We start from the raw sequence: 72089 nt of genomic DNA, 5'->3' as shown, positions 1-72089 counted from the left end.
GGCAGAGGGACACAGGGTTGGGGGAATCAGAATCACCGTTTTACTCTAGGCTAAAGGAGGCTGGGTGTCCATCTCCCCATTCCCCTGTTACTCGTCCCAAGTCTCCTGTACATGCAGAGGAGCCCAAGAGGTGCTCGGATTGTGAGTCCACTGAGCACCTGAGGAAGAAATGTCCTTTGCTGAGTCTGAACAGGCAGCAGGTAACACACGAAGCTGCTGCTTCTCAGAGCCAGGCTGCTGCCTCTTTCCACCCAGGATTTGTAAAGGGGGCTTCTACTCAACCAAGCAGTGAGCACATGCATGGTGTTAAATTGAATGGAAAAGTTCTCCTGGGATTGAGGGACACAGGTGCAGAGATTTCTGTGGTCAGGAGGGACCTGATACAGGAGAGGGATTTGTTGCCAGGGAAAATAGCAGAATTAGAACTGGTGGGAGGTAGAATCATAGAGTCATAGAATCATAGAATATCAGGGTTGGAAGGGACCTCAGGAGGTCATCTAGTCCAACCCCCTGCTCAAAGCAGGACCAATCCCCAGCTAAATCATCCCAGCCAGGGCTTTGTCAAGCCTGACCTTAAAAACTTCTAAGGAAGGAGATTCCACCACCTCCCTAGGTAACGCATTCCAGTGTTTCACCACCCTCTTAGTGAAAAAGTTTTTCCTAATATCCAATCTAAACCTCCCCCACTGCAACTTGAGGTGACAAAGTCCTTGCCCCTTTAGCTAAAGTCCACATGGAAACTGGTGATTTGCAGACTGAGCTGACTGTTGCCACAGTGGCATACAATTTTGAACCATTTCAACTGGGGAATGATTTCTTTGATGTGGCAGAATCCGTCCCAGGCTTGGTTAACAGCGAGACGGAATCTCAAAGCACTGGGGCTGGGTGTGTGTGTGAAGTCACATGGGCTAGTGGGGGAATAGGAGAGAGTCTCTTAAATTCTTCTGTATCGGTGAAGCTTGCAGCCTTCAGGGCAGGAATGTCTGTAGCCAGTTCCTGTAGCTCCGGGGCTCAAGGCAAGTCCCTGCAGGAGGGGCTGGACAAAGCCAGCTCCTGTCCTGTGATCATCTGCCTGCTGGAGGGGAATGTTCCAGCTGTAACAAGGAGGCCGTCCCAGTTGCTGACTGCCAGGAAGTTGCAGGTTGGCAGGGGATAGGCCCTGCTCTGGGGTGCACAGAAATATATACCCCAAAGGTGGAAGTTGGGGTCCTGGTAACTGCTTTGGTGGGAACACACCCCAGAGACTTTATAGCTTGTAGCAAGCCCAACCTGAAGGAAAGAGGGGGATTTTGCTGGTCAGATAATGGTCTGTCCTAGCTGGTAGCTGTTAGTTCACAGCCGGAAGAGAATCACCTTTACTTTTGTTGGGCGCAGGAGTGTCTGGCCCAGAGAGGGAAGTCCAGACGGAAGGTGAGGGGGAATCGGAGAGGCTGCCCACCTTTTGTAGGGAGGTATTTTCCCAGGAGGAGGATGAAAAATCTGTATTTAAAATGCCAAACCCCTATCCTGTGAATCAGGTTTTAAGGGAAGACTGTGGGTCAGATCTCCTGGAGGGGAGAGTCTACCCAACTGACCTGTTGGTAACTGAGGGGATCTTACTGATCCAAAGCACTCCATTAAAGAATGTTATTCCTGATACCCTTATAAAAATAACACTGTCTTTTCAAGGCTGGGGGAGAAAATCTCTGCACTTGGGAAGCTTCACAAGAGGGGGTGGCCGAGGGCAGGCATGGTTGCAGTGCCCCCTTTCCTTGCCAAAGCCTCAAACACATGTCTGAATTAAAAGCCTTCTCCAAAGAGGCAGAAGAATCTGCATCAGAACACCTACCAGGGTACACAAAGGAATTTGGAAATGCAATAGACACTAAACAAGCTAAATTGTGTGACCACCGAAGATTTCCTTATAATCTTGTGTCTTTTGCTACTTCATCTATGGGTCAAGACAAAGGAGTTAATACTCTCGGTAAACCCTTGAAAAATGTGGGACACACCTGCTTTGTGGAAACAACTTTTGTTCATGCTAGGGAGGATAAGACAGTCCCACAATCATGTTGCTTTTCAGCTTATATCTGTAAAGAGGCTGGAAGCTTGGCAAAGCAGCAAAAGCATAACAGGCCTATGCTGCTGTATGGAAGAGGAAACTGAGGCACACTGCCTCATGGCATTGGTGGCTAAATGCCAAGACACCTACACTTTAACAGATATTGGTGCCTGCATTCTGTTAACAATACTACATCCCAACCTGTTTTCAGTCTTCCAGGGACCAAGATCCCCAAACCCTGATAGAGCACCTATGAATGACCTCATACGGTTTAGAGGTACAAAAAGGGGGTGTGAACAGAAACAAACAGGGATTTTACATGACCTGCCTCCACCATGGACAGTGTCCAAGTCTCTGGCAGTAAGTTCAGGAGGAGGGTGTGATGATGCACCCCATAATGCTTTCTAGAAATATGCTTATGAGTGTAAATATGACATAACTGGAATGTGGGTTATGCTAGATGTGCTGTCATAAATATAAAGGGAAGGGTAACCACCTTTAAATCCCTCCTGGCCAGAGGAAAAACCCTTTCACCTGTAAAGGGTTAAGAAGCTTAGACTACCTCGCTGGCACCTGACCAAAATGACCAATGAGGAGACAAAATACTTTCAAAGCTGGGCGGGGGGTGAAAAGAAAGGTTTCTCTCTGTCTGTGTGATGCTTTTGCTGGGACCAGAGCAGGAATGCAGGTCAGAACTCCTGAAAAGGGTTAATAAGCAATCTAGTTAGATATGTGTTAGATTCTGTTTTGTTTAAATGGCTGATAAAATAAGTTGTGCTGAATGGAATGGATATTCCTGTTTTTGTGTGTTTTTGTAACTTAAGGTTTAGTCTTGAAGGATTCTCTATGTTTTCAATCTGATTACCCTGTAAGGTGTTTACCACCCTGATTTTACAGAGGTGATTCTTTTACTTTTTCTTCAATTAAAATTCTTCTTTTAAGAACCTGATTGCTTTTTCATTGTTCTTAAGATCCAAGGGTTTGGGTCTGTGTTCACCTGTGCAAATTGGTGAGGATTTTTATCAAGCCTTCCCCAGGAAAGGGGGTGTAGGGCTTGGGAGGATTTTGGGGGGAAAGACATTTCCAAACACGCTCTTTCCCTGTTATATTTGTTAGACGCTTGGTGGCGGCAGCAATAAAGTCCAGGGACAAAAGGTAAAATAGTTTGTACCTTGGGCAAGTTTTAACCTAAGCTGGTAAAACTAATCTGAGGGGGTTTTTCATGCAGGTCCCCTCATGTATACCCTAGAGTTCAGAGTGGGGAAGGAACCTTGACATATGCCATGTAACATATCTCTGCAAATGTTATAATCTACTGGATATATTCATCCTGTTTGCATGCATGTAACATTTTTTATTCAAAGTTATGAATACTTGTTATGTACTTGTTTGATTTTAAGTAGCCTCAGTGAAGCAGTTGGACAGCCTCTTGAGAAAAGAGTGTTGTCCATAAGTGTCCAATCAAGAAACATTTAAGCTAACAATGAACTTTGAGAGACGCCAACCACATGTGAGCTTTCCTGGGAATGTGGCGTCGGCATGTAAGGAACTGAGTTGTGTGTGGACATGTGACTTGCCCATGTGACTCCAAAACCCCGTCTTGGAGCTGGATTCTCCATAGGAGAGGGGAAGGGGTTTCCACCCACAAGAGAGAGACTATATAAGCCCCTGGGGAAACCCCTCCATTTTGTCTTCATCTAGCGCAAGAGAGAGCCTCTCCACCCCAAGGAGATCCCTGAAAGAAACTGGAACAAAGGACAGTAACTACAGGGGTGTGGGTGATTGCTCAACCCAGACTAGGAGGAAGTCTAATCAGTAAAAGAGGCTTATTGGAACATCTCTGGGGGTGAGATTTACCTCCATTTAGTATTTACTGTATTAGGCTTAGACTTGCGTGTTTTATTTTGTTTGGTCATTTACTTTGTTCTGTCTGTTATTACTTGGAACAACTTAAATCCTACTTTCTGTATTTAATAAAATCATGTTGTACTTATTAATTAACCCAGAGAATGTATTAATACCTGGGGGGGGGCATACAGCTGTGCATAACTATCTATCAGTGTTATAGAGGGTGAACAAATTATGAGTTTCCCCTGTATAAGGTTCATACAGAGTAAAATTGATTTATTTCTGGTTTGGATCCCTTTGGGAGCTGGGCATCTGAGTGTTAGAAACAGAAACACTTTTTAATCTGAACCTTGGGCAGGGCAAGGGACACACATCTGCCTACACTTGACATTCAGCTCCACTGTACCCCCCACCACATGTACACACATAGTTCCTTATGCACACCAAACACACACACACACACACACACACAGAGAATGCTCGCTACACACACACAGCCTGACACTGAGCTCAATCAGAATGCAGAATAATCTCTACTGGGAAGCTGGGACAGCTGCAATATTTCCAACTAGCCTGAACAAAAAGAACCAAAGGGGATTCTGCTGCCCTGGCAGGGAGATATGACTAGATTTCCCAACTGGTCTTTTCCATCAGCAGCTTCTCTGAGTCCTGGTTTATGCTTAAAAATTAGATCAACAGAGCTCTGTTGCACAGGGCGGGGAAACTTTTCACAAGTTAGTTTGTACTGACCCTCAGTGTCATTCTTCCATTGACCTAGCTACTGCCTCTTGGAGATGTGGATTAACTACATCGATGGAAAAACCCTTCCATCAATGTGGAAATCATCTACATTATGGCACTTCTGCACAGCATAGCTGAATCAATGTAGTGGCCTTAGTATAGATATTCCCTGAATCGATTGGGGAGTTTTCACCCTTCCTCTTAAAGCTATTTCTCTCTCCTTTTCATGTCACTCTTCTCCCTCCCTTGGTAAAGCTCTTTCCTTCTTTTGTTAAGTTGGTCACGTCTCCAAATGTCTCCAAGTAATTTCCCAGCGTTGGGACACAACAGTGTCTAGAAATGGGTGAATTTCTTCTGGACTAATCATTTATTGTCAAAAACAATACTGTTTGGATTCACCTGAAACTCTTCACAAATGTGTTACAAATACTCTTAATAGCTTTGTCCCAGAACACTGTGTGTGCGCAGCGGGAGGATTTGGGTGCCGATCGCAACATAGACACCATAGGAGGCAGTAGTGGTCTTTCCCTTTGTAATTTTTAGCCCAAGAGTTGGGGTGTTCACCTGTGAGGTGGGAGATTCGGGTTCAATTCCCCCTTCTGTCCAGTGCTGGGCAAAGCTCTGTGTGACATTGCACTCCATATGCTTTATAAAAATATGCTTATGAATAAGACATAACTGGAATATGCTTCATGCTAAGTGTCCCATGTAACATATCATTATAAATCTTATAATCTACTAAGAGTGTTCATCTTATTTTTACATGGATTATTTCTATGTCTGGAGTTAGGAGAATAAGGTATAAACTTGTATTACTGATGTAGACATTTTAAGTGGAGGCCATTAAAGGTGCTTCAGAATCAATGAATGGTGAATGGCTCTGTTTACCTTCCTGTGTACCTGTGGGACAACCCAAGACCATGTCACCAGATACTGACCTCCATCGTGAAGCTGGTACTTTTCCAGAGGGGAGTGGAATTCCAAAAAAAGGATTCTTGCCTTAGGGAAGTTCTACTCAAGTGGGGAAGCAAACAATGAGTGTCTTCAGCTGGCTTAAGTCATGGGCTCCCCACCCCATGGAGATACCTGCAAGTACCTGGAAACAAAAGGACTGTAACCACAGGAGTGGGTAAGAACAGGCTGCACCCAGGTCAGAAAAGACATCTGATCTTAGAAGGATTTTACTGCAAGTAACAACTGGGATGAGAAGTTAACATTTGTCATGGATTTCTGAGTGTATTAAGCTTAGCCTTGCGTGTTTTGTTTTATTTTGCTTTGTGACTTACTTTGTTCGCTTTGTTATTTCTTAAAACTGCTTAAATCCTACTTTTTATGCTTAATAAAATCACTTTTGTATATTTGTAAATTCAGTGCAAGTAATTGTTATCTGGGGGGCAAACAGCTGTGCATATGTCTCTTGCAGTGATATAGAGGGCAAACATTTATTATTTTACCCTGTATAACCTTTATACAGAGTAAAATGGATTTATTTGGGGTTTAGATTCCACTGGTAGCTGCGTGTCTGTGTGCTGGAGACAGGTGTCCTGCTGAGGTGGTTTCAATCTAGATCTGCAGTTTTTGCAACCTCAGTCTTGGTTGCAGCTGGCTCGCGTGTCTGGCTCAACAAGGCAGGGTTCTGGGGGCCTAAGCAGTCAGGGAAAATGAGCTCAGATGTAATTTCAGCACTTTAGATGAGTCACCATGAGGGTCTCTGTGACCAAAACCGTCACACTCTGGACTTGGGTTTCCTGCTTTTCCAGAAAGCATCCCAGCCCCTGAGTGATGTTCTATTACAGTCTGGGCTGCTCTTGCCTTTGAAAGTTGTTCAACTGTGGATAACTAATTAAATAACCCATGAAACAGAGACATGAAATTGAGTGACTCACTCTCTAGGTAGATGCCCCTAGCACCAGCTTATAAAATCATTCTCTCTTTCTTCTCCTATGAGTCTTCCTGTGTTTTGTCCACTGATTTCAGATGGGGTCTGCAGACCTTGTTGGAATATAAAAATTAATAATAATAAACAATACTACCACGGGCTCTGCAAAATTATTTTTCAAATGGCTGAGAATTGAATTCACCTGTTTCCACTCCCCATCAGTAAACCAGTACAGAGTTAAACAGATTCAAGAATTGGTTAGGAGTTTATTCATTGCTTTCCTCAGGATGTCCTTCACCTCTGTGTTCATCAGGCTGTAGATGAGGGGGTTGAACATGGGGATCACCAGTGTGTAAGACACTGAGGCCATTTTATCTGTGTCCATGGAATAGCTGGAGGTGGGACGCAAATACATGAAGAGGAGGGTGCCATAAAACAGGACCACAGCGGTCGAGTGGAAAATGCAGGTGGAGAAGGCTTTGCGCAGGCACTTGGTGGAGCAGATCTGCAGGATAGTGGAGGTGATATAAACATAGGAGAGGAGGACAGTCACAAAGATGCTCTCTGTAATGCACAACGTGAAAGCAAACATCACAATCTCATTGATGCGGGTGTCAGAACAGGAGAGCGCCAGCAGCGGGGGGAATTCACAGGAGAAATGATTGATGATGTTGGAGCTGCAGAATGACAGCTGAGGGAAAAGTACATGGGGGTGTGGAGTCGGGAATCAATTGTAATTAACAAGATCATCCCCCCATTTCCCAGCAGGGTGATACCATAAAGCAGTAGGAACAGTTCAAATAGGGGGACTGTTTGGTGTGCAGTTGGCACTGTGTGTGTGTGTGCTTGGTGGGCAGTATGTGTGTGAATGTGTTGATGGGTACAGTGGAGCTGAATGTCAAGCGGAGGCAAGTGTGTGTCCCTTGCCCTGCCCATGGCTCAGGCTGGCGTCCCCCCTCCTCCCAGTGCGGGGCTCCTTGTAAGATCATAGAGTCATAAGGTTTGAAGGGACCTCGAGAGGTCATCTATTCCACTCCCCTGTACTCAAGGCATTGCTAAGTATTCTCTAGACCATCCCTGACAGGTGTTTATCCGACCTGCTCTTAAAAATCTCCAATGGTGGAGATTCCACAACCTTCCTAGGCAAGTTATTCTAGTGCACAGCCACCCTCACTGTTGGAATGTTTTTCCTAATGTCCAACTTAAATCGCCCTTTCTGCAATTGAAGTCCATCCATTCTTGTCCTATCCTGTCCCCTCCCCAGACACGTTGCTTTGCAGTTTTATTCCTAAACTCTGTTTCACTGACTATAAATTATAGGAAATAAATAAAATTAAGAACAGACTAATAGGGGAAGAGCTGGCCTGCTCGGAGATATTTTGCAGCAGCTTCTGCAGAGATGCTGCAGAGATCTTCCGTGTTAACCACCAGTTTGGGGAATATTCTCCTTTTTGCAGCCTGCCCTGACCTTGGAGTTATCAGTGAGGACTGCCCCAAGCACCTCCGGGTCACAAGCAGCAAAAAGCCAGGAGGAGGAATTATGAGCATGACTCCTAGAGGAAGTAGGGCATAGTGTTTCCTGAGCACAGACCTGGAGTGACAGACTCTGGAGTTTATGAATACAGAAGTTGCTGGTTGTTGATTGTTTCTACTGGTGTTCAGGGAAGAAGGATTCTGCATCCATTCTTTGTAACCCCTCCCCCACGGATTATACCAAAAAATATAGCTGACTTGGATCATCAATTTTTCCTCCTAATACAATCGACCGTGCAATGCCTCACAGGTTGGCACCACTTAGGAGAAGGGGGCACCGATATGTGCTGGAGTGCTGATAATACCAGACAATAAGTGGAATATGAAACCTGTAGGACATGTAAGAGTACTCCCAGATTATCTAGATATTTATAGCATGCCAATCACCATGGTGCCCTATGTCCTTCCCTTGGTAGATTACTCCCCAAAGTAGGAAAGGTAGGTTCACTCATTTTGCTTGATAGATACGACATGTTGACCACAGGAGATCAGGGGGAGGCCACAGCATGCTACGGACTTCTGCAATTCACAAAACTATCCCTATTGCATGTATATTATCTGCACACAGAGCTCAGTTTAAGATGATAGATAAATCTATGAGTCAACTATAAATAGTCATGCTCTCATCACAAATATTAATACATTTTTTATAATGTATGTGAAGATATAAGATTACACTGCATCATGTTATTCATACATGTTCCAAACTGAGGCTGGCAAACTGCTCTCTCTTAAACAAAGAAATGTGTGCTCTGCTTAATTTCGTATCTAAGCAGTAAACAGAGTCATTAATCAGGAAGGGAAACAAAGGTAGCCCAAAAAGGTAAGGAAAAAGCACCAGGGAACATCCTTGTACATAGAGTTTTTTCTCTTCTGGTAAACAGGTGGAAATGTTTCTCAAAGTGGGGATAGCACTATAAAAAGAAGGGGCAGATATCCCAAGGAACTGCTCGCTCTCTCTCTCTCTGCCCGCTGAAACTGACTTGTTTGTCCATGACTTGGTGGTATCTCTTTGTTTTTCCTTCCTTCACTTACAATGAGGATGGAAGCAGTACCTGCTCAGAACCCTAAAATCAGTACCGTAAAATCAGTTTTGAATCTTTCCCTGTTTGCTAACCACACCAACGTTACCCTTAATACCTCTGGAGCTGCTTCCTGGGATGACTTTGAGATTTGCTCCCTGGATCACCTTTGCTCCCAGGACAACAGATGTGCACAGCAGATGCAATTAATGTTGTTGTCGTGTCTTTCCTTGTGGAAATGGAACACAGAAGGCCAGAGAATCAGCTGGTCTCGATCGCTGTCTCTCCCGTGAGGCCTTTTGAATATAATATGAAACTGAGGTGACTGTGTTCCCCTTCATGTGTTGGTCACTGGTGGTTAACAATGAAGATCTCTGCAGCAGCTCTGCAGATGTTGTAACAAAGTATCTCCAATCATGCCACCCCCCTCCCTCCCTCCTGTCATCTGATGTGCTGTTTTTCCTGCCAGCCTGGGCCTCCAGAACCCTGCCTGTTGAGCCAGACACACCAGTCTGCTGCAACACAGACGAAGGGTCCAGGCCACACCCCCAAAACTGCAGATCTAGACTGAAACTAGCTCAGCAGGTTACCTTTCTCCAGCACGCAGACACCCAGCTCACAAAGGGATCTAAACCCCAAATAAATCAATTTTACTCTGTATAAAGCATATACAGAGTAAAATAAGATATCTTCACCCCCTGTATCTCTGCAAGAAAGATAGGCATAGCTGTTTGCCCCCCAAGGTAACAATTACTCATACTGAATTTATAAATAAACAGAAGTGATTTTATTAAGTATAAAAAGTAGGATTTAAGTGATTTTAAGTAGTAACAGATAGAACAAAGTAAATCACAAAGTAAAACGTGCAAGGAGAAGCTTAATACACTCAGAAATCAGTTAACTTCTCAACCCAGCTGTTATTTCAGGTAAAATCCTTTTCAGACCAGTTGCCTTTTCTGACCTGGGTCCAGCCTGTTCTTACCCACCCCTGTGGTTACATTCCTTATGTTTCTAGGTGCTTGCAGGTATCTCTGTGGGGTGGGGAGGCCATCTCTTAAGCCAGCTGAATTTCCACCTTTTTTTCTATCCCACTTTATATAGAACTTCCCCAAGGTGGGAAACCTTTGTTTGGAATTCCACCCCCATCAGGAAAAGTACCAGCTTCAAGATGGAGCTCAGTATCTGGTGACATGGTCACATGTCACTATAAGACCCCAATCTACATTCTTCCTGTTCTGTCCCACAGGTAGACAGGAAGGCTTGCAGCTAAACAAAGCCATTCACAGTTCATTGATTCTGAAGCACCTTTAATGGCCTCCACTTAATATGTCTGAATCAGAAATACAAGTTAATATCTTATTCTCCTAATTCCAGACATAAAAATAACCCATGTAAACAAATAGGATGAACACACTTCATAGATTATAACCTTTATAATGACATGTTACATGGGGCACTTAGCATAAAGCGTATTCCAGTTATTTCTTATTCAGAAGCATATTTTCATAAAGCGTATGGAGTGCAATGTCAAACAGAGCTTTGCCCAGCACTGGACAGAAGGGGGAATTGAACCCAGATCTCTCACCTCACAGGTGAATACCCCAACTATTGGGCTAAAAATTACAAAGGGAAGGACCATCACCGCCTCCTGCAGTGGCTGACTTGTAATCGGTCGAAACTCAAACAGCTTAATGGGACTAAATCCGGGGCCCAGATAATTTTCATCCAAGAATATTAACGAAATCGGCACATGAAATTGCAAGCCCATTAGCAAGAATTTTTAATGAATCGGAAAACTCAGGGGTTGTACCGTATGATTGGAGAATTGCTAACATAGTTCCTATTTTTAAGAAAGGAAAAAAAAAGTGATCTGGGTAACTACAGGCCTGTTAGTTTGACATCTATAGTATGGAAGGTCTTGGTAAAAATTTTGAAGGAGAAAGTAGTTAAGGACATTGAGGTCTGTGGTAAATGGGACAAGATACAACATGGTTTTACAAAAGGTAGATCGTGCCAAACCAACCTGATCTCCTTCTTTGAGAAAGTAACAGATGTTTTAGACAAAAGAAACACAGTGGATCAAATTTACCTAGATTTCAGTAAGGTGTTTGATACGGTGCGACACGGGGAATTCTTAGTTCAATTGGAATAGATGGGGATCAATATGTGTGATGGGAGTGAGAGAACCTGGATTTGTGCTGGAAATGACCCACCTTGATTATCATACACATTGTGAAGAGAGTGGTCACTTTGGATGGGCTATTATCAGCAGGAGAATGAGTTTGTGGAGGGGGGGGGCGGAGGGTGAGAAAACCTGGATTTGTGCTGGAAATGGCCCAACTTGATGATCACTTTAGATAAGCTATTACCAGCAGGACAGTGGGGTGGGAGGAGGTATTGTTTCATGGTCTCTGTGTGGATATAATGTCTGCTGCAGTTTCCACGGTATGCATCCGGTGAAGTGAGCTGTAGCTCACAAAAGCTCATGCTCAAATAAATTGGTTAGTCTCTAAGGTGCCACAAGTACTCCTTTTCTTTTTGCAAAGACAGACTAACACGGCTGTTACTCTGAAAATAATCACATGGGTTCTGCAAAATTACGTTGTAATGGGCTGGGAGTTGAATTCACATGTTTCCACTCCCAATAACTAAACCAATACAGAGTTAAAGAGCTTTAAGAATTGGTAAGGAGTTTACTCATTGCTTTCCTCAGGGCGTCCTTCACCTCCATGTTCCTCAGGCTGTAGATGAGGGGGTTCAACATGGGGATCACCAGCGTGTAAAACACTGAGGCCACTTTATCTCTGTCCGTGGAATAGCTGGAGGTGGGACGCAAATACATGAAGAAGAGGGTGCCAAAAGACAGGACCACAGCGGTTAAGTGGAAAGAGCAGGTGTAGAAGGCTTTGTGGTGGCCCTCAGCAGAGCAGATCTGCAGGATGGTGGAGATGATATAGATATAGGAGAGGAGGACAGTCACAAAGCTGCTCACTGTAATGCAGCTCGTCAGAGCAAACATCATAATCTCATTGATGCGGGTGTCAGAACAGGAGAGCGCCAACAGTGGGAGGATGTCACAGAAGAAATGATTGATGATGTTGGAGCTGCAGAATGACAGCCGAAATGTAAAACATGTTTGTATCATTGAATCCACCACCCCCAGAGCGTACACCCCAGCCACCAGCTGTTTACAAAGCTGCCTGGACCTGGTGACCGTATAGAGCAGCGGGTTACAGATGGCCACATAACGGTCATATGCCATTACAGCCAGCAAGAGGCACTCAGCATCTCCAAAGGCGATAGAGAGAGACATTTGCACAGCGCAGGCCGTGTAAGAAACGCTTTTCCTCTCGGCTAAGAAATTTAGCAGCATCTTAGGGGAAATTATCAAGGAAATGCAGAGGTCACAGAAAGACAAATTCCTGAGGAAAAAGTACATGGGGGTGTGGAGTCGGGGATCAATTGTGATTAACAAGATCATCCCCCCATTCCCCACCAGGGTGATACCATAAATCAGTAGGAACACCCCAAACAGGGGGACCTGCAGCTCTGGACGATCTGTCAATCCTGACAGAATGAACTCAGTTGCCTCCGAGTGATTTCCCATCTCCTCTGAACAGAGATCAGGCTGCTACAGAGATGTGGGCAGGTGGAGGGTGCAGAAAACTTTTCCCTTCTCTGTAATGAGGTAAGAGAGGATAAATGGAGATCAGTTTCTTAATGGACATCAGTACCCGCTCCGGGAAGGGCTTAGTCCACAGAGCCAGATATTCACAGATGGTCATTGCAGGTGTTCGATAAAATGCACACGCAGTGCAAACACAATGACACACAGATTAATTGTGTCCCACACACAAACACTCCTGTTCACTACTCGGAACAGAAAACAGTAACTTGTGACTCTGCTGTGAGAGAATCAGTCTGAAGGGATTATTCCTTAGCTAAAGAAGGAGTGAGAGTAAAGGAGTGTCAATCTTTCCACCCTCTTTGGGCAAGGGGAGATCTGTGGCTTGGCATGTCAGTTTGGGGTGAAGTTGCTTACCGTGCTTAGTAAGCTTTTTGGCTAATTAAGGTGTTTGGCATTTACTGGAGCCTATATGAAAACCCAGAGACATCATAGGAAACCCTGGCTTCAGTGACTAGGTAATTGCCTATTTTTTCCAACCCAGGAGGTCGCTCCTTTAGCTGAAGGGGTCGGAGTTGAGGCTGAGGCTTTCGGTGCGGGAGGTCTGGAATTTAATACCTGCTGATCTCCATGGTGTCTGCGTGTGTGCGTGTCTGTAATTCAGGAGACTAGCACGTACCTACTGAGAAGAGAGAGAGAGCTGTGGTGGTGTTTCATCATTGACAGAAACTGCCAGTTTGGAGCATTCAGGAAGTTTTATACGGAGATGTGTGATCTGTGGGACATGATTCCTGAAGCAACTGGGAATACCTGAGCTCAGAGAGCCATAACAATTAATGAATTCAGTAAACTAAAGCCACCCTTTGTGTAATTGGTGCCCTGGGGATTAATTTGACCCATTCTTTCTACTGGTTTATTAAATGATGCAATTACTACCAGATTTACAGTGTAGGAGGTTAGGGGTATATTTCAAACTGCTGTTTTCACTGCAAGCTGGCTACTGTGTAGAGCTGATTCACAAAGGGTTTTTTGTTGTTGTTGTTGTTTTTTTGTTTTGTGAAGACCAAAATCTTTTTACTAAAATCTTAATAGTTTGACTAGGAAATACCATGGGGGTGCCTCAGATACCACACACCACCAATCTCTTGCATGGGCCAGGCTCCCAGGCTGGACTACATCCCCCATGATGCACTATGGTCTCTCCTCTTGCTGAACTGCCCTGGAACATCACCAGAGTCCCACAGCAATGGTTAGGGAGGAGGGGTGTTTGGTATTTTGATGGAAAGCTCATAATTTCTGGGGAAAAGATAACTTCTTGGAAAAAATTGTTAAATGGAAAATCCAATTTCCTATCCAAAAAACTTCTCAAGAAAAATTTTCAACCAGCCATAGTAACAAATTTGGAATCAAAGGAACTGAAAGTTAGATACAGGTGAAATGTACTAATTGTTTGCAGGTGTAGCTGATATCTTCTCTGTCATTCCTGGTTTCAGAGTAACCTCATTGTCCTGGCCCCAGTAGGTGGAATGAAAAACCTGTAAGACATGTAAGAGTACTCCAGATTATCGAGCTATTTATAACATGCCAATCATGATGGTATCCTATGTCCTTCCCTTGCTAGGTTACTCCCCAAAGTAGGAAAGACAGGTTCGCTCATTTTGCTTGATGCTGACCACATTATGACCAGAGGAGCTCAGGGGGAGGCCACAGCATGCTACCGATTTGTGCAGTTCATAAAACTGTTCATCTTGCATGCATATGATCTGCACACAGAGCTCAGCTATAAAATGCTAAATAAATCCTTGAGTCAACTAAAAATAGTCATGCTCTCCTCACAAATATTAATAATATTTTCATCATGTATGTGAAGTTATAAGATTACACTGTACTGTGTTATTAGTACATGGTCAAAACTGAGGCTGGCAAACTGTTCTGTCTTAAACAAAGAAATGTGTGTTCTACTTAATTTTGTATCTAAATAGGTGAGAGAAAAGCAACAGGGAACATCCTTCTACATAGACAGTTTGTCTTCTGGTAAACAGGTGGGAATGTTTCTCAAAGGGGGAATAGGACTCTTAAAAGAAGGCGCAGACATCCCAGGGCACCTCTCTCTCTCTCTCTCTCTCTCTCTCTGCCCATTGATTCACTGCATCTGAAGGGACAAAGGAAGCAGCCATTGGACTTGGGGATGGCTCCTGACCTAAGATGTTTGGTCAGTGAGACTGCTGAGAGCATGTGGTGAGGAAACTTTTGCTTTGAATTTCACATTATTTGTTAACTTATGCACAAGTTGCATTCTAGCTTTATTTTTCTTGAAACCATCTCTGACTTCTATGCCTCCTTATTTCCACTCATTTAAAATCTATCTTTGTAGTCAATAAACTTTGTTTTTTTATTGTTTTATCTAATCCAGTGTGTTTAAATAGAACTGTCTGAGAAGCTAAGTTGCAGGCATGTTAGTGTTATTAAAGAAATAATGGACAATGTACCTTGTACTGTCCAGGAGAGGATTGGGTAGTACAGGATGTACATTTTGGGAGGGAAATCGAAGAGTGGGGAATGCGTTGGGGTCACCCTGCAGTATAACCAAGGGTGGTGAGAGCCTGAGTGTAACCCAACTATTCCTGGCCAGGCTGCAATTACACACAAATGCCTTGGGTGCGATTTCCATGCTTGACGGTTGTTTGTGATTGGCCAAGGTGGAAGACACTTCATCAAGGCATTGCAAGGTTGCAGGCAGGTGTGACACAGCTGCTGATTAGTCTGAGTTGGACCCTGGTATGTCACAGCCACCAACCTAGAAAATATCCCAGGAACACCAAAGGTGTGGTGCTGATTGACAGCAATGTTCAATTGACATGAAAGTGTAGGTCCCCCAAGGGATGGGCCCATGCACTGATCCATGGCTGCAGATGCACAAGGGCATTGTGGTCATCACTTTTCCACAAGGAGATCCAAGGCAGGACCAGTAATGACTCTTCCCTTCTTCACTATGGTCGCAGAAATTATCCCACAAGGGTGTGCAGGTTTGGCTGGTATTATCAGTGCTTGAGGGAATGTTGGTTCCCCCTTCTCCTAAGTGGTCCCAACCTGTGAGGCATTGCAGGGTCAATTGTATTCAGAGGAAAAATTGATGATCCAAGTCAGCTATATTCTTTGGGATAATCTGTGGACGAGGGGTTACAAAGAATTTACTAACTAATAAATTGGTTAGTCTCTAAGGTGCCACAAGTCCTCCTTTTCTTTTTGTGAATACAGACTAACACGGCTGCTACTCTGAAACCTGTCATTATGCAAGGCACTGCATTTAGCCGTATGGAGTGGAAATCTATCAACTGCATGAAAAAACTTGTACAGATACAGACAGACATCATCTTCCTTTCCAAATGCAAACAGATGGACATCGTACCAAAAGGACTGAAGGTAAAAAATCCATTACAATATACATACCACACAGACTATGCTGACAGCTTGTGCCACACGCTCTCAAAGAAACTGCGGAATCACCTGATCAACATCCTCTACAGCAAACAGGGAAAGATTAAGAATGAGCTCTCAAAAATGGATACTCTCATAAAAAACCAACCTTCCACACAAACTTCCTCATGGCTGGATTTTACTAAAACTAGACAAGCCATTTACAACGCACACTTTGCTTCTCTACAAAAGAAAAAGGACACTAAACTTTCTAAACTACTACATGCTACAAGGGGCCACAGCAATGGTTCCCTCAACCCACCTAGCAATATTGTTAACCTATCCAACTATACTCTCAGCCCAGCAGAAGCAGCTGTTCTATCTCGGGGCCTCTCCTTCTGCCCCTCCACCCCCACGAACATGATACAGTTCTGTGGTGACCTAGAATCCTATTTTCGACGTCTCCGACTCAAGGAATATTTCCAAAATACCTCTGAACAGCATACTAATCCACAGAGGTCTCCCTACCAACACTACAGAAAGAGGGATTCTAGGTGGACTCCTCCTGAAGGTCGAAACAGCAGACTGGACTTCTACATAGAGTGCTTCCGCCGACGTGCACGGGCTGAAATTGTGGAAAAGCAGCATCACTTGCCCCATAACCTCAGCCATGCGGAACGCAATGCCATCCACAGCCTCAGAAACAACTCTGACATCATAATCAAAAAGGCTGACAAAGGAGGTGCTGTTGTCGTCATGAATAGGTCGGAATATGAACAAGAGGCTGCTCGGCAGCTCTCCAACACGAGTTTCTACAAGCCATTACCCTCTGATCCCACTGAGAGTTACCAAAAGCAACTACAGCATTTGCTCAAGAAACTTCCTGAAAAAGCACAAGATCAAATCCGCACAGACACACCCCTGGAACCCCGACCTGGGATATTCTATCTACTACCCAAGATCCATAAACCTGGAAATCCTGGGCGCCCCATCATCTCAGGCATTGGCACCCTGACAGCAGGATTGTCTGGCTATGTAGACTCCCTCCTCAGGCCCTACGCTACCAGCACTCCCAGCTACCTTCGAGACACCACTGACTTCCTGAGGAAACTACAATCCATCGGTGATCTTCCTGATAACACCATCCTGGCCACTATGGATGTAGAAGCCCTCTACACCAACATTCCACACAAAGATGGACTACAAGCCGTCAAGAACACTATCCCCGATAATGTCACGGCTAACCTGGTGGCTGAACTTTGTGACTTTGTCCTTACCCATAACTACTTCACATTTGGGGACAATGTATACCTTCAGATCAGCGGCACTGCTATGGGTACCCGCATGGCCCCACAGTATGCCAACATTTTTATGGCTGATTTAGAACAACGCTTCCTCAGCTCTCGTCCCCTAAAGCCCCTACTCTACTTGCGCTATATTGATGACATCTTCATCATCTGGACCCATGGAAAAGAAGCCCTTGAGGAATTCCACCATGATTTCAACAATTTCCATCCCACCACCAACCTCAGCCTGGTCCAGTCCACACAAGAGATCCACTTCCTGGACACTACAGTGCTAATAAACAATGGTCACATAAACACCACCCTATACCGGAAACCTACTGACCGCTATTCCTACCTGCATGCCTCCAGCTTTCACCCTGACCACACCACACGATCCATCGTCTACAGCCAAGCTCTGCGATACAACCGCATTTGCTCCAACCCCTCAGACAGAGACAAACACCTACAAGATCTCTGTCAAGCTTTCTTACAACTACAATACCCACCTGCAGAAGTAAAGAAACAGATTGATAGAGCCAGAAGAGTTCCCAGAAGTTACCTACTACAGGACAGGCCTAACAAAGAAAATAACAGAACGCCACTAGCCGTCACCTTCAGCCCCCAACTAAAACCCCTCCAACGCATTATTAAGGATCTACAACCTATCCTAAAGGATGACCCAACACTCTCACAAATCTTGGGAGACAGGCCAGTCCTTGCCTACAGACAGCCCCGCAACCTGAAGCAAATACTCACCAACAACCACATACCACACAACAGAACCACTAACCCAGGAACTTATCCTTGCAACAAAGCCCGTTGCCAACTGTGCCCACATATCTATTCAGGGGACACCATCACAGGGCCTAATAACATCAGCCACACTATCAGAGGCTCATTCACCTGCACATCCACCAATGTGATATATGCCATCATGTGCCAGCAATGCCCCTCTGCCATGTACATTGGTCAAACTGGACAGTCTCTACGTAAAAGAATAAATGGACACAAATCAGATGTCAAGAATTGTAACATTCATAAACCAGTCGGAGAACACTTCAATCTCTCTGGTCACGCGATCACAGACATGAAGGTCGCTATCTTAAAACAAAAAAACTTCAAATCCAGACTCCAGCGAGAAACTGCTGAATTGGAATTCATTTGCAAATTGGATACTATTAATTTAGGCTTAAATAGAGACTTGGAGTGGCTAAGTCATTATGCAAGGTAGCCTGTTTCCTCTTGTTTTTTCCTACCCCCCCCCCCCCCAGATGTTCTGGTTTAACTTGGATTTTAACTTGAAGAGTGGTCAGTTTGGATGAGCTATTACCAGCAGGAGAGTGAGTTTGTGTGTGTATGGGGGTGGGGGGGATGTGAGAACCTGGATTTATGCAGGAAATAGCCCAGCTTGATTGTCATGCACATTGTGTAAAGAGTTGTCACTTTGGATGGGCTATCACCAGCAGGAGAGTGAATTTGTGTGGGGGGGTGGAGGGTGAGAAAACCTGGATTTGTGCTGGAAATCACTTTAGATAAGCTATTACCAGCAGGACAGTGGGGTGGGAATAGGTATTGTTTCATATTCTCTGTGTATATATAAAGCCTGCTGCAGTTTCCACGATATGCATCTGAGGAAGTGAGCTGTAGCTCACGAAAGCTTATGCTCTAATAAATTGGTTAGTCTCTAAGGTGCCACAAGTCCTCCTTTTCTTTTTTTAAAGAATTTACGCAAAGTCCTGCTTCCTTGAACACCACTAGAACCAACAAACAACCAGCAATCTCTGTATCCAAAGTCTGTCACCCCTGGTCTGAGCCCAGGAAACACTGTGCCCCTATTTCCTCTAAGAGTCATGCTCAGAACTCCTCCTCCTGGTTTCTGTGCGTCCTGTGACCCGGAGGTTCCTGGGGCAGTCCTCACTGAAAATGCCAAGGTCAGGACAGGATGCAAAAAGGAGGATATTCCCCAAGCTGGTAGTTAACGCTCAAGATCTCTGCAGATGCTGCCACAAAGTAGCTCTGAGTAGGCCAGGTCCCTTCTGATTCTTTTGTTAATTTTATTTATTTCCTATAACTTTTAGTCCGTGAAACAGAGTGTGATATTGCACCCCATAATTCTTTATGGAAATAGGCTCATGGCTGTACATATGACAGAACTGGAATATGTTTTATGATAGATAGGCCATGTAACATATCCCTGCAAAGGTTATGATCTGCTGGATATATCCATCCTGTTTGCGTGCATGTAACGTTTTTGTATTCAAAGTTATGAATATTGGCTCTGTACTTGTTTGATTTTAAGTACCCTCAGTGAAGCACTTGGTCAGATACTTGAGAAAAGACTGTTCTCTGTAAATGCCCAATCAAGAAACATTGCAGCTAAAAATGAACTTTGAGAGACGCCAATCCACATTTGAGTTTTCCTGGGAATTTGGCGTCGGCCTGTAAGGAACTGAGTCACGCATGGACATGTGACTTGCCCATGTGACTCCAAAACTCCAATTTAACTCCAAAACTCCAATTTTATTCTGCATAGGAGAGGGGAAGGGGGTTCCACCCACAAGACGGAGACTATATAAGCCCCTGGGGAAACTCCTCCATTTTTTCTTCAGCTGGCACAAAAGGTAGCCCCTCCACCCCACGGAGATGCCTGAAAGAAACTGGAACAAAGGACAGTAACTACAGGGGTGTGAGTGTTTGCTGAAACCACACTATGAGGAAGTCTAGTCTGTAAAAGAGGCTTATTGCAACATCTTTGAGGGTGAGATTTACCTGCGTTCAGTTTTCACTCTATTAGGCTTTGACTTACATGTTTTATTTTATTTTGTTTGGTAATTCACTTTGTTCTGTCTGTTATTACTTGGAACCACTTAAATTCTACTTTTTGTATTTAATAAAATCATGTTTTACTTATTAATTAACCCAGAGTATGTATTAATACCTGGGTGGGGACTGGGGGGTTGGACAGCTGTGCATATCGCTCTATCAGTGTTATAGACGGCGAGCAATTTATGAGTTTACCCTTTGTAAGCTTTATAATGAGTAAAACTGATTTATTTGGGGTTTGGACACCATTGGGAGCTGGGTTTCTGAGTGCTGGAGACAGGAGCACTTCTTAAGCTGTTTTCAGTGAAGCCTGCAGCTTGTGGGGGACGTGGTTGAAACTTGTATTGGGGTTTGCAGAAGGCAAGTGTGTTTGGATCAAACAAGAAAAGGTACTGAAGTCCCAAAGGGCCTTCTGGGAGCCAACCCATCACACTGGCGTAGTCGAGCAGGATCTGTGCACAGCTAATTGTTTTGAGACACTAGGGGTGATTTTAAGTGAGTTTTGGGTGTGGTGGGTGAAAAACAGACAAAGTGGTGACTGGTTTGTTATTTTCTGATTGCTTATTTCAGGAAAGGTAAATAGGAAAGGAAAAATAAGCAAAGTAAGTAAGAGTGAAGATCAAAAGAAGCTAGAAAGGTGGAAAACTGGGTACTGGGAAAGTCTCTGTTAACTAAGAAGCCCCTGAACTGAGTGAATCTCAGTTTCAGTGAACTGCCGAGGGGGTGTGGCCCAGCACAAGAAAGCAGGAAAATGACTACCAGTGCGGCAGCTGCTAAAGTAGAGCTGGTCAGAGTGGAAGCAGAAGAGAAGGCAAAGGACCGAGAGTTTCAGTTGAAGCTCAAAGAGGCAGAGGCAGCCAGGGAAGAAGCTGTCCACAAAAGGGCTAGGGAAGCAGAGGCAGCCAGGGACAAATGATCCCTGGAGTTAAGAGACAGAGAAATACAGGCCCAGATTGAGGCCCAGAAGCATAAACTGGCTATTATGGAGTGAAATAGACAAAACCCACCAGCAGCTGGCCCCTCTTCCCCAAAATAGACAAATGGGAGAAACAAAGTCCGCAGTATGATAATTCCAGTGATATTGCCGAATATTTCATCACGTTTGTGCACCCTCCATACAATTCCTGACAGTCAAAAAATAACCACATTGGTCGTAAAATTGACTGGAAGAGCTCTGGACATATTCAATCACATGCGTATTGATGATGCTTCAAACTATGGTAAATTTAAGAAACTGGATTTGAAATTGTTTCAGATTACATCTGAAACCTTCATGGTTAAATTCAGGAGTCTTAAGCAGGGATCTGGATAGAGTAATATGGTTTATGTAAATGAAATGAGAGATTTGTTCGATAAGTTGGTGAGGGGAAAAGGCATTACAAGCTTGGAAGAAATGTGTGATTTGGTTACTCAGGAACAATTCCTGAATCTGTGCAGTGATGATGTAAAACAGCATTTGTGGGACAAAAAAGTGGATGCAGTGGGTGGATTGGCTGAGTTTGCAGACACTTTTGAGCCGTCGCAAGCTGCAGTTAAACAGAAACCAGGGGCAGAGGGGCACAGGGTTGGGGGGAAGCAAAATCACCATTTTACACCAGGGAAAAAGGAGGCTGGGTGTTCACCTCCCCATTCCCCTGTTACTCCTCCCAAATCTCCTGTACAAGCAGAGGAGCCCAAGAGGTGCTCGGATTGTGAGTCCACTGAGCACCTGAGGAAGAAATGTCCTTTGCTGAGAGGGAACAGTCAGCGGGTAACACATGAAGCTGCTGCTTCTCAGAGCCAGGCTGCTGCCTCTTTCCACTCAGGATTTGTTAAGGTGGCTTCTGCCCAACCAAGCAGTGACCACATGAGTGCTGTTAAACTGAATGGGAAAGTACCCCTGAGATTAATGGACATGGGTGCAGAGTTTTCTGTGGTCTGTTTTCTGTGGTTTCCAGATACAGGAGAAGGATTTGTTACCATGGAAAATGGCAGAACCAGAGGGGAGCCCAGAGAGGGAAGTCCAGATGGAAGCTGAGGGGGGATTGGAGAGTCTGCCCACCTCTTGAAGGGAGGCTTTTTTCCAGCAGGAGGGTGAAAAATCTGCATTTAAAAGGCCAGAGCCCTCTCCCGTGAATCAGGTTTTAAGAGAAGACTGGGGGTCAGATCTCCTGGAGGGGAGCACCCACCCAGCTGACCTGTTGGTAACTGGGGGGGATCTTACCAATCCAAAGAACTCCATTAAAGAACGTTATTCCGGATATCCATATAAAAATAACATTTCAAAGGTTGCAGGCAGGTGTGACACAGCTGCTGATTAGACTGGGTTGGACCCTGGTATGTCACAGCCAACAACCTAGAAAATATCCCAGTAACACCACCCTTTCATGTCATTCAAACACTCCTGTCAGTCAGCAGCACACCTTTGAAGTCACCACAGGGATGGGCCCATGCATTGATCCATGGCTGCAGATGCACAAGGACATTGTGGTCATCTCCTCCCCCCAAGGAGATCCATGGCAGGCCCAGTGATGACTCTTCTCTTCTTCACTATGTTAGCAGAAATTAACCCCCTCGGTTGTGTAGGCTTGGCTACTATTATCAGTGCTTCAGGGCATTATTGGTACCCCCTTCTCTGAGTTGTACCCCCTTCTCTGTATTCAGAAACACCAAAGTCTGTCACTCCAGGTCTGTGCCCGGGAAACACTGTGCCCCTACTTCATCTAGGAGTCATGCTCATAATGCCTCCTCCTGGTTTCTCTGCCTCCTGTGACCCAGAGGTGCCTGGGGCAGTCATCAGTGAAAATGCCAAACTCAGGGCAGGCTGCCAAAAGGAGAATATTCCTCAAACTGGTGGTTAACACTGAAGATCTCTGCAGATGCTGCTACAAAATATCTCAGAGCAGGTGAGCTCCCTTCAGATTCTTCTGTTAATTTTATTTATTTCCTATCATTTATAGTCTGTGAAACAGAGTGTGAGTTTGTACCCCTTCTCTCTTCTTGGTGAAGGGGTTTTCACTCACAAGAGGGAGAGTATATAAGCTCCTGTGGAGCAGGATCTGTGCACAGCTGATTGCTTTGAGACATTAGTAGAGATTTTAAGTCAATTTTGGGTGTGGTAGTTGGAGAACAGACAAAGTGGTTACTGGTTTGTTATTTTCTGTTTGCTTATTTCGGGTAAGGGAAATAAGGACAGAAACATAAGCAAAATAAGTAAGAGTGAAGATCAGAAGAAGCTAGAAGTGCACAAGTTGCAAAATGCCCAGAAAGACTGAACACTGGGTGCTGGAAAAGCCTCTGTTAACAAAGAAGCCCCTGAGCTAAGTGAATCTTAGTTTCAGTGAACTGCAGAGGGGTGTGGCCCAGCAGAAAAAAGCAGGGAAATGACTACCAGTGAGGCAGCTGCTAAACTAGAGCTGGCCAGATGGCAAACAGAAGAGAAGGCTAAGGACCAGGAGTTTCCACTGAAGCTCAAAGAAGCAGAAGCAACTTCGCACAGAAGGACTCTGGAAGCTGAGGAAGCCAGTTACAATGAGCCCTGGAGTTAAGAGACAGAGAAATACAGGCCCAGATTGAGGCCCAGAAGCATGAACTGGCTGTTATGGAGTGGAAGAGACAAAACCCTCCAGGAGCTGGCCCCACTTCCCCAAAAATACCCAAATAGGAGTGACTATATCCACAGTATGATGAGTCCAGTGATATTGCTGAATATTTCATCACCTTTGAGATACTGCACGCCCTCCATACATAACCTATGGACTTCGATTGAAGCGAGGGTGGTTTAGATTGGACATTAGGAAAGACATCCCAACAGTGAGACTGGGTAAGTACTGGAATAACTTGCCCAGGACGGTTTTGGAATCTGCACCATTGGAGATTTTTAACAGCAGGTTAGACAAACACCTGTCAGGGATGGTCTAGATAAAACTTAGAACTGCCATGAGTGCAGGGGAGGGGACTAGATGACCTCCCAAGGTCCCTTCCAGTCCTATGATTCTGTGAACTCACAAGGAGCCCTAAACTGGGGGGAGGGGGGACACCAGCCTGAGCACTGGGCAGGGCAAGGGACACACACCTGCCTCCACTTGACATTCAGCTCCAGGGTACCCCCACCACTTGCACACCCATAGTGCCCACTGCACACCAAACACACGCACACACGCACACACAGAGTGCCCACTACACACACACAGCCTGACACTGAGCTCAATCAGAACACAGAAGAATCTCTACGGGGAAGCTGGGACAGCTGGAATATTTCCAACGAGCCTGAACAAAAAGAACCAAAGGGGATTCTGCTGCCCTGGCATGGAGATAGGACTAGATTTCCCAACTGGTCTTTTCCATCAGCAGCTTCTCTGAGGCCTGGTTTATGCTTAAAAATTAGATCAACAGAGCTCTGTCGCACGGGGGGGGGGGGGGGGATCTTTTCATACCCTGTGCTAGGCAGTTAGCTTGTACTGAACCTCAGTGTAATTCTTCCATTGATGTAGCTACTGCCTCTCGGAGACCTGGATTAACTACATTGATGGAAAAACCCCTTCCAGCAATGTGGAAAGCATCTACACTGTGGTACTGCCGACCATCATAGCTGAGTCAATATAATGGCCTTAGTATACAAATTCCCTGAATGGATGTGGGAGCTTTCCACCTTCCTACTGAAGTGATTTTTCTCTCCTTTTCCTGTCACTCTTCTCCCTCCCTTGATAAAATTCTTTCCTTCTTTTGATCGGTAAATATGTTCAGAAAAGTTAAATTTTCTCCCCTCAGGATTATTCCTTACTTCCCTTCCCATGAATGGCCTACTGTCATTTCAATTAAAGGCTGAAATGCTCTGAAACTGACTTGTTTGCCCATGACTTGGTGGTACCTCTTTGTTTTTCCTCCCTTCACATATAGTGAGTTTGGGGCAGAAGCTATACCTTCTCAGAACTGTAAAAATCAGGCTAAGAGTCGAATTTTACCTGTTTGCTAACAACACCATCATTACCCTTAATACCTCTGGAGCTGCTTTCTGGGATGACTTTGAGATTTGCTCCCTGTAACATCTTTGCTTCCAGGACTACAGCTGTGCACAACACATGCAAATAATGTTGTTGCCTTCCTTGTGAAATGGAACACAGAGCATAAGCTGGTCTGGATTGCTGTCTCTCCCATGATGTCTTTTTAATATGATACGAAACTGAGGTGACCGTATTCCACTTCATGTGTTGGTCACCTCTCCAAAAGTCTTTTTAAGTAATCTTCCAGCATTGGAACATGAAAGTATCTAGAAATGGGTGAATTTCTTCCAGACTAATCATAGAATCATAGGCTTTAAAGTCAGAAGGGACCATTATGATTGTATAGTCTCACCTCCTGTACAATACAGGCCACAGAATCTCACCCAACCACTCCTGTAACAAACCTCTGACCTCTGCCTGAGCTATTGAAGTCCTCAAATTGTGGTTGAAAGACTTTGAATTGCAGAGAATTCTCCAGCAAGTGACCTGTGCCCCACGCTGCAGAGGAAGGCGAAAACCCCCTCTGACAATCTGCCCTGGAGGAAAATTCCTTCTCAACCACAAATATGGAGATCAGCTAAACCCTAAGCACGTGGGCAAGACTCACCAGCCAGGCACCCAGGAAAGAATTCTCTGTAGTAACTGAGATCCCACCCCATCTAACATCCCATCACAGGCCATTTGGCATATCTACCACTAATAGTTGAAGATCAATTAATTGCCAAAATTAGGCTATCACATCATATAATCTCCTATGTAAACTTATTGAGTTTAATCTTAAATCCAGATAAGTCTTTTGCCCCCACTGCTTCCCTTAGAAGGCTGTTCCAGAACATCACTCCTCTGATGGTTAGAAACCTCCATCTAATTTCAAGTCAAAACTTCCTGATGGCCACTTTATATCCATTTGTTCTTGTGTCCACATTGGTAGTGAGCTTAAATAATTCTTCACCCTGTGTGGTATTTATCCCTTTGATACATGTATAGAAAGTAATCATATCTCCCCTCAGCCTTCTTTTGGTTAGGCTAAACAAGCCAAACTCCTTGAGTCTCCTTTCATAAGACAGGTTTTCCATTTCTCGGACCATGTTTGTAACCCTTTTCTGTACCTGTTCCAGTTTGAATTCATCTTTCTTAAACATGGGAGACCAGAACTGCACACAATATTCCAGAGGAGGTCTCATTAGTGCCTTGGATAATGATACTAACACCTCCTTATCTCTACTGGAAATACCTCACCTGATGCATCCCAAGACCTCATTAGCTTCTTTTCACAGACATATCACATTGGTGGCTCATAGTCATCCTGCGGTCAACCACTACTACGAGGTCCTTCTCCTCTGTTACTTCCAAGTGATGTGTCCCCAGTTTATAACAAAAATTCTTGTTATTAATCCCTAAATGCATGACCTTGCACTATTCACTATTAAATTTATTAATAATTTATTGGAAAAAACAATGCCGTTGAGGGTTGACCTGAAATTATTCACAAATGTGTTACTAAGTCTCCTCATTGTCTTGTCCCAAAACAATGTGTGTGGGTAGGAGGATTTAGGTACCGGTCACAAAGCAGCCACCGGTAGGAGGTGCTGATGCTCCCTCTCTTTCTAATTTTTAGCTCAATAGTTAGGCTGTTCAGTTATGAGGTGGGAGATCCAGGTTCAATTCTCCATTCTGTCCGGTGCTGGGCAAAGATGTGCACTTGGCTTTCTTGTATTTCCAGAAAGCATCCCAGCCCCTGAGGGATGTGACATTCCAGTCTGGGTTGCTCTCAATCTCTCCTTTCAAAGTTGTTCTATGGTGGAAAACTAATTAAAAAACCATTGGAACCGAGACATAGAATCATAGAATCATAGAATATCAGGGTTGGAAGGGACCCCAGAAGGTCATCTAGTCCAACCCCCTGCTCAAAGCAGGACCAATTCCCAGTTAAATCATCCCAGCCAGGGCTTTGTCAAGCCTGACCTTAAAAACCTCTAAGGAAGGAGATTCTACCACCTCCCTAGGTAACGCATTCCAGTGTTTCACCACCCTCTTAGTGAAAAAGTTTTTCCTAATATCCAATCTAAACCTCCCCCACTGCAACTTGAGACCATTACTCCTCGTTCTGTCATCTGCTACCATTGAGAACAGTCTAGAGCCATCCTCTTTGGAACCCCCTTTCAGGTAGTTGAAAGCAGCTATCAAATCCCCCCTCATTCTTCTCTTCTGCAGGCTAAACAATCCCAGCTCCCTCAGCCTCTCCTCATAGCTCATGTGTTCCAGTCCCCTAATCATTTTTGTTGCCCTTCGCTGGACTCTCTCCAATTTATCCACATCCTTCTTGAAGTGTGGGGCCCAAAACTGGACACAGTACTCCAGATGAGGCCTCACCAATGTCCAATAGAGGGGAACGATCACGTCCCTCGATCTGCTCGCTATGCCCCTACTTATACATCCCAAAATGCCATTGGCCTTCTTGGCAACAAGGGCACACTGCTGACTCATATCCAGCTTCTCGTCCACTGTCACCCCTAGGTCCTTTTCTGCAGAACTGCTGCCTAGCCATTCGGTCCCTAGTCTGTAGCTGTGCATTGGGTTCTTCCGTCCTAAGTGCAGGACCCTGCACTTATCCTTATTGAACCTCATCAGATTCCTTTTGGCCCAATCTTCCAATTGGTCTAGGTCCTTCTGTATCCTATCCCTCCCCTCCAGCGTATCTACCACTCCTCCCAGTTTAGTATCATCCGCAAATTTGCTGAGAGTGCAATCCACACCATCCTCCAGATCATTTATGAAGATATTGAATAAAACCGGCCCCAGGACCGACCCTTGGGGCACTCCACTTGATACCGGCTGCCAACTAGACATGGAGCCATTGATCACTACCCGTTGAGCCCGACAATTTAGCCAGCTTTCTACCCACCTTATAGTGCATTCATCCAGCCCATACTTCCTTAACTTGCTGACAAGAATACTGTGGGAGACGGTGTCAAAAGCTTTGCTAAAGTCAAGAAACAATACATCCACTGCTTTCCCTTCATCCACAGAACCAGTAATCTCATCATAAAAGGCGATTAGATTAGTCAGGCATGACCTTCCCTTGGTGAATCCATGCTGGCTGTTCCTGATCACTTTCCTCTCATGCAAGTGCTTCAGGATTGATTCTTTGAGGACCTGCTCCATGATTTTTCCAGGGACTGAGGTGAGGCTGACTGGCCTGTAGTTCCCAGGATCTTCCTTCTTCCCTTTTTTAAAGATTGGCACTACATTAGCCTTTTTCCAGTCATCCGGGACTTCCCCGGTTCGCCACGAGTTTTCAAAGATAATGGCCAGTGGCTCTGCAATCACAGCCGCCAATTCCTTCAGCACTCTCGGATGCAACTCGTCCGGCCCCATGGACTTGTGCACGTCCAGCTTTTCTAAATAGTCCCTAACCGCCTCTATCTCCACAGAGGGCTGGCCATCTCTTCCGCATTTTGTGATGCCCAGCGCAGCAGTCTGGGAGCTGACCTTGTTAGTGAAAACAGAGGCAAAAAAAGATGAAGATGAAGATGAGCATGTCGGTGTCCCGAACCACTTGTCTATAGAGTCAATCTCTCTTTCTGGCCCTGTGATTCTTGCCCGTGTTTTATCCACAATGCAACAGCTTCAACAGGAGAGACTGAGGCCATATCTACACAACTGGCTAAATCAGGACTACTGCGATAGATGAAATGGTCTTGATTGAGTAGGTCTGGGGAAGACATGCTAAATCGATGGGAGAGCTCTCGCCTGTTGAAGTCTGGACTCCACCTCACTCAGACACTATGTTCCACAATAGATCTTTCTCAGGGCTGGTTTACACCTACTCTGTGGGATGATCTGTTTTACACTACTTCAGTTACGTAACTCTCTGGTTGACTTAGCACGGTGTGGACACCACTATAAGTCAGACTAACTTAGTCAACTTGAAGTAGCTTAATTTAGATCAATTTACAGCAATAGCGTACACCAAGCCTGAGAACGATGCAGGACAGAACATAGCCCAGTAGCCAGGATACTGTCCAGCAATGTGTGAGACCCACTTTCAAATTGTTTCTCCCCGTCAGATGGATTGGGGATTTACCTGGATCTCCCACTTCCCATGGGAGTGATCTAATCACTGGGTTACAGTCTACAAGGGAAGCAGCACCATTCCCGCCACTTCCATTCCCATCCATTTTTTTAAGTGTGGCCCAACATTGTCTTTGCATGTACATCAAAAAGTATCCAGGAAGGAAATGAAATGTTCCATTTCTGGTCATGCTAAATAGTTCCTTCCACCCCACAGGACATTTCTGTCAATATTTTTAATTTGCCAAACATTTAAGGAATTTTCAGATTTGGTTCAGGTTGAACTGAATTTGTTTTTCAATTTTTTTGAAACACCCATTAACTCAAAAATCAGCTATTGGCTCAGGGTCTATTCATTTCTCAATCTCCGTAACCTGAGCTGTACAATTCCCAGAATCCCTCTTCTTCAGAATCCATAGGACTAAGAACTAAGAGTAAGACCTCATAGCTAACCTGCTGATGTGATATGAACATCTAGTGTCTGATATGACTTTTTCTTTCTGTTTAATTTATGTGCTGGAGAAAACTCACCCTTTCCATATTATTTTGTATTCAGTTCAGAGCAGATTCTCACAGAGGATGCACACACACCATGTTGTAACCATATGTTACCCTTGTTTTTACTTATTTTGTTTCTCCCTAAGCTTAAAATAAAGGCCATTTTGATGGAAATCACTTTTCTCCTTCATATGCATGAATACAAACCAGGTGAAAATCTACACAACAACCCCACAGAGAACATAAAGGGCTGCAGAATATCAGGAGGGTGTGCAAAACTCCCTTTAGTTCAGCCATGGAAACCACACACTTCATACTTCCAACTGCATAACAAAAACCAAACCCACTACAAAGCAGAAGGAGAAAGATTAGATGCCCCCATCTTCTTCCCCAATACAAATACTTCTATATTTTTGAAGCACGTCACAAATATTCACACATCTGAAACAGGTGCCTCCTGGAATTTTTATGGGGTAATAGCCTAATAAAGCCATGATTTTAGTTGGGGCCTGCAGGCCTCATTGGAATACAAACAAATTATTAATAATAACAATATAATAATGAACAATACTCCCAGGGGCTCTGCGAAATTACATTGCAATGGGATGGGAATTGAATTCAACTGTTTCCACACCCCATCACTAAACCAGGACTGAGTTAAAGAGATTCAAGAATTCGTTAGCAGTTTATTCATTGCTCTCCTTAGGGCGTCCTTCACCTCCGTGTTCCTCAGGCTATAGATGAGGGGGTTCAACATGGGGATCACCAGCGAGTAAAACACTGAGACTGTTTTGTCCGTGTCCATGGAATAGCTGGAGGTGGGACGTAAATACATGAAGAGTTGGGTGCCATAAAACAGGACCACAGAGGTCAAGTGGAAAGAGCAGGTGGAGAAGGCTTTGCGCTGGCCCTCGGCGGAGCGTATCTGCAGGATGGTGGAGGTGATATAGACATAGGAGAGGAGGATTGTCACAAAGATGCTCCCGGTAATGCACAACGTGAAAACAAACATCATAATCTCATTGATGCGGGTATCAGAACAGGAGAGCACCAACAGTGGGGGGGTGTCACAGAAGAAATGATTGATAATGTTGGAGCTGCAGAATGACAGCCGAAATGTACAACAGGTGTGTATCATTGAATCCACCACCCCCACAGAGTACACCCCAGCCACCAGCTGTTTACAAAGCTGCCTGGACATGGTGACTGTATAGAGCAGTGGGTTACAGATGGCCACATAACGGTCATACGCCATGACAGTCAGCAAGAAGCCCTCAGAATCTGCAAAAGCGATAGAGAGAGACATTTGCACAGCACAGGTAGTAAAAGAAATGTTTTTCCTCTCAGCTAATAAATTCAGCAGCATCTTGGGGGAAATTGTCGAGGAAAGGCAGAGGTCACAGAAAGACAAATTCCTGAGGAAAAAGTACATGGGGGTGTGGAGTTGGGGGTCAATCGTGATTATCAAGATCATCCCCCCATTCCCCACCAGGGTGATAACATATATCAGTAGGAACAGCCCAAACAGTGGAACCTGCAGCTCTGGACGATCTGTCAGTCCTGAGAGAATGAACTCAGTCACCTCCGAGTGATTTCCCTTTTCCATCTCCTCTCAACAGAGATCAGGCTGCTACAGAGATGTGGGCAGGTGAATGGTGCAGAAAACCTGCCCCTTCTCTGTAATGAAGTAAGTGAAGATAAATGGAGATCAGTTTCTCAATGGACATCAGTACCCACTCCGGGAAGGGCTTAGTCCACAGAGCCAGATGTTCTCAGCTGGTCATTCCAGGTGTTCGATAAGATGCAAACACTGTGCAAATACAATGACACGCAGGTTAATCATGTCCTACAACACACACTCCTGTTCACTAATCCAAACACAAAACAATGACTTGTGACTCTGCTGTGAGAGAATCAGTCTGAAGGGATTATTCCTTAGCTAAAGAAGGGGTGAGAGTAAAAGAGTTTCAATATTTCCACCCTCTTTGGGCAAGGGGATTTCTGTGGCTTGGCATGTCAGTTTGGGGTGAAGTTGCTTACTGTCCTAATTTAGCTTTTTGGCATTTACTGTAGCCTGTATGAAAACCCAGAGATATCATGGGAAGCCCTGGTTTCAGTGACTAGGTAATTGCTTATTTTTTTCCAACCCAGGAGGTTGCTCCTTTAGCTGAAGGGGTCGGAGTTGTGCCTGATGCTTTTAGTGCTGGAGGTCTGGAATTTAATAGTTGCTGATCCCCATGGTGTCTGCGTGTGTGTGTGACTGTAATTCGGGACAATAGCACGTACCTGCTAAGAAGAGAGATAGAGATGTGGTGGCATTTCCTCATCGAAAGAAACTGCCAATTAGGAGCATTCGGAAAATTTTATATTGAGATGTGTGATCTATGGGACATGATTCCTGAAGCAACTGGGAATAACTGAGCTCAGAGAGCCATAACACCTAATTAACGCATTCTGTGAACCAAAGCCACCTTGGTGTAATTGGTGCCCTGGGGATTAATTTGTCCTATTCTTCCCTACTGTGTTATTAAATGATGCAATTTCTACCGGAGTTACAGAGTACGAGGTTAGTGGTATATTTCGTCCTGATTTTTTCAGTGCAAGCCAAGTACTCTGTAGAGCTGATCCACAAAAGGTTGTTTTTTGTTTTTTGTTTTTGTTTTTTTTTTGTGGAGACCGAAATCTTTTTGCTCGGAAATACTATAGGGGTGCATCAGACACCACACAGCACCAATCTCTTCCATGTTCCTGGCTCCCAGGTTGGACTACATCCCCCATGATGGTCTCTCCTCTTTCTGAAATGCTCTGGAACTTCACCAGAGTCCCACAGCCATGGTTTAGGGAAGAGGGGTGTTTGGTGTTTTTATGGAATGCTGATAGTTTCCAAGGAAAAGATAATTTCATGGAAAAAATAGTTAAAAGGAAAATCCAATTACCCATCATAAAAAAATCTCAAGAAAAATTTTCAAACAGCCTTAGGAAGAAATTTGGAATCAAGGAATAGAAAAGTCCTAATTCTTTGCAGGTGTAGCTGATATCTTCTCAGTCATTCCAAATTTCGGAATCACCTCACTGTCCTGGCCCAAATAGGTTGAATGTAAAACCACTGTAAAACAAGTAAGAGTACTCCAGATTATCCATCTATGTATAGAATGCCAATCACCATGGTATTCTATGTCCTTTCCTTCTAGGTTACTCTCCAAAATAGGAAAGATAGATTTTTGCCTGGTGGAGACCACATGGTGACCTGAGGAGCTCAGGAGGAAACCACACCATGTTATGGACTTCTTCAGTTCACATACTATCCCTCTTGCATGCATATTATCTGCACACAAAGCTCTGCTTTAATATGCCAAAATAAGATAAATCTATGAGTCAACTAGAAATAGTCATGCTCTCACCACAAATATTAACACTGATTTTTTGATAATGTATGTGAAATTATAATATGACACTGTATCATGTAGTTAATACATATTGCAAACTAAGGCTGGCAAGCTGGTCTGTCTTAAACAAAGAAACGTGTGATCTGCTTAATTTTGTATCTAAACAGTAAAACAAGAGTCGTCAAGCAGGAAGGGAAACAAAGGTAGCCTAAAAAAGTGAGGAAAAAGTGGCAGGGAATATCCTTCTACATAGACATTTTGTCTTCTGGTAACCAGGTGGAAATGTTTCTCAAAGGGTGGGTAGGACTATAAAAAGAAGGGGCAGGCATCCCAAGGCCCTGCTCTCTCTTGCTCGCTCTCTCTCTCTCTCTCTCCCTCCCCATTGATTCACTGCGTCTGAATAAAGGGATAAAGGAATCAGCCATTGGATTAGGGGAGGGGTCCTGACCTAAGAAGTCTGGTCAGCAAGACTGCTGAAAGCATGTGGAGAGGAAAGTTTCGCTTTGAATTTCACATCATTTGTTAATTTAAGCACAAGTTTCATTATAGCTTTAGTTTTCTTGTAACCATGTCTGACTTCTATGCTTCCTTACTTGCACTCACTTAAGATCTATCTTTGTAGTCAATTAAGATTGTTTTATTGTTTTATCTGGTCCAGTGCATTTAAATAGAAGTGTCTGAGAAGCTAAGTTGTATGCATGTTAGTACTATTAAAGAAATAATGGACAATGTACCTTGTATTGTCGAAAAGAGGACTGGGCAGCACAGGACATCCATTTCTGGAGGGAAATCAAAGACTAGGGAGCGTGTTGCGGTCACCCTACAGTATAACCAAGGGTGGTGAGAGCCTGAGCATAACCCAACTATTCCTGGCCAGGCTGTAGTTACACACACACGCTCAGGGTGTGATTTGCATGCTAGATGGTTGTTTGAGAGTGGCCTAGGTGGAAGCCACTTCAGCAAGGCATTGCAAGGTTGTGACACAACTGCTGATTAGTCTGGGTTGATGACAATAGTGTTTGATTGACATGAAAGGGTGAGGTCCCCCAATGAATGGGCCCATGCACTGATCTGTGGCTGAAGATGCACAAGGACAATGTGGTCATCACCTCCCCACAAGGAGATCCCTGACAGGCCCAGTGATGATTCTTCCCTTCTTCACTATGGTAGCAGAAATTATTCCCTATGTGTGTTCAGGCTTTCCTGGTATTATCCGTGCTCTGGAGCGTATCGGTGCCCCCTTCTCCTAAGTGGTGCCAATCTTCGAGGCATTGCAGGATTGATTGTATTAGGAGAAAAAATTGATGATCCAAGTAAGCTATATTCTTTGCTATAATCTTTGGAAGAGGGGTTACAAAGAGTGTACACAAAGTCCTGATTCCCTGAATACCTGTAGAAAAAACCTACAGCCAACAATCTCTGTATTCAGAAACGCCCAAGTCCATCACTCCAGGTCTGTGCACAGGAAACACTATGCCCCTACTTCCTCTAAAACTCATGCTCATAATCCTCCTTCTGGCTTTCTCCTTCCTGTGATCCGGAGGTCGCTGGGGCAGTCCTCATTGAAAATGCCAAGGGCAGGCCAGGCTGCTAAAAGGAGGATATTCCCCAAACCAGTAGGTTAACACTGAAGATCTGCGAAGATGCTGCAAAATATCTCCGAGCATCCCAGCTCTGTCCCGATTATTCTTTTCTTAATTTTATTTATTTCCTATTATTTGTAATCTGTGAAACAGAGTTTAGGAATAAAACTGCAAAGCAAAGTGTTGGGGTGGGGGGACAGGATAGGACAAGAACCGATGGACTTCAATTGCAGAAACGGCGGTTTAGGTTGGACATTAGGAAAAACATCCCAACAGTGAGGGTGGCTGTGCACTGGAATAACTTGCCTAAGAAGGTTGTAGAATCTTCACCATTGGAGATTTTTAAGAGCAGGTTAGAAAAACACCAGTCAGGGATGGTCTAGATAATATTCAGCACTGCCATGAGTGCAAGGAAGTGGACTAGATGACCTCTCGAGGTCCCTTCCAGTCCTATGATTCTATGATCTTACAAGGAACCCTGCACTGGGAGGAGGGGGGACGCCAGTCTGAGCACTGGGAAGGGCAAGGGAAATGCACCTGCCTCCATTTGACATTCATCTCCTCTGTACCCCCCAACACAAGAACACACATAGTGCTCACTGCACACCAAGCACACACACACACACATAATGACCAGTAAACACACAGAGAGAGTGTCCACTACACAGAACACACACATTGCCCACTGCATACAACACACTCAATGCCAACTGTACACCAAAGACACACACAGCCTGACACTGAGCTCAATGAGAATGCAGAATAATCTCTACTGGGAAGCTGGGACAGCTGCAATATTTCCAACTTGCCTGAACAAAAAGTATCGAAGGGGATTCTGCTGCCCTGTAAGGGAGATAGGACTAGATTTCCCAACTGGTCAGAAGCATATTTTCATAAAGCATATGGAGTGCAATGTCACACAGAGCTTTGCCCAGCACTGGACAGAAGGGGAAATTGAACCTGGATCTCCCTCCTCACAGGTGAACACCCCAACTCTTGGGCTAAAAATTCCAAAGAGAAGGCCCACCGCCGCCTCCTGCAGTGGCTGCTTTGTGACCGGCATCTAAATCTTCCCCCGGCACACACACAGTGTTTTGGCACAAAGCTATTAGGCATATTTGTAACACATTTGTAAAGAGTTTCAGGTCAATCCAAACGGTATTGTTTTTGACAATAAATGATTAGTCCAGAAGAAATTCACTCATTTCTAGACACCTTTTGTCCCAACCCTGGGAAATTACTTAAAGAGATGTTTGGAGAGGTGAACAACAAATAAAGTTGAATACAGTCAACTCAGGTTTTTTCATGCTAAAATGACCTCACGGGAGAGACAGTGATCCAGGCCAGCTGATGATCTGCCCGTCTGTGTTCCATTTCCACAAGGAAAGACACGGCAACAACATTAATTGCATGTGCTGTGCACACCTGTTTTTCTGGGAGCAAAGATGCTCTAGGGATCAAATCTGAAAGTCATCAAAGCCAAATTTAACCTCTCCTCCTGCCAAGGAAGTAGTTCCAGAGGTATTAAGGGTAATATCGGTGTGGTTAGCAAACAGGGAAAGATTTGACTCTGAATTTACGGTTCTGAGCAGGTACTGCTTCCATCCCTCTTAACTGATTGTAAGTGAAGGGAGGAAAAAGAAAGAGGTACCACCAAGTCATGGGGAAACAAGTCAGTTTCAGAGGATTTCAGCGTTTAATTGAAATGACATTCATGGGAGGGGAAGGAAGGAATTATGCTGAGAGTAAAAATTTCTGAACAGATTTACCCATCAAAAGAAGGAAAGAGATTTATAAGGGAGGCAGAAGAATGATGGAAAAGGAGAGAAAAATCGCTTTAATGGGAAGGGGGAAACCCCCCCATCAAGACAGGGAATGTCGATACTAAGGCCGTTACATTGACTCAGCTATGGTGTGCATCAGCGCCACAGTGTAGATGCTTTCCACAGTCATGGAATGGTTTTTCCTTCGATGTAGTGAATCCATGTCCCCGAGAGACAATAGGTAGGTCAAAGGAAGAATTACACTGAGGGTCAGTACAACCTAACTTCGTTGAACATGGTACGAAACGTTTCTCAGCCCTGTGCGACGGAGATCGGTTGATCTAATTTTTAAGCATAAACCAGGCCTCAGAGAAGCTACCAATGGAAAAGACCAGTAGGGAATTCCAGTCCTATCTCCTTGCCAGGGCAGCAGAATCCGCTTCGGTTCTCTTTGTTCAGGCAAGTTGGAAATATTGCAGCTATCCCAGCTTCCCAGTAGAGATTATTCTGTATTCTGATTGAGCTCAGTGTCATGTTGTATGTGTGTGTGTTTGGTGTTCATCAGGCACTCTGTGTGTGCGTGTTGTGGGGGTTACAGTGAAGCTGAATATCAAGTGTTGGCAGATGTGTGTCCCTTACCCTGCCCAGTGCTCTGGAAGGCGTCTCCCCTCCTCCCAGTGCAGGGTTTCTTGTGCGATCATAGACTCATAGGACTGGAAGGGAAATGAGAGGTCATCTATTCCCCTCCCCTGCACTCACACCAGAACTGAGTATTATCTAGACCATCCCTGACAGGTGTTAATAAATACTCTAGGTTAATTAATAAGTAAAAAGTGATTTTATTAAATACAGAAAGTAGAATTGAAGTGGTTCCAAGTAATAACAGACAGAAGAAAATGAATTACCAGACAAAATAAAATAAAACAAAACACGTCAGTCTAAACCTAATACAGTAAAAAACTAAATGCAGGTAAATGTCACCCTCAAAGATGTTGCAATAAGCCTCTCTAACAGACTACACTTCCTCCTTGTCTGGGTCCAGCAATCAATCAGACCCCTGTAGTTACTGTCCTTTTTTCCAGTTTCTTTCAGGCATCTCCTTGGACCAAAAAGACTACCTTTTGTGACAGCTGAAGACAAAATGGAGGGATTTCCACAAGGGGTTATATACTCTCTCTCTCTCGTGGGTGGAAACCCCTTCCCTTCTCCTCTGCAGAATCCAGCTCCAAGATGGAGTTTTGGAGTCACATGGCAAGTCACGTGTCCATGCATGACTCGGTTACTTACAGGCTGAAGCCACATTCCCCGGAAAGCTGACATGTGGACTGGCATCTCTCAAAGGTCATTGTTAGCTTAAGTGTTTCTTGATTGGGCACTTACAGAGAATAGTCTTTTCTCAAGAAGCTGACCAACTGCTTCACTGAGGCTACTTAATCTCAAACAAGTAAATAGCCAATATTCATATCTTCGATTAAAAATGATACATGCATGCAAACAGTAGATCATAAGATTTGACGAGATATGTAACATGGCCTATCTAGCATAAAACATATTCCAGTTATGTCATATTTACAGCCATGAGCCTATTTCTATAAAGAATTATGGGGTGCAATGTCACATTCTGTTTCACGGACTATAAATTACAGGAAATAAATAAAATTAACAAAAGAATCAGAAGGGAACTGGCCTGCTCGGAGATACTTTGTGGCAGCATCTGCAGAGATGCTGCAGAGATATTGACTGTTAACCACCAGTTTGGGGAGCATCCTCCTTTTTGCAGCCTGCCCTGACCATGGCGTTTTCAGTGAGGGCTGCCCCAGGCACCTCCGGGTCACAGGAGGCAGAAAGGCAGGAGGAGGAGTTATGAGCATGACTCCTAGAGGAAGTAGGGGCAGAGCGTTTCCTGGGCACAGACCTGGAGTGACAGACTTTGGAGTTTCTGAATACAGAGATTGCTGGTTGTTGGTTGTTTCTAGTGGTGTTCAGAGAAGCAGGACTTTGTGTACATTCTTTGTAACCCCTTTCCCAGTGGATTATACTAAAGAATATAGCTGACTTGGAACATCAAGTTTTTCTCCTAATACAAACATTTCCACCTGTTTCCTGGAAGAGAAAAACTCTATGTAGAAGGATGTTCCCTTCTGCTTTTTCCTCACCTTTTTGGGCTACCTTTGTTTCCCTTCCTGCTTAATGACTCTGGTTACTGTTTAGATACAAAATTAAGCAGATCACACATTTCTTTGTTTAAGACAGACAAGTTTGCCAGCCTCAGTTTGGAACATGTATGAATAACATGATGCAGTGTAATCTTATATCTTCACATACATTATAAAAGAAAATGTATAAATATTTGTGATGAGAGCATGACTATTTCTATTTGACTTATTTATCGTCTTAAACTGAGCTCTGTGTGCAGATAATATGCATGCAAGAGGGATAGTTCTGTGAACTACAGAAGTCCGGAGCACGCTGTGGTGTCCTCCTGAGCTCTTCTGATCATCATGTGGTCTCCATCAAGCCAAATGAGTGAACCTATCTTTCCTACTTTGGGGAGTAACCTAGAAACGGAAGGACGTAAGATACCATGTTGATTGGCATGCCATAAATAGCTCGATAATCTGGAGTACTCTTACATATCTTACAGGTTTTACATTTCATGTAGTGGGGCCAGGACAATGAGGTGATTCTGAAACCAGGAATGGCAGTGAAGATATCAGTTATGGCTGCAAATAATTAGTATGTTTCACCTGAATCTAACTTTCAGTTCCTTTGATTCCAAATGTGTTGCTAAGGCTGGTTGAAAACTTTTCTTGAGAAGATTTTGATGGGAAATTGGATTTTCAATTCAACTATTTTTTCCATGAAATTATTTTTTTTCCTGGAAATGATCAGCTTTCCATCCAAAAAGCCAATCTTCCCTCCTCTTTAAATCATGGCTGTGGGACTCTGATGATCTTCCAGAGCCGTACAGCAAGAGGAGAGACCATCATGCATCATGGGGGATGTAGTCCAGCCTGGGAGCCTGGCCCATGCAAGAGATTGGTGGTGTGTGATATCTGACGTACCCAATGGTATATCTGAGTTGAAATATTACGTTTTTTATCAAAAAGATTTTGGTCTCCAGAAAAAAAAAAAGCTCCTTTATGGATCAGCTCTACGCAGTACCCAGCTTGCATTGAAAACAGCAGGATGAAATATACCCCAAACCTCATACTCTGTAACTCTGGTAGAAACTGCATCATTTAATAACACAGTAAGAAAAAAGTAGGTCAAATTAATCCCCAGGGCACCAATTACACCGAGGATGGCTTTAGTTTACTGAATTCATTAATTACGTGTTTTGGCTCTCTGAGCTCAGGTATTCCCAGTTGCTTCAGGAATCATGTCCCATAGATCACACATCTCAGTATAAAACTTCCCGAATGGTCCAAAGAGGCAGTTTCTGTCGAGGAGTAAATGTCACCACATCTCTCTGTCTCTTATCAGCAGGTACGTGCGATTGTCCAGAATTAGAGTCACACACACACACGCAGACACCATGGGGATCAGCAGCTATTGAATTCCACACCTCCAGCACCGAAAGCCTCAGCCCCAACTCCGACCCCTTCAGCTAAAGGAGGAACCTCCTTGTTTGGAAAAAAATAGGCAATTACCTAGTCACTGAAGCCAGGGCTTCCCATTCTGTCTCTGGGTTTTCATACAGGCTCAAGTAAATACCAAAAAGACTAATTAGCACAGTAAGCAACTTTAACCCTGTCATAAATATAAAGGGAAGGGTAAACCCCTTTAAAATCCCTCCTGGCCAGAGGAAAAATCCTCTCACATGTAAAGAGTCAAGAAGCTAAAGGTAACCTCGCTGGAACCTGACCAAAATGACCAATGAGGAGACAACATACTTTCAAAAGCTGGAAGGACGGAGAAAAACAAAGGGTCTATGTCTGTCTGTATGCTGCTTTTGCCGGAGAAAGAACAGGAATGGAGTCTTAGAACTTTTAGTAAGTAATCTAGCTAGGTATGTGTTAGATTATGATTTCTTTAAATGGCTGAGAAAATAGCTGTGCTGAATAGAATGACTATTCCAGTCTGTGTGTCTTTTTGTAACTTAAGGTTTTGCCTAGAGGGATTCTCTATGTTTTGAATCTAATTACCCTGTAAGGTATTCACCATCCTGATTTTACAGAGGTGATTCCTTTACTTCTATTAAAAATCTTCTTGTAAGAAAACGGAATGCTTTTTCATTGTTCTCAGATCCAAGGGTTTGGGTCTGTGGTCACCTATGCAAATTGGTGAGGATTTTTTACCAAACCTTCCCCAAGAAGTGGGGTGCAAGGGTTCGGAGGATTTTGGATGGAAAGACGTGTCCAAACTACGTTTCCCAGTAAACCCAGATAAAGTTTGGTGGTGGCAGTGGAAATCCAAGGGCAAAGGGTAAAATTGATGTGTACCTTGGGGAAGTTTTAACCTAAACTGGTAAAAGTAAGCTTAGGAGGTTTTCATGCAGGTCCCCACATCATGTCAAGGTTCCTTCCCCACTCTGAACTCTAGGGTACAGATGGGGGGAACTGCATGAAAACCTCCTAAGCTTACTTTTACCAGCTTAGGTTAAACACAGACACAGACGCTTTGTTTTTCTCCGTCCTCCCGGCTTTTGAAAGTATCTTGTCTCCTCATTGGTCATTTTGGTCAGGTGCCAGCGAGGTTACCTTTAGCTTCTTAACCCTGGTGAGAGGATTTTCCTCTGGCCATAAGGGATTTTAAAGGGGTTTACCCTTCCCTTTATATTTATGACAAACCCAAACTGACATGCTAAGCCACATAGCTCCCCTTGCCCAAAGAGGGTGGAAAGATTGACACTCCTTTACTCTCACCCCTTCTTTAGCTAAGGAATAATCTCTTTAGACTGATTTTCCAACAGCAGAGTCACAAGTCATTGTTTTCTGTTCTGGTGAGTGAACAGGAGTATTTGTGTGTGGGGCATGATTAACCTGCATGTCACTGTGTTTGCACAGCGTATGCATTTTATCGAACACCTGGAATGACCCTCTGTGAACATCTGGCTCTGTGGACTAAGCCCTTCCCGGAGCTGGTACTGATGTCCATTAAGAAACTGTTCTCCATTTATCTTCACTTACCTCATTACAGAGAAGGGACAGGTTTTTCTCACCATCCACCTGCCCACATCTCTGTAGCTGCCTGATCTCTGTTCAGAGGTGATGGAAGAGGGAAATCACTCGGAGGCGACTGAGTTCATTCTCTCAGGACTGACAGATCGTCCGGAGCTACAGGTCCCCCTGTTTGCAGTGTTCCTACTGATTTATGGTGTCACCCTGCTGGGGAATGGGGGGATGATCTTGTTAATCACAATTGATCCCCGACTCCACACCCCCATGTACATTTTCCTCAGGAATTTGTCTTTCTGTGACCTCTGCTTTTCCTTGATAATTTCCCCTAAGATGCTGTTGAATTTCTTAGCCAAGAGTAAAAACATTTCTTACACTGCCTGCGCTGTGCAACTGTATCTCTGCATCATTTTTGCAGATGTTGAGTGCCTCTTGCTGGCTGTGATGGCGTATGACCGTTATGTGGCCATCTGTAACCCGCTGCTCTATACAGTCACTATGTCCAGGCAGCTTTGTAACCAGCTGGTGGCTGGGGTGTACACTGTGGGGGTGGTGGATTCAATGATAAACACGTGTTGTACATTTCGGCTGTCATTCTGCAGCTCCAACATCATCAATCATTTCTTCTGTGACATCCCACCATTGTTGGCGCTCTCCTGTTCTGATACCCGCATCAATGAGATTTTGATCTTTGCTTTTACATGCTGCATTCAAGTGATCAGCTTCCTGACTGTCCTCCTCTCCTTTGTCTATATCATCTCCACCATCCTGAAGATCCACTCCGCTGAGGGTCGACACAAAGCTTTCTCCACCTGCTCTTTCCACTTGACCTCTGTGGCTCTGTATTTTGGCACCCTCCTCTTCATATATTTACGTCCCACCTCCAGCTATTCCATGGACACAGACAAAGTGGCCTCAGTGTTTTACATGCTGGTGATCCCAATGTTGAACCCCCTCATCTACAGCCTGAGGAACACGGAGGTGAAGGATTCCCTGAGAAAAGCAATGAACAAACTCCTCACCAAATCTTGAATCTGTTTAACTGTGTACTGGTTTAGTGATGGGGAGTGGAAACAGGTGAATTCAATTCGCAGACAATTGTAATGTAATTTTGCAGAACCCGTGGTAGTATTGTTCATTATGGTATTGTTATTATTCTTAATTTGTTTATATTCCAACAAGGTCCGCAGACCACAGCTGAAATCAGTGGACAAAACACAGGGAGACTCACACGGCCAGAGAGAGAGAATGATTTTATAAGCTGGTGTTAGGGGCATCCACCTAGCGTGTGAGATGCTCAATTGCAAGTCTCTTTTCCAAGGGTTATTTAATTAGTTATCCACAGCTGAACAACTTTGAAAGGTGAGAGCAGCCCAGACTGGAATAGCACCAAGAGTTCAGGGGCTGGGATGCTTTCTGGAAATGAAGGAAATCCAAGTCCAGAGTGTGACAGATTCAGTCACAGAGACCCTCATTGGGACTGTCACCTCATGTGCTGAAATTACCTATGAGCCCATTTTCTGACAGCCTGGTCCCCCAGAACCCTGCCTTTTTCAGCCAGACATGCTAGCCTGCTGCAACACAGACTGAGGGTCTGGGCCACACCCCCAAAACTGGAGATCTAGACTGAAACCAGTTCAGCAGGATACCTGTCTCCAGCACGCAGACACCCAGCTCCTAATGGGATCTAAACCCCAAACTAATCCATTTTACTCTGTATAAAGGTTATACAGGGTAAAATGATAAATGTTTGCCCTCTATATCACTGCAAGAGAGATATGTACAGCTGTTTGCCCCCCAGGTTACAAATACTTGCACTGAATTTATAAATAAATAAAAGTGATTGTATTCAGTATAAAAAGTAGGATTTAAGGGGCTTTAAGAAATAACAGAGAGAACAAAATAAGTCACAAAGCAAAATAAAACAAAACATGCAAGGATAAACTTAATACACTCAGAAAACAGTTACAAATGTTAACTTCCTATCCCAGTTGTTACTTGAGGTAAAATCATTCTCTGGTCAGATGCCTTTTCTGACTTGGGTCCAGCCTGTTCTCCAGTGTTCCTGTGGTTACAGTCCTTTTGTTTCCAGGTGCTTGCAGGTATCTCCCTGGGGTGGGGAAGCCAGCTGAAGACACTCATTGTTTGCCTTCCACACTTGAATAGAACTTCCCTAAGGCAGGAATCCTGTTTTGGAATTCCACCCCCCTCTGGTAAAGTACCAGCTTCAAGATGGATTTCAGTATCAGGTGACATGGTCTAATTATGCTCTAATAAATTGGTTAGTCTCTAAGGTGCCACAAGTCCTCCTTTTCTTTTTGTAAGACCCCAGTTTCCATTCTTCTTGGGTTGGCCCACAGGTACACAGGAAGGCTTGCAGGTAAACAGAGCCATTCACAGTTCATTGATTCTGAAGCACCCTTAATGGCCTCCACTTAAAATGTCTACATCAGTAATACAAATTTATACCTTATTCTCCTAATTCCAGATATAAAAATAATCCATGTGAACAAACAGGATGAACACACTTAATAGATTATAACCTTTATAATGATATGTTATATGGGGCACTTAGCATAAAGCATATTTCAGTTACATCACATTCATGAGCATATTTTCATAAAGCATATAGAGTGCAATGCCACACAGAACTTTGCCCAGCACTGGACAGAAGGGGGAATTGAACCTGGATGTCCCACCTCACAGGTGACCACCCCAACCATTGGGCTAAAAATTCCAAAGGGGAGGACCACTACCGCCTCCTACGGTGACTGCGTTGCGACCGACACCTAAAACCTACCCCCGCACACACACATTGTTTTGGGACAAAGCTATTAGGAGTATTTGTAACACATTTGTGAATAGTTTCAGGTCAATCCAAACGGTATTGTTTTCGACAATAAATTATTAGTCCAGAAGAAATTTCACCCATTTATAGACACCTTTGTGTCCCAGTGCTGGGAAATTACTTAAAGAGACATTTGGAGAGGTGACCAACAAATAAAGTGGAATACGTTTAACTCAGTTTTGTATCATATTAAAAAGACCTCATGGGAGAAACAGCGATTCAGGCCAGCTGATGCTCTGGCTCTTTGTTTTCCATTTCCACAGGGAAAGATACAACAACAACATAATTGCCTTTGCTGTGCATACCTGTTGTCCTGGGAGCAAAGATGCTCCAGGGAGTAAATATCAAAGTCATCAAAGCCAAATTTAACCTCTGCCATGCAAGGAAGCAGCTCCAGAAGTATGAAGGATAATGTTGGTGTGGCTAGCAAACAGGGAAAGATTTGACTCTTAGGCTGATTTTAGGGTTCTGAGCATGTACTCAACTCATTTTAAGCGAAGGGAGGAAAAACAAAGAGGTAAAAGGAAGTGATAGGCAAACAAGTCAGTTTCAGAGCATTTCAGCCTTTAATTGAAATGACAGTGAGCCATCCATGGGAGGGGACGGAAGGAATTATCCTTAGAGGAGAAAAATTCAATGTTTCTGAACATATTTACTTAACAGAAGAAGGAAAGAGCTTTACCAAGGGAGGGAGAAGAGTAACTGGAAGAGGAGAGAAAAATAGCTTTGATAGGACAGGGGAAACTCCCCCATCGATTCAGAGAATGTCTATACTAAAGCCATTACTTGGCTTACATATGGTGTGCAGGAGAGCCAGAGTGTAGATGCTTTCCACATTGATGGAAGGGTTTTTCCTTCAATGTAGTTAATCCATGTCTCCGAGAGGCAGTAACTCGGTTAATGAAAGAATTACGCTGTTCATGGGAGGGAAAGGAAGGAATTATTCTGAGAAGAGAAATTTTAACTTTTCTGAACATATTTACCTATCGAAAGAAGGAAAGAGCTTTATCAAGGGAGGGAGAAGAGTGACAGGAAAAGGATAGAAAAATAGCTTTAATAGGAAGGGGGAAATATCCCACACTGAGTCAGGGAATGTCTATACTAAGGCCTTTACATTGACACAGCTATGATGTGCAGCAGTGCCGTAGTGTAGATGCATCCCACATTGATGGAAGGGTTTTTTTTCCATTGATGTAATTAATCCACTTCTCCGAGAGGCAGGAGTGTTCAATTGGCATGAAAGCATGAGGCCACCACAGGGATGGGCCCATGCAGTGATGCACAGCTGCAGATGCACAAGGACACTGTGGTCATCACCTCCCCGCAAGGAGATCCCTGGTTGGCCCAGTGATGACTCTTCCCTTCTTCACTATGGTAGCGGAAATTACCCCGCACAGGTGTGCAGGCTTGGATGGTATTATCAGTGCTCCAGGGCATGTTAGTGCCCCCTTCTCCTAAGTGGTACCCCCTTCTTTCTGTTCAGAAACTCTGGAGTTTGTCACTCCAGATCTGTGCCAAGGAAACACTGTGCCCCTTCTTCATCTGGAAGTCATGCTCATCACTCCTCCTCCTGGCTTCCCTGCCTCCTGTGACTCGGAAGTACCTGGGTCAGTCGTCAGTAAAAATGCCAAGGTCAGGGCAGGCTGCAAAAAGGAGGATATTCCCCAAACTGGTGGATAACACAGAAGATCTCTGCAACATCTCTACAGATGCTGCTCCAAAATATCTCCCAACATGTCAGCTCCCTCCCGATTCTTCTGTTTATTTTATTTGTTTCCTATAATTTATAGTCTGTGAAACAAAGTGTGACATTGCACCCCATCTCTTTTCTGGGGGAAGGGGTTTCCACCCACAAGAGTATGTAAGCTTTCGTGGAGCAGGATCTGTGCACAGCTGATTGCTTTGAGACATTGGTAGTGATTTTAAGTGAGTTTTGGGTGTGGTGGGTGAAGAACAGACAAAGTGGTTACTCGTTTATTTTTTTTTTTTTTGCTTCTTTCAGGTAAGGGAAATAGGGATGTAAAAATAAGAAAAATAAGTAAGAGTGAAGACCAGAAGAAGCTAGAACTGCCAAAGTTGCAGACTGACCAGAAAGGCTGAACACTGGGCACTGGGAAAGTCTCTGTTAACTAAGGGTATGTCTACAGTATGAAATTATTTCAAAATGATTCTATTCGAATTTTCTGAAACTATTTTATACGTTTGGTCTTCTGCGTCCCCGCCAAAGAGCGTGAATTCAGTGGATTGAGTCCACAGTACCAAGGCTAGCATAGAATGTCGGAGCGGTGTACTGTGGGTAGCTATCCCACAGTTCCCACAGTCCCCGCCGCCCACTGGAATACTGGGTTAAGCTCCCAGTTCATGATGGGCCAAAAACATTCTCGCGGGTGTTTCTGGGTGTGTGCTGTCTGAAAGCTACGGCAGACAATTGTTTCACGCCTTCTTGGCATGCAGACGCCATACTGCTTTCAGCAGGCAGTGCACCGCTGCTCTCTTGCTACTATGAATCCATCTCTCATTTTCCTATGTAATCTTTACTATCTACTCTTTCTCTTCCTCATCAAACACTTCTGCTGCCAACTCTGCTCTACCATCGTGAACCGAGCAACACAGCTTCCACCGCCAACTCTGCTCTCCCGCTATTGCCATGCTTCCGAGCTTCTCCATGTTGTCTGTCCTGGGCTCCCACATCCGTGAAAGCTACAGAAGACAACCATTTTCCGCCGTTCTTCAGCTACTGTGAACTGAACAGCACAGCTTCTGCTGCCATTCTGCTCTACTATGTTTCGCGCCCTTTTTTCAGGATTATCCATGCAGGCGCCATAGCCATGGAGCCCGATCAGATCTCCGCTGCAGTTTTGACCATTGTAAATACCTCGCACATTATCCAGCAGTATGTGCAGTACCTGCAAAACCGAGTGAGGAAACGATGACAGCGTGATTACTATATTGATGAGGACGAGGACATGGGCACAGATGGCATGGCATGTGGTGATTGGGAGATTGTGGTGGTGTTGGGCCAGGTTCATGCTGTGGAACGTCGATTCTGGGCCCGGGAAACAACCACAGACTGGTGGGACCACATAGTGTTGCAGGTATGGGATGATCCCCAGTGGCTGAGAAACTTTCATATGCGTAGGGCCACTTTCATGGAACTTTGTGACTTGCTGTCCCCTGCCCTGAGCGCAAAGACACCAAAATGAGAGCAGCCCTCACAGTTGAGAAGTGAGTGGCCATAGCCCTGTGGAAGCTTGCAATGCCTGACTGCTACAGGTCAGTCGGGAATGAGTTTGGAGTGGGGAAATCCACTGTGGGGGCTGCTGTGCTTCAAGTAGCCAACACAATCATTGACCAGCTGCTATCAGGGGTAGTGACTTTGGGAAATGTGCAGACCATTGTGGATGGCTTTAATACGCTGGGGTTCCCTAACTGCGGTGGGGCGATAGATGGAACACTTATCCCTATCTTGGCCCCGGAACACCGGGGCAGCCAGGACATAAACTGCAAGGGGTACTTTTCCATGGTGCTGCAAGCACTAGTGGATCACAAGGGACGTTTCACCCACATCAACGTGGGATGGCCGGGAAAGGTGCATGACACTCGCATCTTCAGGAACTCTGGTCTGTTTGAACAGCTGCAGGAAGTAACTTACTTCCCAGACCAGAAAATTACTGTTGGGGATGTTGAAATGCCCATAGTTATCCTCGGGGACCCAGCCTACCCCTTAATGCCATGGCTTATGAAGCCGTACACAGGCACCCTGGACAGTAGTAAGGAGCAGTTCGTCTTTAGGCTGAGCAAGTGCAGAATGGTGGCAGAATGTGCGTTTTGACATTTGAAAGCACGCTGGCGCAGTTTACTGACTCCGTTAGATATCAGCACAACCAATATTTCAATTTTAATTGCTGCTTGTTGTGTGCTCCACAATATCTGTGAGAGTAAGGGGGAGACATTTATGGCAGGGTGGGAGATTGAAGCAACTCGTCTGGTGGCCAGTTTTGCACAGCCGGACAACAGGGCGATTAGAAGAGCTCAGCAGGGTGTGCTTCACATCAGAGAAGTTTTGAAAGCCAGTTTCATGTCTGGCCAGAGTATGGTGTGAGAGTTGTGTTTGTTTCTCTTAAAGTTACCCACCCCCTCTCTATATATGAAAGGAAATATAGTCACAATTGTTTAAAAACCTTTGTTTTAAAAACCTATTTGTTGAACAAAACATTGAGAGAAATCAGAGGCTAGATGGGGAAGGGGGGTATTGGGTTACAGGGGTGGAGGAGGAGGGAAGGACAAGTACAGAAACCAAATCAACATTTAGGATATGCCATTTTTCTGCTCCTTGTGCAATCCTCTGGGGTTGACTGTGTGGTTCCCTGTAGCCTCCTCCTCCCCTCGTGTTCTTGGGCATCTGGGTGTGGAGGCTATGGAACTTGGGGAGGAAGGAGGGTGGTTATTCAGGGGCTGCAGCGGCAGTCTGTGGTCTTGCTGTTTTTCCCGCATTACATCCACCATACAGGGGAGCATGTCAGTTTCCTCCCCCATGAGCTTGACCACAGCATCCTGCCTGCACTGTAACTGAGGTGATTCTATTCCACTTCATGTGCTGGTCACCTCTCCAAGAGTCTCTTAAAGTAATTTCCCAGTGTTGGGACAAGAAAGTATCTAGAAATGGGTGATTTTTTCACGGACTTGTCAAGGTTCCTTCCCCATGCTGAACGCTAGGGTACAGATGTGGGGACCTGCATGAAAACCTCCTAAGCTTATCTTTACCAGCTTAGGTCAAAACTTCCCCAAGGTACAAAATATTCCACCCTTTGTCCTTGGATTGGCCGCTACCACACCAAACAAATACTAGTTACTGGGGAAGAGCTGTTTGGAAACGTCTTTCCCCCCAAAATACTTCCCAAAATCTTGCACCCCACTTCCCGGACAAGGTTTGGTAAAAAGCCTCACCAATTTGCCTAGGTGACTACAGACCCAGACCCTTGGATCTGAGAACAATGAAAAAGCATTCAGTTTTCTTACAAGAAGACTTTTAATAGAAATAGAAGTAAATAGAAGTAAAGAAATCCCCTCTGTAAAATCAGCATGGTGAATACCTTACAGGGTAATTAGATTCAAAACATAGAGAACCCCTCTAGGCAAAACCTTAAGTTACAAAAAAGATACACAGACAGAAATAGTTATTCTATTTAGCACAATTCTTTTCTCAGCCATTTAAAGAAATCATAATCGAACACATACCTAGCTAGATTACTTACTAAAAGTTCTAAGACTCCATTCCTGGTCTATCCCTGGCAGAAGCAGCATATAGACCAACAGAGACCCTTCGTTTCTCTCCCTCCTCCCAGCTTTTGAAAGTATCTTGTCTCCTCATTGGTCATTTTGGTCAGGTGCCAGCGAGGTTACCTTTAGCTTCTTAACCCTTTACAGGTGAGAGGAGTTTTCCTCTGGCCAGGAGGGATTTTAAAGGGGTTTACCCTTCCCTTTATATTTATGACAGGACTAATCATAGAATCATAGACTTTCAGGTCAGAAAGGACCATTATCATTGTCTAGTCTGACCTTCTGTACAACACAGGCCAAAGAATCTCACCCACCCACTCCTGTAACAAACCTCTAACCTCTGTCTGAGCTATTGAAATCCTCAAATCACGGTTGAAAGTCTTTGAGGTGAAGAGAATCCTACAGCAAGTGACCCAGGCCCCACACTGCAGAGGAAGATGAAAACCCCCCAGGGCCTCTGACAATCTGCCCTGGAGGAAAATTCCTTCCCAACCCCAAATATGGTGATCAGATAAACCCTGAGCACGTGAACAAGTCTCATCAGCCAGGCACCCAGGAAAGAATTCTTTGTACTAACTCAGATCCCACCCAATCTAACATCTCATCACAGGCCATTGGGCATATTTACCGCTAATAGTTGAAGATCAATTAATTGCCAAAATTAGGCTAGCCTATCATATCATCCCTTCCATAAACTTATCAAGCTTAGTCTTGAAGCCAGATAAGTCTTTTGCCCCCACTGCTTCCCTTAGAAGGCTGTTCCAGAACTTCACTCCTCTACTGGTTAGAAACCTCCATATAATTTTAAGTCTAAACTCCCTGATGCTAGTTTTTATCTATTTGTTCTTGTGTCCACATTGGTAGCGAGCTTAAAGAATTCTTCTCCCTCTGTGGTATTTATCCCTCTGATATATTTACAGAGAGCAATCATGTCTCCCCTCAGCCTTCTTTTGGTTAGGCTAAACAAGCCAAGCTCCTTGAGTCTCCTTTCATAAGACAGGTTTTCCATTCCTCGGATCATCCTAGTAGCCCTTCTCTGTACCTGTTCCACTTTGAATTCATCCTTCTTAAATATGGGAGACCAGAACTGCACACAATATTCCAGAGAAGGTCTCACCAGTGCCTTCGATAATGGCACTAACAGCTCCTTTTCTCTACTGGAAATACCTTGCCTGATGCATCCCAAGACTGCATTAGCTTTTTTTCATGGCCATATCACCTTGCGAGCTCATAGTCATTCTGCGTTGAACCAATGCTACAAGGTTCTTCTCCTTTTCTGTTACTTCCAAGTGATGCTTCCCCAGTTTATAACAAAAATTCTTGTTATTAATCCCTAAATGCATGACCTTGCACATTTCACTATTAAATTTATGAATACTTTATTGTGAAAAACAATGCTGTTGGGATTGACCTGAAACTATTCACAAATGTGTTAGAAAGTCTCCTAATAGCCTTGTCTCAAAACAAAACAATGTGTGTGGAGGAGGAAGACTTAGGTACCGGTCGCAAAGCAGCCACCGGTAGGAGGTGGTGATACTCCCTCTCTTTGTAATTTTTAGCTCAATAGTTAGGCTCTTCACCTGTGAGGTGGGAGATCCAGGTTCAATTCCCGCTTCTGTCCAGTGCTGGGCAAAGATATACACTTGGCTTTCCTGTATTTCCAGAAAGCACCCCAGCCCCTAAGTGATATGCTATTCCAGTCTGGGTTGCTCTCAATCTCTCCTTTCAATGTTCTTCTACGGTGGAAAACTAATTAAAAAACCATTGGAACACAGACATGAAGTTGAGCATGTCGGTGCCCCGAACCACTTGTCTGTAGAGTCATTCTCTCTTTCTGGCCCTGTGATTCTTCCTGTGTTTTATCCACAATGCAACAGTTTCAACAGGAGAGACTGAGGCCATATCTACACAAGTGGCTCAATTGGGACTACTGCTATAGATGAAATGGTGTTGATTGAGCAAGTCTGGGGAAGACATGCTAAGTCAATAGGAGAGCGCTCACCTGTTGAAGTCTGTACTCCACCCCCCCTCAGAGACTATGTTCCATCATGGATCTTCCTCAGGGATGATCTACACTAACATTGTCAGATGATCTGTGTTACACTACTTCAGTTACACAACTCTCCGGTTGACATAGCATGATGTGGACACTGCTGTAAGTCAGACTAAATTAGTCAACTTGAAGCAGCATAACTTAGATCAATTTACGCCCGTAGCGTAGACCAGTCCTGAGAACGATGCAGGACAGAACATAGCCCAGTCGCTAGGATCCTGTTCAGAAATGTGGGAGACCCACTTTCAAATTGTTTCTCCCCATCAGACAGGGGGGGGATTGACCGGGATCTCCCACTTCCCACGGGAGTGATCTAATCACTCATTTAAAGTCTACAGGGGAAGCAGCACCTTTACCGTCTCTTCCATTTCCATCCATTTTGTCAGTGTGGCCCTACATTGTCTTTGCTTTGACATCAAAAAGTATCCAGGAAGGAAAGGAAATGTTCCATTTCTGGTCATGCTAAATAGTTCCTTCCACCCCACAGGACATTTCTGTCAATGTTTTCAATTTGCCATATATTTGAGGAATTTTCAGATTTGGTTCAGGTTGAACTGAATTTGTTTTTCAATTTTTTGTAACCACCCATGAATTCAAAAATCAGCTATTGGCCCAGCTCTAGCCATTTCTCACTCTCCGTAACCTAAGCTGTACAATTCCCAGAATCCCTATTCTTCAGAGTCCATAGGACTTACCCGCAGAACTAAGAGTAAGACCTCATAGCAAACATGCTCCTGTGGTATAAACATTGAGTGTCTGATATGACTTTTTCTTTCTCTTTTATTTATGTGCTCGAGAAAACTCACCCTTTCCATATTATTCTTTATTCAGTTCAGTGCAGATTCTCACAGTGGACGCACACACACCGTGTTCTCTTTTGGATATGTTTCCCTTGTTCTTACTTGTTTTGTTGCTCCCTTAACTTAAAATAAAGGCCATGGTGTCTTTCTCCTCCACAGCAATGGACACAATCCAGGCAAAAATCTACACAAGAACCCCACGGAGGACATAAAGGGCTGCAGAATATCAGGAGGGTGCAAGGTGCAAAACTCCCTTTGGTTCAGCCATGGAAACCACGCACTTCATACTTGCAACTGCATATCAAAACCAAACCCACTACAAAGCAGAAAACTATACCGGATCCTTTCAGGGGACAAGACAAGATGTCACATTTATTATAACACAATTTGATTTCTGACCAATAACTAATATCTAATACCTATGTATATGTACTTACACACACACACATCAAATGTTCTGCAGTTGCTAGTTAGTTACCAGTCCTGAATGTAACTTGAGTTCGTGGCCTGGGTTTCTAGCTTGTGGCGGCTAACTGGCCAGGAAAGCCGGGCGCAACGAAGGGCTGGGCCTCTGTTGGGCATGCACCAATGCCCTTCCATGTTGGCAGCAGAATGTTACCCTCCAAAGTGATCCATCTCACCCATCCTTTTTGTAGGCTTTATTTTGAATCCAGAGTCTATTGGTCTTGCTCTGTCATGCTGCCTCTGGGTTCGGTGTGATTGATCACCCATCAATTGTAGACATGACTTTCAGCCTAGGAACTGGCTTTGATGTTTCTTCAGTTGTACTTTTGTTCTTTTCTTTTGAGGGTGGACCCTTCTTGCTTTGTCAGGGCTGTTGTCTGCATCTTCAGTCATTTGTGTTTACACTTTATTTCATCAGGACAGTCTGGGGCTGGAGGTTGATTCCATCATCCATACATATATCCATCATTCACACATCTAAACTACACTAATAAGATTACAGCAGGGTTTTGCAAAAATGAAGGTTGCAGCAAACTTTTACAAAATGAAGTGAGCATTTTAAAATGGAGTTTGGGACAAGTTAAAATGGAGTTTTGAGTTACAATATGGACAAGTGTAAGGTATGACAAACAGTGAGAAGAAGTTACAATGTTGAAACAGTGTAAGTTTCAGCGATATAAGCAGCAATTGGATTGAAAGAGAAACTCAATTAGCCAGTTATTGGGGTACCTGGTTTTATGAATGAATGTAGTTTCATTCATAAAACTTTATTTTGAAGTTACATTAATAAAATGAACAACTAAAAACAATTTCATTGATCAGTTCTACAGAAGCACATCACAAATATTCACAAATCTGAAACAGGTGACTCCTGGAATTTTGATGGGGTAATAGCCTAACAAAGCCCTGATTTTAGTTGGGGCCTAGAGGTCTTGTTGGAATACAAACAAATTAATAATAATAACAATATAATAATGAACAATACGCCCACGGGCTATGCGAAATTACATTGTAATGGGATGGGAATTGAATTCAGCTGTTTCCACTCCCCATCACTAAACCAGGACTGAGTTAAAGAGATTCAAGAATTGGTTAGCCGTCTATTCATTGCTCTCCTCATGGAGTCCTTCACCTCCGTATTCCTCAGACTGTAGATGAGGGGGTTCAACATGGGGATCACCAATGTGTAAAACACTGAGACTATTTTGTCTGTGTCCATAGAAAAGCTGGAGGTGGTGAAGGGTTAATGTTTAGCTATTCCACCTGGAAGCAGGCGGGGCACACCCTGACTGTTTCCTAGAAGCAATGCACACATTGCTCTATCCAAGGACAAGGGCTAGATATGAACCATGAGAACTTGATTGTTTGGACAGCAACTGTGGGAGGCTTTTTTAGCCTGGGCTCAAGGCCTGAGAACCAGGATTGTAGTAGATAGAGGATGGTAACTAAGCATATGAATCAACGTCATACATTCCTTTGTGTAGCAGTGTGTAATGCTTAGGGGGAGAAATATAATAAAAGGAGAAGGTGGAAGGCGGTGGGGCAGAACAGCCCATCTCCGCTGACCAGCCTGTCTGCTTGCATAAAGCTGTGTTCTGTCTCATCACTGAACCGCAACAACTGGCGCCCAACGTGGGGCCCTCAGCACTCACCTCGCCCGGCAAGGGTTTCAGACGCGTCACTCATCCGCTTCGTGGATCCCGGTGAGTATTTTTCATTGTGGTAAGTATGGGAAGCTCCCTCTCTGCTTTGCAAGTGCAACACCGCAATGAGCTGCAGTATTTGCTGCGTAAGGCTCAGCATGACTGCCCGGCTCGAGCACTTACTCTCCTGCTACAGGAGGTGCGTGCCAAGTGCCCGTGGTATCCTGAAGCCGGAAGCCTTAAGCTAGCGGACTGGGAGCGATTGGGCCAGACATTGCACGAAGAGCCTCGGGCGCCCGTGCAGGCTTTACATGCCTGGCACCTCTGCCGCGACGCGATACAGCGTGTCGCCTCGGACAGGCCCTCCCTCGCGAGGCTGGTGCTCTCGCCACGCCCGTCCGCTCCTGCAGCCATCCCCCCTCCTGGCGATGCGACACAGCGTGTCGCCTCGGAAAGGCCCTCTCCAGCACCAACAGAGGGGCTGCCGATCCCGCCGCCCCCATCTGCCCCTGCAGCCATCCCCCCTCCTGGCGATGCGACACAGCGTGTCGCCTCGGAAAGGCCCTCTCCAGCACCAACAGAGGGGCTGCCGATCCCGCCACCCCCGTCCGCTCCTGCAGCCATCCCTCCCCCTGCTTCGCCCCCAGTGCCTCTATTACCACCGCCTCCCTGGCCTTCCCCACCGGAGCCGGTGTGTGATCACCCTCCCCCCGTGGGGCCCCCCGGAGGGTCATCTGCATCTGCTCAGAAGCTTTCGCTGGTGCAACAAATGGTTCACGCAGCGAAAGCTCGATCAGATCTTACAGCAGAGGAGCTGGCTGATCTGGTCTCCGTTTGCCCGGTGACCTGGCAGAATGATGACCAGGGCAACCCCATGGGCACCTGGACCACTCTGCCATACTCGGTGGTTAGAGAGGTAAAGAAAGCAATTCGTGAATTTGGCCTGACTAGCACCTTTGTGCGTGGTCTCATTGAAGGGATGGGTACTGGGTACTCCCTAATCCCTGAGGATTGGAAAACGCTGCTGCGCATGATGTTGTCACCCAGTCAGTATGTTATTTGGCTTAGTGAGTATCGGCAGATGGCAGAACGCCAAGCCCAGGTACATAGAGAGCACGGTATCATTTATGAGCATTTGGCAGGGGAGGGCCCGTTTGCTACTATTGAGATGCAGTCTCAACTCCCTCAGGCTGTCTTCCCCATTATTTCCACCTAGCATGTGCCCAGCATGCTTTCAAGAAGGTCCCGGATTCAGGCAAGCCTACCAAAAGCTTTGTCAGTATCCGTCAGGGTGCCTTAGAGTCCTTTTTGGATTTTACCAACAGATTGCAGGAGGCTATCCTCCGACAGGTGGATAACACTGAGGCAGCTCACGAGCTCCTGTTAAAATTGGCAGTTGAAAATGCAAACGAGGATTGCCGCCGTGCTCTCCAGGCAGCACAAGCCTCTGGTATTTTAGAGCTCTCAGACATGCTGCGGGCGTGCCAGAACATTGGCACACAAGCCCACAAGGCTGGAGTTCTGGCTGCCGCCCTCAGAAAAACTGGGAAGGAGGGGAAGCGCTGTTACCGCTGTGGTAAGGAGGGTCATTTTCAGCGGGAGTGCCGCTCATCTAAGGCACCAACCCGACCCTCAAAGAAGTGCCCCAAGTGTGGGAAAGGTTATCACTGGGCTAATCAGTGTCGTAGCGGGTCGGGAAACCGCGCGACGGGTCCCCCCCGAACCCAGGGCCAAACGGGGGTGTTTCCTACTCAGGCAATCGCTCCTCTGCCTTGGAATCCGTAGACTCTATGAGGGCGGCGACTGCTGGAAGTGCAGGGCTTGATTTGATCATGCAGGAGGACACTGACTTTCGGCTGCCAGGGGAGGTCTGTGCCATACCTACACAGGTGATGGGATCCCTCCCTGCCGGCTTTGTAGGTCTTGTTCTCCCTCGCTCACATGCTGGGAAACAGGGCTTTTTTGTCATTCCAGGGGTCATTGATGCTGATTACACTGGCATTATTAAGGTTCAGGTGTGGACTCATCTTCCACAGTCGCTCCCGCGTGGACGGTCAATTGCACAATTGATTTTAGTCCCCTATCAGGTGCCAGCTGCCGAGAATCGAACTCGGGGCGGAGGCGGCTTTGGATCGACGTTGTCTCACTCGCCGTCTCACAGCGCGTCTTCTCCACTTGTTGCTCTGACAATGTCAGTCCGCCCCTCGAAACCTCAGTTAACACTTCTCTTAAATGATGTTCCTTTTACAGGGCTGGTGGACAGTGGAGCTGACGTTACGGTGATTCATGATCCGGAGTGGCCGGTCAGTTGGCCAACAGTTCCTTCTACAGAGTTGTGGGGGATCGGGGGTAGCAAACCCGGGCACCAAAGTTTGTCTTGGGTCACGGTCTCTAAACCAGGAGGCCGTGCCCTTGCTACAATCCGCCCTTTTGTGCTCCCTGTCCACCTCAATATTTGGGGCCATGATTTACTTACAAAGTTAGACACCACCCTCGATATTAACATCTGATGGCCCAAAACCCTCCCTCACCCACCGTGCCCTCCGTCTTACCCTTGGTATGGCAGTCCTTAGAGCCCGTATGGATTGACCAGTGGCCCCTCCCTCTAAAAAAGCTAAAAGCACTTCATTCGCTTGTGCAGCAGCATTTGCAAGCACAGCGACTGGAGAGCTCCACCAGTCCCTGGAACACCCCGGTGTTCGTTATTAAGAAAAAATCGGGTGCTTGGCGGCTGTTGCATGATTTAAGGGAAATAAATAAACGCATCCAACCTATGGGCCCCTTGCAATTTGGCTTGCCAAATCCAAATTTAATTCCTCAAACCGATCAACTTTGTGTGTTAGATTTAAAAGATTGTTTTTTTTACCATCCCCCTTTGCCCTCAGAATTAGCTGCTGTTATTTTGGCCTTTCAACCTTTTGCTGATTGTCCCTTTGATTTAATTGTGGATACCCATTATGTTTATTAGGTAATTGATCATTTACCCCTTGCCCTCATTACCCCTCAGGTTGATGCAGACCTCCTTCACCTGTTTTTGTTTTCTCAGCACCTTTTTGCCACTCGTCATTTCCCTTACTTTGTTGCTCATATTCGCAGTCATACCCCTCTGCCTGGGCCACTCACTGAGGGCAATGCACGCGCCGATCGCGCGTTGCGTGGTCAGGTAAATTCCCTTTTTTCTGACCCCATTGAAAGCATCAGTGTGCCTCTGTTTTGGCCCGGCAGTTTCACATTCCTGCTGATCATGCACGTTTCATTGTTCGTTCCTGCCCCCACTGTGCTGCTGCTGCTCCTACTTTTTCTTATGCCGTTAACCCCCGAGGTACCGCAGCAAATCAGCTGTGGCAGATGGATGTTACTCATGTGCCACAATTTCGCCCCTATTCGTTTTTACATGTTTTCGTTGATACTTATTCAGGCTTTCTTTTGGGCTTCCCCACAACGTGGGGAAGCCACTAACAAAGTTATTCACCATTTGCTGGCCTGCTTTTCTGTTATGGGTTGCCCCTGCCAAATTAAAACAGATAATGCCCCAGCCTACTGCTCTGCAGCCCTCTCCACCTTTTGTGCCCGCTGGGACGTCCGTCTTAAACACGGAATCCCTTATAATTTCACGGGCCAAGCCATTGTTGAATGTGCCAATTGCACACTCAAAACCTTTCTAAATAAACAATTAAAACAAGGGGAGCTGCGTCTCCGAACCTTAGGAGACATTTAACAACAAATGCATATCCTTTTGTTTACTTTAAATAATTTAACACTGAATGCAGATCAGCAGACCCCTGCGGATCGGCATTTTCACAAATCTGAGGTACTGGAAAGACCGCGTGTCTTTTACCGTCAGCTGCCCGATCCACAGTGGCTGGGCCCAGTACCTCTAATCACTTGGGGTTGGGGATATGCTGCTGTGTCTCTCCCTGCAGGACCGTTGTGGGTTCCAGCTCGGTGTGTGCGACCGGCACTTAAACAACATGGCATGGCACCAGGGACTGTCGAATCCCATACCAGAGTTTCAGCTGACCTTGGAGGAGACCGCGTTGCCCCCCGAGTCGACAACGGCGGGACGGAAACGGAGGAGGCGTAGCGTCCCAAGCCAGCCTGTGACATGGGGAGCAGTAAAAGCATTGGTCGCCATGGCTCAACGAAGACTGGCAGCAGATCAACAGCCAGAGACTCCTGAGACTTTGTTTCTGGCGATTCTCGCCCAAATCACTGCTAATTCTGTGATGATTGTGTGCCTTTTGTGCCTGCTATTTCCTGTAGGGGTTGGCTCGGAAGCGTCTCCCCCGTTACAAGCCCGAATGACATATAACATATGGGAAAGATTGGCTTCAATAGCAAATGTTACCTACTTTTGTTTATTTAATTTTGTAGCAGCCGGAGATTTGTTAGGTACATGCCTTATTCCAGTATGTCATCATCCTGAGGAGATGGAGAATAAGACACTGTTCTCTGCTTATGCTAATCTTTCCTCCCAGTACTCTAGCATGGCTAATTGGGGCCCGGCCAACTATACTCTGCCTCGCACGGCTATATCCCTCCACACACCGTACCCGGCCGGGGCTCACAATGTCACCTGTGCGCATGTAGTTAACTGCACTAGTACAAAGGTGCCCTTGGGCTGTCAAAAAATTTCTCAATCCCTTTTAAATTGTTCCCATGCTGTTAATGTTTCATATAATTATGGCCATATCATCCTACCATCAGGATGGGTTTTTACTTGTGGTTCATGCACCTTTAATTATATTCCTGCAAATTTAAGTGATGGCACCCTTTGCTGTCTTAGTAGAATGACACTTATATTGCCTTTTGCTGGTCACAATTGTAGTAAAAGAAGTGTACCCCTTTTAGATGATTATATTGCAGATGTTAAGCTTTGGGTTATTTTGTGTTTGTAATCATTGGGCTTATTTTTTTGTTGCTGCTGTGTACAATGTATTCCTTCCTTGTTAAGACTTTGTAAAATTTTGCCCTGGAAAGCTCCCCAGGTTATGTCCTTGTCTGTCTGGGAGTTAAATAGCATGACAAAACAAATTGACGGCTACCATGAGATGGCCAACTATCAATAAATAAAAAACGGGGAGATGAAGGGTTAATGTTTAGCTATTCCACCTGGAAGCAGGCGGGGCACACCCTGACTGTTTCCTAGAAGCAATGCACACATTGCTCTATCCAAGGACAAGGGCTAGATATGAACCATGAGAACTTGATTGTTTGGACAGCAACTGTGGGAGGCTTTTTTAGCCTGGGCTCAAGGCCTGAGAACCAGGATTGTAGTAGATAGAGGATGGTAACTAAGCATATGAATCAACGTCATACATTCCTTTGTGTAGCAGTGTGTAATGCTTAGGGGGAGAAATATAATAAAAGGAGAAGGTGGAAGGCGGTGGGGCAGAACAGCCCATCTCCGCTGACCAGCCTGTCGGCTTGCATAAAGCTGTGTTCTGTCTCATCACTGAACCGCCACAAGGTGGGACGTAAATACATGAAGAGTTGGGTGCCATAAAACAGGACCACAGAGGTCAAGTGGAAAGAGCACGTGGAGAAGGCTTTGCGCCGGCCCTCAGCAGAGCAGATCTGCAGTATAGTGGAGGTGATATAGACATAGGAGAGGAGGATGGTCACAAAGATGCTCATTGTAAAGCACAACGTAAAAGCAAAGATCAAAATCTCATTGATGCGGGTGTCGGAACAGGAGAGCGCCAACAGCGGGAGGACATCACAGAAGAAATGATTGATGACGTTGGAGCTGCAGAATGACAGCCGAAATGTACAACACATGTATATCATTGAATCCACCATCCCCACAGAGTACACCCCAGCCACCAGCTGGTTACAAAGCTGCCTGGACATGGTGACCGTATAGAGCAGCGGGTTACAGATGGCCACATAACGGTCATATGCCATGACAGCCAGCAAGAGGCACTCAACATCTGCGAAAACGATAGAGAGAGACATTTGCACAGCGCAGGCAGTATAGGAAATGCTTTTCCTCTTGGCTAAGAAATTCAACAGCATCTTAGGGGAAATTATCAAGGAAATGCAGAGGTCACAGAAAGACAAATTCCTGAGGAAAAAGTACATGGGGGTGTGGAGTTGGGGGTCAATCGTAATTATCAAGATCATCCCCCCATTTTCCACCAGGGTGATACCATAAATCAGTAGGAACACCCCAAAGAGGGGGACCTGAAGCTCCGGACGATCTGTCAGTCCTGAGAGAATGAATTCACTCACCTCTGAGTGATTTCCCTTTTCCATCTCCTCTGAACAGAGATCAGGCTGCTTCAGAGATATGGGCAGATGAATGGTGCGGAAGACCTGCCCCTTCTCTGTAATGAAATAAGTGAAGATAAATGGAGATCAGTTTCTTAATGGACATCAATACCTTCTCAGGGAAGGGCTTAGTCCACAGAACCAGATGTTCACAGCTGGTCATTCCACGTGTTCGATAAAATGCACACACTGTGCAAATATAATGACACTTCAGATTCATCATGTCCCACACAAAAACACACCTGTTCACTCATCCAAACAGAAAACAATGACTTGTCACTCTGCTGTGAGAAAATCATTGTGAAGAGATTATTCCTTAGCTAAAGAAGGGGTGAAAGTAAAGGAGTGTCAATCTTTCCACCCTCTTTGGGCAAGGCGAGCTCTGTGGCTTGACATGTCTGTTTGGGGTTAAGCTTGCTTACTGTGCTAATTAACCTTTTTTGGCATTTACTGGAGCCTGTATGAAAACCCAAAGACAGAATGGGAAGCCCTGGCTTCAGTGACTAGGTAATTGCCTATTTTTTCCAACCCAGGAGGTCGCTCCTTTTGCTGAAGGGGTAGGAACTGGGTTGAGGCATTAAATGCTGGAGGTCCAGAATTCAATACCTGCTGATCCCCATGGTGTCTGCGTGTGTGTGTGTGTGGGACTGTAATTCGGGACAATAGCACATACCTGCTGATAAGAGACAGAGAGATGTGGTGGCATTTCCCCATCGATAACAACCACCAGTTTGGAGCATTCGGGAAATTTTATACTGAGATGTGTGATCTATGGGACATGATTCCTGAAGCAACTGGGAATACCTGAGCTCAGACAGTCATAACACCTAATTAATCCATTCAGTGAACCAAAGCCACCTTGGTGTAATTGGTGCCCTGGGGATTAATTTGTCCCACTCCTTCCTACTGTGTATGCAATTACTATCAGAGTTACAGAGTTTAAGGTTAGGGGTATATTTTATCCTGCTGTTTTCAGTGCAAGCCGAGTACTGTGTAGAGCTGATCCACGAAGGGTATTTCTTCTGGAGACCAAAATCTTTTCACTAAAATATTTTGACTCAGATATAGCACGGGGGTGCCTCAGATACCACACACCACCAATCTCTTCCACAGGCCAGGCTCCCATGCTGGACTACATCCCCCATGATGCATAATGGTCTCTCCTCTTGTTGAACTGCCCTGGAACATCACCAAAGTCCCACAGCCATGGTTTGGGAGGAGGGAAGTTTGGCTTTTTTGATGGAAAGCTCATAATTTCCAGGGAAAAAATAATTTTATGCAAAAAGTAGTTGAACTGAAAATCCAATTTCCCATCAAAAAAACTTCTCAAGAAGAATTTTCAACCAGGCTTAGGAACACATTTGGAATCAAAGGAACTGAAAGTTAGATACAGGTGAAACATACTAATTATTGGCAGCCATAGCTGATATCTTCACAAACATTCCTGGTTTCAGAATCACCTCATTGTCCTGTCACTCCAAATTATCTAGCTATTTATAGGATGCCAATCACCAGAGTATCTTATGTCCTTCTGTTGCTAGGTTACTCCCCAAAGTAGGAAAGGTAGGTTCACTCATTTTGCTTGATGAGACCACATGATGACCAGAGGAGCTCAGGAGGAGACCACAGCATGCTACAGAGTTCTGCAGTTCACAAAACTATCCCTCTTGCATGTATATTATCTGCACACAGAGCTCAGCTGTAAGATGCTAAATACGTCTACGAGTTAACTAAAACTAGTCTTGCTGTCATCATAAACGTTAATATTTTTGATAATGTTTATGAAGTTATAAGATTACACTGTGTCATGTTATTAATACATGTTCCAAACTGAGGCTGGCAAACCTCTCTGTCATAAACAAAGAAATGTGTGTTCTGCTTAATTTTGTTTCTAAACAGTGTGGTGGGAAATTAACCACGTGTTGTGTTTGGACCAGAACAAACCTGAGGCTCCTTTCTTCATGCATGTGCATACAGGGAGAGTCAGCAGAGCTGTCCTGGCGTAAACAGAAATACAGAAGCTTATATTGCTGAAAACCACAATTTGTTAAACGACTTCCTTCAACAACATTTTCCTTTTTTGGCAGATAGTGCAAGCTTTAACAGTAGGTTTGCCTTACTTGGAGTTTAGCAAAACATGCTTTTCCTGTTATTGACTGGTGTTTCCTTTGCATTTAATAGGTTTTTAAAAAAAACTTTTAGAGGTTATGGTTACATTTCTTAAGCTGTGGTGTTACAATTGCCCCTAAATGGAATTTTCATCACTCTCTCCTTATGCTTCATATACACAGTTAGTTTGACCATAGTTTTTGGCCTATTAGTTTAGTCCTACAAGATGTTCCTTCACATTCCCCCCTTTTGTGCCTTTTTGGCACCATTAATTGGGCCTATACTTCTATAGCCATGAGCCTGTTAATTTTCTCCTTTTCGTCCTCCTGTTCTTCTGCCCAAACTGTGTCACACATTTCATTTACAATCATTAGTGTCACCTGCTTCCTTGCACTGAGGTTGGCAGGTCTAGGGCTGGATAGGCAATGATAAATACATTTCTTACAGCAACAAGAACATAGCCCTATGCTAAACAGCGGTAAAAGCAACAGCATTCCCATGGGGATAATATGATGTGGTTGGGATTGTTGTATAGCTTTAGCCACGAAACACAATACATTTGTCTGGGTACACAAAGTAGACATTCTATAGGCAGTATTAAAGGCATTCTTTTCGGCTTGATATATATTTTGGAGCATGTGAATCTGTCTCTGTAATTTGGAAATTTTCTAAACCTCTGGTAGGATTGAAAGCAAATTTTGGAATTGGTCAGGTACTAAAGCAGTCCAGTTAAAGGGTATCTGGAACCGAAGGGCTAATTGCAGAGTTTTATCCGCAGGCCAATGAATGATATGATTGCCTGCGGCTGTGGTGAGATTACAATGTACATCATTCAAGATGGTGGTTTCAAGATGCATACAACTATTATTAGCTTGGAAAAGTAGGCATCCTGGCAGGGTAGTCCCGTGTCCCATACCCTCCCAACAAATGTTGTCATGAACAGTGACAACTTCTCCTGGTTTTAGTTTACATGCATACTGGAGCTGAGGGGGCTCTAATGGCCAGAGTGTCCACTGGCTTCCAATCCCTTCCCAAATGTCCGGTGTTATTCCAGGAGCACTGACTACTAATCGGTTGGGCATACCAGGTAGTTCAAGTTCCCAAATGTCTCAGTGAATTGTCCAATCCCACATGCATCCTCCCCACTGACCAGGCAGGATTCAGCAGGTGGGAGCCCAGACCCCTCCGAGTGGCCCATATGCTTGGAAGGAGCACTGTGAACGTCTGCATCTCCATTCAGAAAATCTCCAAGTATGTCTCCATGGCCACAGATTACATGGAAATCCTGAGGTATTTGTAAGGGCAGTAGGCCATGCCTGATGTTCAAGATCCTTCTGAATGGCCTTAAGCTGGTCATTCAGAAAATTCTGAACCTCTGAACAAGCCAGATCCCACTGCAATGCCTTTCCAGTATTGGTGATACCTAGTACCATTTCTGTTAACAGCTTTTGGGTCATTGAACTAAGGGTGGATATAACGTATCATTCACTAACACCAGCCTGAACCTGGGCTAGCTGTGCTCCAGTAATAAGGTCCGTGGCTTTTTCCAACTGTCCCAATTTTTCCTCGTGTTGCTGACCTTTATGGATATTCCAGATTGCAGCTACGCGATTTTCACCATCCCATAGGTGTCCAGCCAAGTCCCTCTTCTTTCTAGCGGAAACCCAGGTGCGTTGTTGTGCCAACCGAATGGCAGCTCCTTTTGAACAATTAGGATATATAGAGGTAATCTGAAAAATGGATAAGGGTGGTGTAAATTTTACAATCCCTAGTGTAGCATGAATTACAGTCCATCGGTGTTCCAACACACTGACACATCTCTCCCTTGAGAAGTATTAGACCACATCTGTTGGCTAAACACCTTCCCGAAAAGACTGAGACGCATCACATCAATAGCCTAGGATGGGGTATATTACAATAGGGCACAGGCCAATGGTTGGTTACTGGGACATTTTCAGTACTGGTAATTTTTTCAGCAGCAGAACAAACTTTTGGGGTATTTGTTTGATTAATTACCAGTTGGGTGATTAAATAACAGTAAGGGCCTTTTTTTATCTATTATGCTACAAACTCCAGGAATGGCCATCATCTTTGCCCAGCTATGGGCCCCATTAATTTTAATTTCTGACTTTTGGGGCTCAGTTGTAGTGATATCATATATTTCTATTTCCACCAACTCATCTGTTCTCCACTTAATCATTCTCTCATATGAATGGTCCTGAACCTTAAAAAATGATTTCTCAGAGCAAAATTTCCATAAATCACTGAAATGCGAAGGTTTTGACCATTGGGTTTCATTTGAATATAGGGTATCGTGTATATTTGGGTAGGTTGTGGGGGTGGTGGTGAGGTTAATGGAGGAAGGGATGGGGGGTTCATGGTTGTGGTAGCAAGGCGTTTTGGATATCCATTGTCTGGGAGCCAATTAGGGAGGACAGTCCATCCCCAGGTTACTTGCCCAACGGCGCATTTTGCGGCCCCCCAGGAGAAACCCCAAATACCAAGTAGTGCCACATTCCCAAGCAAAATGTCCACAACTCCATCCTTGCCAGTAAACAATACTTTGTCTTTTCCATCATGTCCAATTCTTAATGTCTTTTGTAGTCAGGAATCCCTGGACTTTGGTGGTTTCAGCAGAGCGAGTGTTCCTTCTTCTTTCTTGGAACAGTCGTGCTTTGGCATTATGCAGGGGAGAGGTTACTAGCATATCACCCTGTAATGGTTTGGTTCTTCTAGCAAAGTCCAAATGCACAGTAGTTTTGTCAGTGGATAAGGGAGAGGGTACCGGCTTTTCACTTTGTCCTTCACTCCTGCTGTCCAGAAGGAGCAACAACGCCAGAAGGAAAGATAGACTGATCATCAGTTGGCAAGCCATTACAGTGAGAAACATGGGCAGATAGTCAATTCTTGGCACTTCACAGAGGTGTTGATTATTAACAGGACTTGATAAGGATCTTTCAGCATGGGGCCAGGGCAGTTCCTTGCTGATGGACCTCTATATAGCTCCTGGAAACTCCTGGTTTCTGCGAGTGGCAAGGCTGCTGTATATAAACAGACCTAACACATTTTGTTAGTGCCTGACAATAATTAAGCATTGTGTCATCCATTAAATGACTGTCCATCTCAGCCAGGGTCAGTGGGGGCACAGCCAGTAGTCACATCGGGAGCCCTGTTAGAATTTCATGAGGGCTAAGTCCAGTCTTACGATTGGGAGTGGCCCTCATATTCATTAATGCTAATGGGAGGGCATTTGGCCACTTTAAATTTGTTTTAGCACAGATCTTGGCCAGTTTATTTTTCAGAATCCCATTTTGATGTTTTACTGTCCCAGCAAACTGCGAGTGGTGGGGGCAGTGGAGATTGTGTTGGATCTGTAAAGCTACACATAACTTCTTATAATTTGTTCAATAACATTAGGTCCACTATCACTGTTGCTACTCACAGATATGCCAAATTGTGGTACAAAATCCTTAAACAAAGTTTTACAACACTTTTTGCCTCTGCCTTTTTATAGGGAAAGGCCTCAACGCAGTTGGAAAATACATGAACTAAAACTAACATACTTATAATTACAACATTTAGGCATTTAAATAAAATCCATTTGAATATTTACAGAAGGTCTCCAGGAAGGGGGATGTGCTGCCTGCCTAACCTTGACAGCTTTACCAACACTATGTTGCCGGTAGATTACGCACTGTTGGCAGTATTGCTTAAAATATACTTTTTTTTACAAATACCCTTGCTGATTGCAGGCAAAACTGAGGAATTACTCCCCATATTTTCCTGTATTTGTTTTATAGACAAGTTACCAAAACAGATTTAAAATCTTTTTCCATTTTTCTGGCTTTGACTGTCCTGCTGGAACCACAACTTTGGTCTTTATTTAAAAACATTTTAAATTGTGTTAAGCATTAAGTCACCTTAAGGATTAAATGCTAAATACAACACTAGTTTCTTTTGTCTGGCAAAAGTATTTTTTGGTTTTACAATTTTAAAACAACACCAATTTATCTTAAACTTATAAAACAAAGATTGTACACACCAGGAGTGTTTTTTAGCTAATTTGACTAACTTGTTCACAGTTAAATGATTTCACTTAAATAACCTTTTCCTGGATTATTTACAGAAATTCTTCCAGAGAAATGTGTCCTTTCTTCAAAGGAATGGCTACAAAGAAACCAAGATTTTTCTTTTTATAACACCTTCTTTTAACATCCGTACAAAGTTTCACTGCCTAATTTCCTCCAGTAACTACAGAGTTAACCTCTCACTTTCTTTCTTTTAACTTCCTCTACTGTGGTTGCCTGCTTGTCTGGGCCCGATCCTTTTTTTCTTCTTGTTGCATTATTTGTTTCCATGGACACAGGCATTGTTTCACTACCAATTTAGCAAGGAGGGTGGGCTTTTTGACTAACCCCCCTTTTATTTATTTATACACACATTTATTTCTCATATCTAGATGCATCTTTGTCATAAATATAAAGGGAAGGGTAAACCCCTTTAAAATCCCTCCTGGACAGAGGGAAAATCCTCTCACCTGTAAAGGGTTAAGAAGCTAAAGGTAACCTCGCTGGCACCTGACCAAAATGACCAATGAGGAGACAAGATACTTTCAAAAGCTGGGAGGAGGGAGAGAAACTAAGGTCTGTGTCTGTCTATATGCTGCTTCTGCTGGGGATAGACCAGGAATGGAGTCTTAGAACTTTTAGTAAGTAATCTAGCTAGGTATGTGTTAGATAATGGTTTCTTTAAATGGCTGAGAAAAGAATTGTGCTAAATAGAATAACTATTTCTGTCTATGTATCCTTTTTGTAACTTAAGGTTTTGCCTAGAGGGGTTCTCTATGTTTTGAATCTAATTACCCTGTAAGGTATCTACCATCCTGATTTTACAGAGGGGATTTCTTTACTTCTATTTACTTCTATTTCTATTAAAAGTCTTCTTGTAAGAAAACTGAATGCTTTTTTTATTGTTTTCAGATCCAAGGGTTTGGGTCTGTGGTTACCTATGCAAATTGGTGAGGCTTTTTACCAAACCTTGTCCAGGAAGTGGGGTGCAAGGTTTTGGGAAGTATTTTGAGGGGAAAGATGTTTCCAGACAAGCTCTTCCCCAGTAACCAGTATTTGTTTGGTGTGGTAGCGGCCAATCCAAGGACAAAGGGTGGAATATTTTGTACCTTGGGGAAGTTTTGACCTAAGCTGGTAAAGATAAGCTTAGGAGGTTTTTCATGCAGGTCCCCACATCTGTACCCTAGCGTTCAGAGTGGGGAAGGAACCTTGACAATCTTATTTAACAATAACCTTAATTCTTTATGTCTGGACTTAATTCAACCTTTCTCTTATTTGAGGTGGTAACAACCCCTCAGCACCGGTGCTTTGGAGGAAAGGATAGTTGCAGGGCTAGGGACAACGGGAAAGGTAGGGAGTACAGCAGTATTAACAGCATGGTAAAATGGGGGAGCTACACTTACTGACCATAGGAATAATGACTCCTTACTGAATACAGGAGGTAAGAACAGGCTGGATTTTCCCTTGGCCTGTTTTGATAGAGGGTACTGCTGCACCTCAGGAAGGGGTCTTGCTGGGTTTAGGCAAATCTTAACGAGTTGGGCAGATGCAGTGCACCCAACCTGATTGGCATGATCGTCTCACAATGCTCCCAAGGAGGGAGAGACCTTAGCCAGCAGTTCCTGTTGTAATGAGGAAGGGCTGGGGTCGGTCTTCTCCTGTAAACTGCCAGGACCTCATTGTGAGCAGGATCGGGCACGTCCAGATACACACCATTTGGGGTACAGCAGATTATACAATTTAATTTACACACCAAGTCTTTTCCCAAAAGGTTAGCAGGTGAACAAGGGCTTAGGAGGAAAGCATGATGGTCAAACAAAGGACCGATAGAAACAGACAGAGGTGAAGAGATGGGGTGTGGAATAAGAGTATTGCCCACCCCTACTGCTTCTGGATCGATCAGGGCAGTAGGGACATTTACTGTATCCAGTGGCCCATTTGCTTGCAATAGGAACATGCACCATCACTGGGTCTCTAGGGGAGCTGGACGGTGGGGACTTGGTTTGGCCTTCCTCTTCTCCCCCTCAATGGGCGGCTATTATGGGGTCCCTGTATTTTCTGGAGCTGGAAGGTCCTTAACATAGTTTTAATGTGGCGGTGAGAGTATTTGGGTTTTATTCAAATTCTTATTTTTACTTACTATACAGGTGCTATTTTTTTCTCCAGTCGGCTTTCTTTGGGCAGACTGTGAGAATTATATTGAACAGCTTCTACCTGATTTTATTTAACTTTTCCTGCTCATGGCCTGGATTTTGCTTGGGCCAGTGAGCTTCTTCACAAAGGTGACTCAGTGTTTCCCGAGGCATGATCCCTCATAGAGGCTGGTTTAAATCTGCCCATGTAGGGTTATAACAGTTTATAACAATTTGCAATTCCTCTTTGAATTTAACAGGGTCCTCTCTTATTTTTGGAAAATTTTTACGTAAGTTGTACAATTCCGTAGGAGACCAAGGTGCACATGCAGACTCCGCAATCTCATGACCCAAAGCACCAAAGCCCGGGAACTGGTGCAAGGGGAACATTTCCTCAGTACAAGGAAACACTGTCTGAGGGGTGAACATAAGGGGCTTCTGTTACTTAATATTTCTTGTGGGCTTAGTTGGATTTAAATTCTTTGCCAGTTTTCTTTTTATCTCTTTTAATCATGTTGTAAGTTATTCCTGGGAATCCTTGTGACTCCTCATTTGAGATTCACAGAGTTGTTTTTTTTTTTCCCCTTCTGTTTCTTCATGCCAATAGAAATATGCCTCACACTGACATTGGCCTTGTCAAGGTCGAAACTTTCCCTTTAACTTTAAATGATCCCTATCCCTGGCATACCAATTCCAATTTTTCCAGAAACTTGCAAGTGAACTAGTGTGTGCTTTCAGGAGGACGGTGATCCTTTTTGACTCACCGGCCCACATTTTACCTGGTGAGTGCGGGAATCCATTTTCGACCCCCTGACTCCCAGAATCCCTATGGATCTTTCACTCAGCTGGTGAGTGCGGGAATCCCTTTTGGACCCCCTGGCTCCCAGAATCCCTACGGATCTTTCACTCGTCCCACTCACACAGGGAAGGTTTGTTTAGGGCCTCCACAACTGTCTTACAGCCCCCCTTCAGCAAAGAGCGTCGGCTGGTGCCACATACTCTGTTACTTCGGGCGAGGTGATCAGATCACTCGGTGGCTTTTCAAACCTCCTTCAGGCGGGAACCAGAGACAGGGGAGGAAAGAGGCTCCGGAAACAGACTGTCAGAGGACGGAAGGGATGGAATCACACACTCCTAGACCCAGACAGGCTCCTTGCCAGTCATGAGCCCACGGCTTCGCAGGGCACTCTGGGCGTCTTCCTGTGACCCACACTGACACCTGTCTACCGACCTTCACTTTCACACTGGCACATGGAACCAAGTCTATTCATGACCTGCCCAGCCAAACTCAGTGGCTCTTCCTGGGGAAACCAAACCAGAGTCACCAAGCAGGAAGGGAAACAAAGGAAGCCCAAAAGGTGAGGAAAAAGCAGCAGGGAACATCCTTCTACATACACCTTTTGTCTTCTGGTAACCAGGTTTAAATGTTTCTCAAAGGGGGAGTAGGATTCTAAAAAGAAGGTGGAGACATCCCAAGGAGCTGTGCACTCTCTCACGCGCTCTCTCTCTCTCTGTCTCTCTGCCCATTGATTCACTGCATCTGAAGGGATAAAGGAAGCAGCCATTGGACTGGGGGATGGATTGTGACAGTACCCACCTGCTGAAGTGAAGAAACAGATTGACAGAGCCAGAAGAGTACCCAGAAGTTACCTACTACAGGACAGGCCCAACAAAGAAAATAACAGAACGCCAGTAGCCATCCCCTTCAGCCCCCAACTAAAACCTCTCCTACGCATCAGTCGGAGAACACTTCAATCTCTTTGGTCACTCGATTACAGACTGAAAAGTGGCAATTCTTCAACAAAAAAAAAAACGTCAAAAAAAGACTCCAATGAGAGACTGCTGAATTGGGATTAATTTGAAAACTGGATACAATTAACTTAAGCTTGAATAAAAACTGGGAGTGGATGGGTCATTACACAAAATAAAACTATTTCCCCATGATTATTCCCCCCGCCACCCACTGTTCCTCAGATGTTCTTGTCAACTGCTGGAAATGGCCCACCTTGATTATCACTATAAAAGGCTTTTTCCCCCCCGCTCTCCTGCTGGTAATAGCTCACCTTACCTGACCACTCTTGTTACAGTGTGTATGGTAACACCCATTGTTTCATGTTCTCTGTGTATATAAATCTCCCCACTGTATTTTCCACTGAATGCATCTGATGAAGTGAGCTGTAGCTCACGAAAGCTTATGCTCAAATAAATGTGTTAGTCTCTAAGGTGCCACAAGTCCTCCTTTTCTTTTTGCGGATACAGACTAACACGGCTGCTATTCAGAAACCTGTCTTAACTCATTGTAGTTGAAGGGAGGAAAAACAAAGAGGTACCACCAAGTCATGGGCAAACAAGTCAGTTTCAGAGCATTTCAGTCTTTAATTGAAATGGCATTCATGGGAGGGGAAGGAAGGAATTATTCTGAGAGTAAAAATTTCTGAACATATTTACCCATCAAAAGAAGGAAAGAGCTTTACAAGGGAGGGAGAAGAATGATGGAAAAGGAGAGAAAAATCGCTTTAATGGGAAGGGAGAAAACTCCCCCACTGAGTCAGGGAACGTCTACCCTCAGGTCATTACATTGTCTCAGCAATGGTGTGCAGCAGCACCATAGTGTAGATGCTTTCCACGTTGATGGAAGGGTTTTTCCTTCAACGTAGTTAATCCACATCCCCAAGGGGCAATAGCTAGGTCAATGGAAGAATGACACTGAGGGTCAGTACAAGCTAACTGCCTCGCACAGGGTGTGAAATGTTTCCCCACCCTGTGTGACAGAGCTCTGTTGATCTATTTTTTTAAGC

The 72089-nt window shown here is 44.6% G+C and overlaps 5 protein-coding genes across 5 annotated transcripts; 2 read left to right on the top strand and 3 right to left on the bottom strand.

Annotated features, from left to right (window-relative positions):
- Positions 1–11738: 11738 nt before the first annotated feature.
- Positions 11739–12671, bottom strand: LOC311522696 (olfactory receptor 8U9-like; the record flags this gene model as incomplete). Its single annotated transcript, XM_084632185.1, has 1 exon — positions 11739–12671. One exon carries the CDS (start codon positions 12669–12671, stop codon positions 11739–11741), a length of 933 nt encoding a protein of 310 aa, XP_084488311.1.
- A 17765-nt stretch (positions 12672–30436) lies between these two features.
- LOC311522679 (olfactory receptor 5AR1-like) lies at positions 30437–31375 on the bottom strand (the record flags this gene model as incomplete). The annotated part of the gene is made up of 1 exon (XM_084632169.1): positions 30437–31375. One exon carries the CDS (start codon positions 31373–31375, stop codon positions 30437–30439), a length of 939 nt encoding a protein of 312 aa, XP_084488295.1.
- Positions 31376–41714: 10339 nt separating this feature from the next.
- LOC311522684 (olfactory receptor 5W2-like) lies at positions 41715–42653 on the top strand (the record flags this gene model as incomplete). The annotated part of the gene is made up of 1 exon (XM_084632174.1): positions 41715–42653. One exon carries the CDS (start codon positions 41715–41717, stop codon positions 42651–42653), a length of 939 nt encoding a protein of 312 aa, XP_084488300.1.
- Positions 42654–54148: 11495 nt separating this feature from the next.
- Positions 54149–60968, bottom strand: LOC311522701 (olfactory receptor-like protein COR4; the record flags this gene model as incomplete). The annotated part of the gene is made up of 2 exons (XM_084632188.1): positions 54149–54293; positions 60178–60968. 2 exons carry the CDS (start codon positions 60966–60968, stop codon positions 54149–54151), a joined length of 936 nt encoding a protein of 311 aa, XP_084488314.1.
- Positions 54610–59799, top strand: LOC311522705 (uncharacterized protein). The gene is made up of 4 exons (XM_084632194.1): positions 54610–54770; positions 56787–56901; positions 57807–57873; positions 58634–59799. Exon 4 carries the CDS (start codon positions 58682–58684, stop codon positions 59606–59608), a length of 927 nt encoding a protein of 308 aa, XP_084488320.1. The 5' UTR covers positions 54610–54770; positions 56787–56901; positions 57807–57873; positions 58634–58681; the 3' UTR covers positions 59609–59799.
- Positions 60969–72089: the final 11121 nt, after the last annotated feature.

This window comes from Lepidochelys olivacea (assembly GCF_965140295.1).
Source record: "Lepidochelys olivacea isolate rLepOli2 genome assembly, chromosome: 6".
NCBI lineage: Eukaryota > Metazoa > Chordata > Testudines > Cheloniidae > Lepidochelys > Lepidochelys olivacea.
The sequence above is the reverse complement of the archived record's forward strand: the minus strand, read 5'-3'. Positions and strand labels throughout refer to the sequence as shown.

Bases quoted from the DNA above. Each gene is read 5' to 3' on its own strand.
- LOC311522705 (XM_084632194.1), top strand. From the start codon at position 58,682: ATGGCATGGCACCAGGGACTGTCGAATCCCATACCAGAGTTTCAGCTG.